The sequence below is a fragment of the Notechis scutatus genome, chromosome 4 (genome assembly GCF_049901735.1).
Source record: "Notechis scutatus isolate UNSWTSFEM ecotype Mainland chromosome 4, rNotScu1.2, whole genome shotgun sequence".
NCBI lineage: Eukaryota > Metazoa > Chordata > Lepidosauria > Squamata > Elapidae > Notechis > Notechis scutatus.
This window is the reverse complement of record NC_142012.1, coordinates 20,608,989-20,680,447: the sequence shown is the minus strand read 5'-3', so window position 1 is coordinate 20,680,447 and position 71,459 is coordinate 20,608,989. Positions and strand designations below refer to the sequence as shown.

Genomic DNA, 71,459 nt, shown 5'->3' with positions numbered 1-71,459 from the left:
AAACAAAACCCCAGCCGAACTCCTGATGGGTCGGAAACTTCGCTCACATCTTGACCGCCTACACCCTTCCTACACGCCGGAAAAGCCCCTGGGGTCCAGCAGCAGGTATTGCACGTTCAAGGTAGGCGACCCGGTTTTTGCAAAAAACTTCTCTGGTGACCCATTGTGGGTCCCCGCTACCATAACTCAACTTACGGGGCCCCGTTCCTACCGTTTACAAACTGCTGATGGGAAAATGTGGAAGCGCCACATCGACCAACTTCGCTCCAGACTGGCACCTACTCCCATCACAAGCCCTGAACCTCAAACCTGGGGGGGGAAGGGAAATCGAGGGGGCCGGAAAAGAGCTAGCATACGACCCAGTACTCGAAACCCAGAAATCAGCACAACCAACCCTGGGATATTCACCTTCCGAAGGAGAGCTGGACCAGATGATCGCCTCGCCACAAAGCAGCACTGCGACAGCAGCAAATCCAAGGAATTCGGATGACAGCCTTGACGGAAGCGGAGATGACAACCCTGAGTCGCCCAGCGAAGAGGTTGGACCAGCCTTGCCGCTGAGCTCAGCGAACAGCCCATCGGAACCAGAGTCAGGGCAAGGACTGGTGGAGCAACGCAGATCAGGTAGACAGGTGAAACGACCTGCTTACTTGCGAGAATACATCACCCCACCCCTCAGACGGAACCTAGGGGGGAGGGGTGTTACGAACTAAGCAAACGCGTTATTTCAAAACCCTAAATAGTTTTGCTTCCACGGCAGGCTTGTAATCCTGCACTTCTGATTGGCCCGCGAACAGCGGATCGTGATTGGTCGTTTCTGGCTGATCTGATTGGCTGCCAGCAGGTCGCCGCTGATTGGACGCTACCAGCGCGGCAAACTCAAATCATTGGTTGTTGTGACAGCAGCCAGCTCTATAAAAGGAGCTGCTGCTGCCCAAGTCTTTTGCTCTGTTCTGAAGTCACTAATAAAGAGTTGGAGTCACTATTCGATGCCTCGTCTCCGTTCTTTGCGCCCACGCTCCAGACTTAACACATACAGTCACAAATGGGAGGGGATGGGTGATAAGGAGCGATGAGAAGATTAACAGTAATAGTAATGCAGACATTGTTGAGGGAATGGACAGTGTTGAGGGAATTATTTGTTTAGCAGTGATGGCTTTAGGGAAAAATTGTTCTTGTGTCTAGTTGTTCTGGTGTGCAGTGCTCTATAGCGTCATTTTGAGGGAAGGAGTTGAAACAGTTTATGTCCAGGTTGTGAGGGGTCTGTAAATATTTTCACAGCCCTCTTTTTGACTTGTGCAGTAAACGTCCTTAAACCAGATATTTTTCTGCTGGTTTCTGTACTAACATTAGTTGAGTGTTGATCTACAATGAGCACTGAGTTGATTCAGTTTAATCCAATGCAACAATGGATTTAGCTTGAGCTAAATCTAACCTCTAGATTAGAGACTGAATAGCTGACAGTCAATTGCCCTTTTCTTGGTATTTCTTCAATCCCCTGTAGCTGCAACTGATCTAATAAATCATGTTGCAACTGGTCAGAACAAGAACCTTTCTTTTATCTTTGTTTTCTGCTTGCCCTTTACATTTCATTATAGAGATATAGATATGTTCATTGAGTAAGCATTATGTAAGCAACCAAGTCACTGTGTCAATATTGCAGGCTGCTGCACGTTATGAAAGCATTTACACAAGGAAAAAAACCAAATAGAAATCATTGCATGAGAAGATCAGGAGAAAAATTGCTATTACTGTAGCTTAAGAAATAGAAGTAACATTTGCCAGTAGTTCTATGAACTACAGTGCAAAGGAGAAGAGACATTTTATTTACAAGTTGTCTTACTGCATAATTTATTGCTTGTTGAGCTAACCATTTCATAAAGTGACAGACAGAGGCCAGCATTTCAGATTTTCAACAGAAGACAAGAAAAGAAAAGGGAATGTTAAGAAGATGCTCCCCAGATAGAAGTTGTTTAGATGTATTAGGATGAAGGATAAGAAATCAAACACTTTCTGTTTTCCTCATCCAACTCGAACCCAGGGTCATAAAAAGGGAGGTTGGAAGAATCATCCTATATATATTTGTGTGTCTCGGTGTGTGCATACTGTGAGAAGAAGAAAAGTGGACTTTGAAATGGCTACAATTATATAGGCCTCAGTTTTATTATAGGCCTGAACTGAAATGATATATCCCGTGTTTCTCTTAAAACACATGCCAACTCATAAAATATTGCCCTTTTGGAACTTTTGGAACTTTGACTTGAGACTCATGTCAAAATGGGGGTAACTGCTGGGATCCTGACAACATGACTGGGTCTTACATTATTTTGATCCCTGAAAAAACCACTAGGCCTTCTTTTCAAGGGGTGCATTAATTTTTCCCCTCCCCCCCCATGCCTTGCCAAGCCAACGGGCTACTTCTTTCGTTGCCAAAAAGAGCAAGCAACGTGACCTGCACATCTCGTGCATCCTTGCCTACCTGTAATGGTCACTCCAACTATCAGTAGCTGTCCTCCTGAAAAAGCCTGCCTTCGTCCACTCCGGCAAGACTGGCCACCAAGCCAGTTCTTTTGCAGACAAAGAGTGTGTGGGTGAGCGACGCGCCCTACGCTGCCTGAAGCACATAATGTTTTTTTGAGTGTTTATGTTTGTCCCGACCCACATGGCCCAGTGCAGCAAGGAAGATCTTTTGCAAAAAAAAAAAAAAAAGTCTGTATTGCAGATGGTTATATAGTAGCCCTGGGTCGAGTGGTCCCCTTTTGCAACCTACAGGAGGCTTTTTTGGGTGGACAGCTACTGGTAGCTGGAGTGACTGTTACAGGTAGGCAAGGGTGTGCAAGGCACATCACTCGCTCTTTTCAGCCGTGAAAGAAGCGGCCTGGTGGCCAGGCGAGGTGCATAGGACAAGTGGGGCAAGTTCCCCTCCTCTGCCCTTTCCCCCCTCCCCTCAGTACCTCATATTGTCCGCAATGCAAGCGACATGAGAAACTGGCTGCGCATGTGCTTAAATGAGTCGCCATGGGCGAATAGGTGGCAATATAAATCAAATAAATAAATAAATAATAGGGCCAAATTTGGGGGGGCAGGGCTTAATTTTACCGTATGTGCACAGAACAGTGCTTGGCCTTCTTTTTGTGGTGGGTCGTGTTTTATGAGAAACACAGTATTAAAGTGTTAGCTAAAATGATTTTTTGGTGAAATATTTGCAATTTGCTGTGCTAGTGCAATATTATAACATACATTTGCAAAGTAATTCATTTCAGAAGCTATTTTGGATTAGGAAAATTGAAGACGTTGGGAAATAGGGAACTGGAAGTAGGAGATTTCACATGGACACGTGAGTATGTGTTAACTGATGGTCAGTGTCAGAGAACAAAAGTAATTCCAATAAAATTCCATTTACTAAGAGGCTGCCAGAAGAAAGGTATAAAAGAAGGAGATGGATCTCAGATCATGGCCGCTGACTGTCCTTGCTGAACCTAGCTATTGTCTCCAGACCTCATTGCAATGGGTTGTTGATGTAAGTAATATTGTGAGATTGTATTGATATGTTGGCTACTCATGTTCCAAATTGCTCATGAAATAAACCTCTGATTCTTAGAGTAAGAATTGTTTTGCTGTGTTACTGTCTCTTGTTTTTTTTATTGGGATATTTTTACAACAATACAAATTCCCATTTTTATCTGTATTTCTCTAAAGTTTGCAACTCAGTATAGTAGTCATATTTTTTGCAGATTCCTTCCTTCTTTCCTTCCTCCCTCCTTTCTTTTTGGAATTTAAAATCTGAAAAGATGTTCAGCAGTTTACAGTGTATCCATAAAAGAATATAAATACCCATGGCATTTGGTATTAATCAACAAATAAAAAGATCTAAATAATCTACACATAAATTCAAGCAATAACTGATGCCATTAATTCTCATCCCAAAGTTTTGCTGAAACAGCTCAATGTTTGATAACTTAAAGCCAAAAGCATGGGAATTGGTAGACCTGGAAAGTCTACTAGGGAAGGTCTCTCAACATTTACAGAAAGGTGAAGAACTAGAAGCAGGTCTCAGAGAAACATGGACTGAGCTGGTCAAAACTGGTAGGAGAATACAGTCCTGCAATTTTTCTGAATGCATGCAGACTCTCCTTTAACATGTTCTTTTTTTAAATGAGTGCTTTCTATTTGACTGTTAACTCAAAAATGTTTTTGTATCGGTTCTAGTATTCACATTCAAAATGAATTAAATAAAATGGTCTGCAGATGTAATTAGGAGAATCTAGTAAAATGCCAGATTATTCCAAGCAGAGGACTCCAAATTCCAAGAACTGAAATCCCAACATATAAAGAGTAATATTCTGCTTTAGATTTTATTCCCCAAAAGTATTTTGCAGCATGTGGGAGGGCGAATGTAGCTCATCCTTAAAGAAGCTGTCTTTTTCAGGATTGCACAATCATGCACAACTTTAACCTTAAAAACACCATATTAAACAAACTGTTATATAGAATCGACTGGATAATTCAAGACCTTTTATATGCACAGAGATGGAAAGATTCAATGTTACTCACTATTAAAGAATGGTTGGTGAAACGGACAGAACTTGCTAAGATGGATAAATTAAAATAAATTCTTTGATTAAAGTAAACACTATTTACATTTATTAGTGACCAGAATCCTCTTATGGACTTTTTCTATTAAAGAAAAAGAAGGACTTGTGATTTATAACTTTAATAATTAATATAACAATAATATAAAAATATAAGAAGATTATGGAAAGAAGAGTGTTATGATGCAATTTTGCAGAGATTAAAATATAATTGTATTTAAAATTATGTGAAGAATATCAGAAGCCACTTCTTTCTATATTTTTTCTTTCTCCTTCTTCTTCTGATACAATTTTTTCTTGCGTTTTTTACTTTTTCTTTACTTTCTTCCTTTTTTTTAAAGGAAACTTTTAAAGGAAGAACTTTTTTAAAAAAGTTTCAGCAAGAATCATATAAAAAAAGAGAACTCAATATATTTTAAGGCACAAAGTAGGCCAGCAATCAATGCTGGTCCAAATAAGGAAAAAGTGAACAATCTTTGCAAAAGTCTACTGCAATATCTAGATACTGATATTGGATGTATGGCTGCCAAAATTCCATTATTGAGGGAGGGAGATATTTCAGGTTTAATCATTTATTTGGTTATACTTTGACATCATTTAGTAAAGAGGCATTTGCTGAACAAGTGATACACCATAAGTGCTATTCTCAATGTCATGTTAATATTTGCTTATTTAGGTGTCTAATCTCTCTGACATTTCATAACTTCATGTAAATATCCTACTAGAAATTTAAGGGCATGTTTCCAATTTATTTCAGGGGTTGACTTACATAACCATTCCTCCCCATCCAATATAGGGTTTTGCATATGTTTAGTCAGATTCATTCCAACAGTTGTATCCTATCGTCCAGAGCAGGGGTCCCCAAACTTGGCATCTTTAAGACTTGTGGACTTCAACTCCCAGAATTCTCCAGCCAGCATAGTTTGGAGACCTCTAGTCCAGAACATCTCAGAAAACCATGTAATGCCTGCCCCTCAACCTCATTTGATCAATGACTCAAGAAGTCACATAGTGTGTGGGATGGTGACTATGGAAAAGAGGTGGCATAAAATGGGTTTCTGTTTTGCACCACTGGAATTTCTCTTGAATAAAGGTTTCTTTGCTGCAAAGATTTAACATTCAATTCAACCCCATAGGGAAAATACAATCAAACAGATCACACAAAATAGAGCTGCGGAAACATTCATTATCTTGATTGACCCCAGCATAGTCTTCTAGGCAAAACCTTCAACTCAATAACATTTACGGTATATCTAAGCATAGGTACCTAATACTTACATGGAACTTTGCTCCCAATATTCAAACAAAAACTAAGATTAGAAAAACACATGTCTCTAAAATTCTTCTGCCTGCCTGCTTCATAGTGAGATTTCAGGTCTTGGAGGCTAGAAGAAATAAATATTAAGAAGCACGAAGAAGATGTCAAAGTTCTTATCTCAAAGTTTGAGATATCATTCTTTTCAGGAAGAGCTGTTACTGCCCTCTCTCTATATTAAGCTGAAGTTCTAGTTTCAAATGCTTGTCAAACAATAGATGGCATGATGTCAAAGAAAAACTATTTTAAAAATTCTCACCTTACCCTTCCTAGATCCATGTGAGTTTGGCAATGAAAGAAGAAAAAGTTCAAAGAGTCAGGTCATTAAGAACCTTTTGATGAATTCTTTCTCACAAAAGAATAGACACCTGTCTGAAAGCATCATTCGATCACCTGGTCAGAAAGTCAAAAAGCTGCTATCTTCTCAAGTCATTTGATTATAGACTTGCCCATTAGGACAAAAATGTAAAGTGCTTCTTTTTAAATGATAGCAATTGTCCAAATGCTCTGTATGTGCAGGTTAGCATATCATAGGCATGTCTCCTTAATAAAGGTAAAGGTAACGGTTCCCCTCACACATATGTGTTAATTGTTTCCTGGCTCTAGAGGGCGGTGCTCATCTCCGTTACAAAGCCAATGAGCTAGCGCTGTCCAAAGACATCTCCGTGGTCATGTGGCGGGCATGACTAAATGCTGAAGTCTCACAGAACACTGTTACCTCCCCATGAAAGTGGTCCCTATTTTTCTACTTGCATTTTTACATGCTTTCGAACTGCTAGGTTGGCAGAAGCTGGGACAAGTAATGGTAGCTCACTCCGTTACGTGGTGCTAGGGATTCAAACCGCCAAACTGCCGACCTTTTTGATCGACAGACTCAGCGTCTTAGCCATTGAGCCACCGCATCTCTCCTTCATAGGAAACATCTGTAAGAACCCACCTTAAGGCAGAATACAGTATATTTTTCATGGCTGTTCTTATAAATATTAACTGTTAACCTATTATGTCTGCATGAAAAGATGCTCCTACAAAATTCAAATAAATACCTCTAAAACACCTGGATTTAATTACAGTTTGAGATGTTGATGCCCTTTCAGGACAATATTATAACTTTTCATTTTCTTTCCTCCTCTGGTCTCTTTTGTTTACTAAACTACAGGAACCCTTGTGGAAAGCAGTTTTGCTGGCTTCTAAAGTTTATCTCTAGCTACAGGTTAAACATTCCTCTCATCTTCCAGATTATTCACCTATCTCCTCCTTTCCTTTCAGCACATTCTTATTCCATTAGTGTGTATGAAAAAAATATGTAAGAAGAAGCCAAGTGGAGTATCCTCAGGGTGGAGTGTACTCTAAATCAGATAAATCAAAATAACATGGTTTTTTTTTAAATGAGACATCTTAAATTTGATCTCTTTCCCACAATGAAGGCAAATGATCATTGTGTTTTATAAAGTTGTTCAGCTGTGTTAATAGAGATTTCTAGGATTTACAGCCTCAACTAAGACATACAGTATAAAGAATGGTTGATGGAATTGGGTATGTCTAGTTTGATGAAAAGAAGGACTGGGGTGTGTGTGTGACATGATAGCAGTGTTCCAATATCTCAGGGGCTGCCCCAAAGAAGAGGGAGTCAAGCTATTCTCCAAAACACCTGCAGGTAGGACAAGAAGCAACGGGTGGAAATTAATCAAGGAGAGAAGCAACCTAGAACTAAGGAGAAATTTCCTGACAGTGAGAACAATTAATCAGTGGAACAACTTGCCTCCTGAAGTTGTAAATGCTCCAGCACTGGAAGTTTTTAAAAATATGTTGGATAACCATTTGTCTGAAGTGGTGTGGGGCTTCCTGCCTAAGCAGGGAGTTGGACTAGAAGACCACCGAGGTTATTCTATTCTATTCTAACTCACCGAAATAGGTCAGCAATAGTTACCTTATTTCATGTTTCTTCTTTTTTGGCATCAACAGTTTGAGGTTTCAGATTCATTCATTCATTCACTCACTTACTCATGTATACATACATACATACACTCATTCATTCTGTCTCTCGTTGTGTATCTTTCTGTCTAGCTAGGTTTTCTAGCTAGCTAGTTATCAATCTACCTAGCAATCACGTAACTATCACAATCTAGAATAATAATAATAATAATAATAATAATAATAATAATAATAATAATAATAATAAATTCCTGTAACTTACAGGGCACCTATGCTATCCATAAAAGATGAGAAACTCTCATTTTACAACATGTACAGTAATATAAAACATGAAATACATATTAAAAAACCTACTCATCTCCACCAAACTTGCTGATCATGATGATGAAAATGACGATTAATCTGTGCAGTGTCACGATTAGTGATTAAAGGATTGATCTAAGAAGACCCAGATGGTAACGGTATGTGAGAAAGATCTTGAAAAATGGGGCATAAAGATGCTGCCTAGGGAACAATCAGACAGGAGAGGACAGAGTCTGCCGCTGCATAACTGGTGGAAAAAGAGACTCAGAAGGGACAAATTTCTCAGGTAAAGAGGACAGCAAGAGATTTCTACTTTAGATTTGCAAGATTCTGTTCAGGTAGCCTTATAATAAGGAGTACTAGCCCATCTGATCTTGTTTTCTGTCTGGTTTACCAGGGAAAACTGACAGATCATCTAGAGTTGCTCCTGGTTGACTTTGTACAAGAGACTCACTCTTGTTCTCTTTAGTCAGCCCTGGGAAGGTGTGTGTGTGTGTGTGTGAGAGAGAGAGAGAGAGATATAAATTGTAAGAGTTAGCCAGAGCACCTGAAGTAAAGGAAGATATGAATCTAACAAAATTGAGAGGTGACTTTGGTAGTAGCAAGTTCAATATTTGTAAATTTGGGCATTTATTAAGGCTTTCAAATATTTTCAGGCAACTCAGCTTCTGAGCTGGAATAGAGACCAAGAGAAGGAATGTTGAAGAGTATTTCCTTTTTTAGCACAGGGGTGGGTGGACCTTGGAAATTAGTGAGCTTGATTGAAAAGCTACACCCTCTATGCAGCTGAAGCTTACTATATAAGTGAAAAGCAAGCTGCCCAACATTTCCTGATTAGTTCAGAGACTGTGCCCATTCTTGATCTTTTACAGCCAGAAGGCAGAGAACAACCGCAACTACAAAACAGAGAAAACAACATGAGTACTGCAGGCAAAGTAAGTGGACATGTTTGTGTTGATTCCTTCATAGTACAAGTTTTTCATTATGGTTTCACACTATTTTATTTATTGCACTATATCTTGTTAGCTTTTGTGGTCTCTTCAATTGCAATAATATATGTGGTTTATCAACAGAAAATAAACACAGAAAGTATCTGGGTGTACCTAGTTATAACTTTGGTATTAAAACCAAAATAATAGATTGAAATGGAATTCTGGAAAAGAGCTAACTGATCATTAGAAGAAAAATACATGTTTTGCATATTGCAAGAGATAGAAAAGGCTCGCTGAATTGTGACATTTAAATCAAATGCAGTACTACAATAAAACTTTATCTGCAGAAGAATATATCTGATTTTGTTCTAATAAAACCAAACCCTTTCAAGATGAAAGTTCAAAAGTAATAGGCAGTGATCTAGCTAACATTTGCAATGATTTCATTGCAGTGGTCAACTTATCCTAATGGACTTGGGGTTAGAGGAATCCACCTCAGAATGCTAACTTTTGATTCCTGTAATGTGTGTTTTAAAAGTCCAATTAGTATAGAGGTACCAGTTATATACAGCTGCAAAATATTTGTGCGGTATTTTTTCATTGGTGGCTAGGAAGAGATGACTGCATGTTGAGACTTGCTTGCATGAGAGTATTAATATTAAAAAAAAATTCTAACGCCTTTTGAGAGCTTTTGTGAATGCAGTAAGAGACCGGAGAACTTGTTCCATATTAAAATAATATCATAGCGCCTTTTGAGAGCCATTTATGTAGCACTTTTTAAAGCAATTTTCAAAGTGGCGGCCCGGGGGTTTCGGTTTAAAGCCTTCTGCGGCGAAGAGCTACGAAGTCAAAAGTGGCGGCGCCCAGACCAGGAGTTCTTGTTCCATCTTAGGCACAAACCATCTAGGTGACCGTGGACCAGACAGCCACTCTCAGCCCTAGAAAGAAAGCAATGGCAAACCATTTCTAAAAACCTTGCCAAGAAAACTGCAGGGACTTGAACCTGTATTCACCAGGAATCAAGGCTGACTTGAAGATAGACACACACACACACACACACACACACACACAAAATACAGGCACAAATAGGTCTTTCAAAGCAGAATGTTTAAACAATTATAAATGCTCAAATGAAAATGAAATCCATAATCATTTTAATTGAACTATACAGTATGAAAGGATAAATACCAACAAAAAGGACTGCATACAATCAAGAATGGATAAATACAAGTTAAATTTAGAAGTGGGCTTCTAATCTACCAAATTGGATGAAAACAGGCAAATCGTTTTTGTTAATGTATCTCAATGGCCATTTTGGCTAGTAATTATAAGGGGGCAGGCATTGTAATTCTGATATCAGTGATTAATGCAATGAAGGAAATCCAAAAGCTTGGTCAAATGTTACAGTGCCATTCCTTTAATGCCTCTGGACATATTTTTTACAGGTAATAAAGTGCAAAGCAGCTATTGCTTGGGAGCTGAATAAACCCCTGAGCATTGAGGAGATTGAAGTAGCACCTCCAAAAGCACATGAAGTCCGCATTAAGGTAAACCAAAATAATAGCACTATGGATTCTAATCCCATTTTTTTAGCTTCATGCCCCCCTCCCCCATTTAATATATATCCAAATGATATTATTACCAATAGGAATAATAAGGATGCCACCAATGAGCAGTACCACACATCATTTTCTAACTGAGCTTGTGATGGTCAGCTTAGATCAACCATGATTTCAACCAAGATAAACAAGTTCTTGAATTCTGTTTTATTTATTTTTTTTTTAGTATTTAAAGTTATTCCATTTTTGACATTTTTCTATGTTTGGGATATTTTAATATGGCAACTTTTAAAAAGTGCAAGAACTTGTTTTCCAATCCACTAGGATCGTATTAGGACAATGGTGTTTTTGCTGAAATATAGAAGAGTCAATTAAGAAACTCACTTTATGTGATTGCAATATGAATTGAATTGACATGAATTTGAGAAACTAAAATGTAAACTAAAACTTTGTTATCTATCAGTTTTCCTATTACTTTAATGTTTCCACATAGCCCGCATATGAAAATTTGGGGATTTGGAGGAAGCCTACATTTTAGAATGTGTATCTTTGAAAGAATATAAACCTACCTTGTGCTGGTTTTGTTTAATTGGCTTCTAACTGGGTTTTTCCCCCCAGATGAGTATTTTCAAATATAAAAACAGCGCCAAGCAAAGTTTTATTGGTCATTATAAGATTTTTATTTCAAGATTTATCATCTCTTTTCATATCGTCATTTCCCAGTTCCTTTATTCTATTAAGCACAGTGTCCTTCAAGAAGAAATAAAATATTTGGATTAAACAGCTTTAACAAGCTGTGCTGAAAAACTTCTAGAAAATAACAAGCATCACAATGAGTCATAATATCTCAGCTTTTCAGTATGTGGTATGAGATGCAGACTAAAAATGCAACCAAGGGTATTTCCCCACTGTCTAGAAACTTGATTTCATGGCTTTTTGTTTTTTTTCCCCTAGATTTTGGCCACTGGTGTCTGCCGCTCAGATGAACATGTGATCAGTGGCGCTTTTGCGGTGCCTTTGCCAATGGTGCTGGGCCACGAAGCCGCTGGGGTTGTGGAGAGTGTTGGTGAAGGAGTGACTTGTGTGAAACCGGGTATGAGAAAAATTGGGGCCCAAGAAGGGATGAGTTACACAAGGACACTAAAATCTGGCCCAGACCACACTTGGCATGTTCGCACTGTCTTCTTAGTAGAACACCCTGTTCTGCTATTCTATGTATTCTAATTTTAACATAGTATCCAGAATTATTATATAAATCTGTTTTATGGGACAAAAGAGCTTCATGCTTTCCTTTTAGTCTTTATATCAAATAAGATACATTTGCATTGACTGCATTCCTTTTGTTTGATTTCTATATGATGATAGTTATTGGGGGAGGTGGGATCTGCCACTGGTCCATTAACCACCACAAGTGTGATACTTCTCCATTGAGGCCCCAGGCCAACTGGCAGAGTCAGGCCTTCAGGCCTTTATAGATGGTCAGGAAGTAGATTTCACCCTGGGGACAGGGCAAGATAGAATAGAAATAGATTAACAGAGTTGGAAGGGACCTTGGAACCCCCTGCCTAGGCAGGAAACCCTATACCATTTCAGACAAATGGTTATCCAGGGTGGAGCCATGGCAGAGAAGGCTCTTTTCCTGAACCCAGTCAGCCAGAATTCCTTGACCAACAGGGTTTGCAGCATGCTACCCAGGTGGTCCTCAACTTACAGCCCAAAATTTATGTTGCTAAGTGAGTCAGTGGTTAAGTGGATTTTGCTCCACCTTTCTTGGCAGAGTTGTTAAATGAATCACTGCAGTTGATAAGTTAGTGACCTGGTTGCTAAGTGAATCTGGCTTCCCCACTGACTTTGCTTGTCAGAAGGTCGCAAAAGGGGATCTCGTGACCCCGGCACACTGCAACCATCATAAGTATGAACCAGTTGTCAAGCATCCAAATTTTGATTTTGTGACCACGGGGATGCTGCAATGGTCGTTAAGTATGAAAAAAAGCCATAAATCCCTTTTTTTTCAGTGCCATCATAATTTCAAACGATCACTAATTGAATGGTTTTAAGTCAAGGACTACCTGTACTTACTGAGCCTGAAGTAATGCAAGGACTAACATAACATGAAAGGACTGTATCTGTAATAAATTTAGAAAGTAATCTGGTGCCATAAGGAATGCCACAGCTGTAGGCTAAACTTGGGGGAAAATATACTGGACTGAGACAATGACAAACTATTATGTGCTATTGTCAAGAAAAATTACATGAATGTTTTATGAAGTCATTAGCAATCAAGCTTGATTCAAAGGAGGTATATCTTTGGGATCAATCAATCGAAGGTCCTAACTACAAGACATTTTGTACTTTAAGCAGGATCAGGCCTCTTAGTTCCAGGAATGACAGAAACTTTATTTGAATTTAAAAAGCAGTGGATGTGAATATAAGACATGGGATCCACACTTATCCTAGCATTTATTTTAAAATAAATGAGCATTTGATTTATCTCCTAATCCTTGGCATCCATTTCTAACTAGAGGAGATATATTACTGAATGCATAAAATATAGACAATCAAAATCTTATTTTCAAACTATTTGATACATGGATCCCAAATCAACTGAAAACACCACCACCCTTCAGGAGTATTTTGTTTCATTTATATAACTCTGTACTTGCTTGCAGTGGGTTTGAATCATGCTAGCTATAACTATTTGTTTTTGTTTCTAGGAGACAAAGTAATTCCACTTTTTGCTCCACAATGTGGAAAATGCAGAGCTTGTCAGAGTCCCAAAGGCAACTTGTGTACTTCAAATGAGTGAGCTTCAATTTCTTTTTTTTCCTCTTTATCAAAAACCGTATTTTAATATATTATTTTTATTATTATTATGATGATGATTGAAATTACATTAAATGATCCAGTTCAGAATAACTTTAAATGGAACCAATATTTTGTCTCTGGGTTGGCTCCCGATTAAATTTCTTGGAAAGATTCATCATAATCAGTGGAGCTTTAGTTATTAATTTACATCAGGCTTCAGTGACTTTGGTGGGTCTAATCTAACTCTGGATTTAATCTTTGTTACATGGATACGTTTTTCATTTACCTCTAACTCAGAGGTCTCCAAACTTGGCAACTTTAAGACTTGTGGACTTCAACTCCCAGAATTCAGCTGATTGAGGAATTCTGGAAGTTGAAGTCCACAAGGTTTAAAGTTGCCAAGTTTGGGGACCATTGCTCTAACTGAACTTTGAACAAGATATACAGTATATGATAGCTCAATTGCTTTTAGTAGAGATTTAAGGGAGGCCTTGTGACTTTCAAGAGCACATCAACTGTGGCTTCTGAATCAGTCCAGGGCAATCCTCTAATTGTTTTAGAATGTTACCCAAATTGTCTTTCTTTTGTCTCTTATTCAGCACGTTCAACACCAAATATACAAAAGGAAATCAAAGCAATTAACATACTGTTTGTGTAAATTAAGTTTTTCAACAACAGCATGTACAACAGGCAAAAGGTTTTAAAAGGGTGTTGCAAGTCTCCCCAAGTCAGAACTCATTTACTAACTTTCGCAATTCTGATCTATTTCATAACATTCCTCTAATTTCACTTAGAGTCATGGAGAATTAATCTCCTGAGGAGAGGCTGAAGAGCACCAGCTGGCTAAAATTTTTGAGCTCTGAACTTGGCTTTCCCACTAAAAAGCAACATTCTTCCCACTACTGTTCTGTAGGGCCAGCCACCCTCGACACTGAATAGCACCTCTGCATTTAGTACACAACACTGGGTACCTATCATGAAACCTGGTTGGACAAAAATGGGAGTATCCCTTAATCCCCTTCTCTGATATCTGCCCTCCAGGGTTTCAGGGATGTATTAATCTTAAAGGTGGGGTTCTAATCATATTCCATGAGAACCCAGCAGCTTCAGAAATTTTACTTAGAGGTAAATTAAGAGCCGTAGTGGCACAGTGGTTAGAGTGCAGTACTGCAGGCTATTTCTGCTGACTGTTGGCTGACTGCAATTTGGCAGGTCAAATCTCACCAGGTTGACTCAGCCTTCCGTCCTTCCGAGGTGGGTAAAATGAGAACCCAGATTGTTCAGAGGGGTGTAATATGCTGACTCTGTAAACTGCTTAGAGAGGGCTGTAAACCACTGTGAAGCAGTATATGTCTATATGCTACTGCTATGCTACAGGCAAGTATTTATACCTGAGATTGGGCTTTGGAAACATGGTAGGGATTCTGATGGCAGACTCACCATTTAGCTCCCTAGCAACATTGAGTATCTGAGTTTTTTAAATTCATCTTGTTGGAGATTATTAAAGCTGAGGGACTTTATGCCCTTGAAACAGGGTCACTAGTGGCTCAGGAAATCTTGGTCACAAGGGCCATCATGGGCAGATCCTAACAGAGACCCCTCCTTGTCCTATTAACTAATGCCTTTTGAACATGATAACCCCTCTGGGGTGCCTCTAAGGACTGGGAATTGGGAATACTGTATTGTATTGTTTTCATTCTTTTCTAAATGGAAGTTCATGGAACTCCAAATATTTTTTTGAATAAAAAAGGACAGTTTACTGGCAGATCTTCCTCAGCAAAGGAGAAAGGAGTTTAATTTTTAATTCCCAAAGTTGGCTGGGGAATTCTGGGAGTTGAAGTCCTCCAGGCTTAAAATTGCCAAGGTTGGAGACCCCTGCACTAGACCATAAATTATTTAATCTAGTTTTAGGCTAGTATGTTCAGCAGAGCCACTCATGCTCTCCCTCCCTTGTCAACATGCACTCAGTTAAAACCCCAAATGCCAAGTGCAAAGAACATTTAACACCTGGCAGACTTTGACCTTCAGTCTCAGCAAACTCCCTCTTTTGTCAGCTGTAATTTTTCTCTGTGTTTATGTGATTTTTTTTTACAGCCTTAATTCAGGCAGTGGCTTAATGCCTGATGGCACCAGCCGATTCACATGCAAAGGAAAGAGCATCCACCATTTCATTAGCACCAGCACCTTCACTGAGTACACTGTGGTGCATGAGAACTCAGTGGTCAAAATCGATCCTTCAGCCCCTCTGGAAAAAGTGTGTCTGATTGGCTGTGGGTTTTCAACCGGTTATGGGGCAGCCATACAGACAGCTAAGGTAATGATTCTTGACTCTTGACGAATGTATCTTTTCTTTTATGTATACTGAGAGTATTTACACCAAGACAAATTCCTTGTGTGTCCAATCATACTTGGCCAACAAAGTATTCTATCTATCTAAATCCTAGACTAGAGCATTGATTTCAAGAAGAATTGATTTTATTTAAGTCCAGCTATAATCATGCATGTTTCAGTGGATGACGTCTTTGCGTGCCACTTTTGGGGTTGGATTCAGGGGGCCTTTGTCCTAGAATAGAATAACAGAGTTGGAAGGGACCTTGGAGGTCTTCTAGTCCAATCCCCTGCCTAGGCAAGAAACCCTATACCATTTCAGACAAATGGTTATCCAACATCTTTTTTAAAACTGCCAGTGTTGGAGCATTTACAACTTCTGGAAGCAAGTTGTTCCAGTGATTAATTGTTCTCACTGTTAAGAAATTTCTCCTTAGTTCTAAGTTGCTTCTCTCCTTGTTTAGTTTCCACTCGTTGCTTCTTGTCCTGCCCTCAGGTGCTTTGGAGAATAGCTTGACTCCCTCTTCTTTGGGGCAGCCCCTGAGATATTGGAACACTGCTATTGTATCACCCCCAGTCCTTCTTTTCATTAAACTAGACATACCCAGTTCCAGCAACCATTCTTTATATGTTTTAGCCTCCAGTCCCCTAATCATCTTTGTTGCTCCTCTTCGCATTCTTTCTAGAGTCTCAACATTTTTTTTATATTAGGGCGGTCAAAACTGAATGCAATATTCCAAGTCCTGTTCATCACCCAGCATTCTTTGTGCCGTATTAAATTCCCAGGATGAAAATGATGTTAAATTGCTAAGAATCATTGGCATTTGCTATAACGCTTCCATGTAATCCAATGTCAACAGCATCTAGGCCGGTTTGCTAAGATTTTGGCCTCCCAGTTTGTGCTCCCGTTTGAAATCCTCTGATCCAAACATGAAAATCTGGAGATGAAAAATGAGAGGGGACCTTTTTTACACCCACGTTCTGTCAATGAATGGATCCATTATAGCCATGGATTGCTGACAAACATGTCCGTTTGCTAACCAACATAAGAACACAAAACACAGCCTCCTAACAGTAACCCAATCATCCCCTTAATCTTACCTTTTCTTTGCTGTGTTTGCTTTCACTGTGAGCAAAAAAATAAAAAAAACTACTGTGGCTGGCAGACAGGCTATCCTAAAGCCCAATACAAGGGCACTATGCAGTTTGCCTGCAAGAGAAAGGAGTACAAGTTGTCCTTGACTTATGACCACAATTGGGTCATCTTGCTGTGCAAGATGGTTGTTAAGTGAGTCATGCCCAATTTTACAACCTTTTCTGCCACGTTTGTTAAGTGAATCATGCACGTGAAATGTTAATATCACCTTATAGTGCCTTGGCAAGGACACACTTGGACTATTGCGTCCAGTTTGTGACACCCTGAGATAAAAAAGAAGTTGGGACTCTAGAAAGAGTGCAGAGAGGAGCAACAAAGATTATTAGGAGACTGGAGGTTAAAAGATATGAAGAACGGTTGCTGGAATTGGGTACGTCTAGTTTGGTGAAAAGAAGGACTAGGGGTGACATCGTAGCAATGTTTACTATATCTCAGGGGTTGCCACAAAGAAGAACCAATTTTCCAAAGCACCCGAAGGCAAGGCAAGAAGCAATGGATGGGAAGCAACTCAGAACTAGGCAGAAATTTCTTGACAGTGAGAACAATTAATCAGTGGAACAACTTGCCTACAGAAGTTGTGGGTGCTTCAATACTCGAGGTATTTATGAAGAAACTGGACAACTATTTGTCTGAAACAGTGTAGGGTTTCCTCCTTGAGCAGGGTGTTGGACTAGAAGACCTGCAAGGTCCCTTCCAACTCTATTATTCTGTTATTCTGAATGCAGCTTTCCCCTTTATTTTGCTTATTGGAAGTTGGCTGGAAAGTTTCGAATGGCAATCACATGTTCCCTGGATGCTGCAACCATTTTCAATACTTGCCAGTTACCAAGGGCTTGAATTTTGATCACAAGACTGTGGGAATAAGCGTGAGAACCAGTTCTAAGTTACTTTTTTCAGTGCCATTGTAACTTCAAATGGTCTTTAAATTAATGGTTGTACGTTGAGGTCCACTTGTACCAAGAAACCATAAAGCCAGGATTTAGAGGAATTTTCTCCAAAGGAAAACCATGTTATCTATAGATAATTATCCATGGAAAAAAAACCTGTTGAAAAACCTGTTGAAAGCAAAACAAAAGAAAGGGGAGGTCATATAGAAGAATCCTTTGTTTATGTCAATTTACTCATCAGTGGAACCCAAGAACTGCACCTGTAGCAAAGAATAGCAAAACATACCTCCTGGGCAGCCAAGGCTGAACGCTGCCACTTTAGCTATCCTTAAACTATTTTAGGCAGTTTTTCATTATATGATTGCCAATGCATTTAAAACAATTATCTGTAAAACATTATTATAACTTGTAAGCCACCCTGAGTCACTTTAGAGCAGGGGTGTCGATTTCATTGAAGGCCGCATCAGGGTTGTGTTTTACTTCAGCGGGTCAGGGTGGGTGTGGCCAGCTCAACGTCACTCATGTCGGGAGCGCCTGTGGTGGCCCAAGTGCTCATGCCTGTTTTGGCCTGAGCAAAAAAGGGCTCTCGAGCTCCGTTTCCAGCTGCAACAGCCTCCTATAACTGTCTGCCAATGAAAATGGAGTTTGCAAGGACCGTGTGCAGCCCTCCCGAGCTCTGTTCTGGCTGCAACGGCCTCTTGCAACCCTCTGCCAGCAAAACAGAGCTCACAAACCCAGAGCTCCGTTTTCAGAGCCAGCAAAACCTGAGCTCCATTTTTGTTGGCAGAGGCACTGTTTCCAGGCCAGATCTAAGCACTGCACAGGATGGATCCGAACCATGGGCCTTGAGTTCTACACCCCTGCTTTAGAGGAAGGATGGCAGAGGTGGTATTCAGCAGGTTCAGACCAGTTCTGGAGAACCGGTAGTGGAAATTTTGAGTAGTTCAGAGAACCGGCAAATACCACCTCTGACTGGAGATATTATGGTATCCTTCCCCTGCCATGCCCACCAAGCCACGCCCACAGAACCAGTAGTAAAAAAAAATGAATCCCACCACTGGAAGATGGGCAATGTAAAAATGTAATAAATAAAAAGTACATTAATAAATTACACGTTGGCAAAAAAATAAAAAAAACATATTAATGGAACTTAGTGAAAGGCTTAGCCTAAAATGCTATGTTTAACAGATGCCTAAAATATTGAGGTATTTTGTGTTATGTATTTTGATATACTGAGACCAGAGACCATGCAAGCTGAACACTATCCTAGATACATTTGAGTTTCATGGATAGTGATATTGAATTTAAATCAGGGGTCTCCAACCTTGATCACTTTAAGACTTGTGGACTTCAATTCCCAAAGCTGGCTGGGGAATTCTGGGAGTTGAAGTCCACAAGTGACCAAGGTTGGAGACCCCTGATTTAAAGCACTTTGGAAACAATTGGCAGATGGGATAGATATGGAATGCCCAAGCTCATGACTAAAATTTCAAAAATATTGTATTATGTATAATAGAAGGCCCATATTAGATAAGCTACAGCTCTGTAGATGTTACATTGAAATATGACATTAACATGAAATCACAGCTTTTTGCTTTTTCATAATACTGTAATGTAAACAAGCCATTTCTATAAAGATCTATCAGTCTAATCAGTAAAACCCTAAGTTAGAATCTCATTCTTCTCCACATCAAGCACGAAGTTCAGAAAAAAAACTACTTATATTCGTTTCTTTAATCAAAGTGGTCAGTTTTGCCATTTTAGCCAACTCCATCAACTTCTTCAACCATTCATCCATGGTAGGAATCAAAGGGTCCTTCCAATTTTGCACATACGATAATCTTTGCTGCTGTCTATATAATAACAAAGTTCCAAATTTTTTTCTCTAGTTCTTTTTCCATTAAACCCAAAAGGAAAAGTTCTGCTTTCATTTTTATCTCCGTTTTTCCAAAAATTTGTATTAAAATATAAATCATACTCCAAATTTTTTTTTGCTTTTTTTGCTTACTATTTTTTTCCACATCAGGGTAATTTGTCCTGAATAGATCACCTAACTTTTGAAAACCAAATCAAACTGTAGTTTTCTATTATATTTCTATTGTATTTATTTTCCTTTTTTTTTGTTTTTCCTTTTTGTATTTTCAACTAGTATTTTTTCCTACCTAAGTCTTGTTAAGATAATTTTTAAAAACCTGTTCAATGTGTATTGACCTTGTGATTTTCTAGGTAGAGCCTGGTTCTATCTGTGCTGTCTTTGGCTTGGGTGGAGTTGGACTCTCAGTGATCATGGGCTGTAAAGCAGCGGGAGCTTCCCGAATCATTGGAGTTGACATCAACAAGGATAAATTTGCTAAGGCTAAAGAAATGGGAGCCACAGAATGTATCAACCCCTTGGATTTCAAGAAGCCCATCAATGAAGTGCTCTTTGACTTGACTGGAGGTGAAGGAGTAGACTATTCTTTTGAAGTGATTGGACGTACTGAAACCATGGTAGGTGAAAATTGTCATAACAAATCATTCTGATAACACAGAAGCAAAATAGCCTATTGTGTAGTCATATTCGGTGTGAAATGTCTTATGACAGAGATTGGGTGTTGTAATCTAAAGCCTCATCGCTGTAATGCTTTCTGTAAATTGTGGTAGAGCATTCTTTCTAATGTTGCATAGTGATTACAAGATCAAGTAAATGAACTTGGGCCAATCCCAATAAATTATGAAGGGATATTGTAAAGTTAATGTTAGATTGAAGGTTGGCGGGGACGACAATCATATGTATTACCTTGAATTTTCTGAAGGAACACACTATCAAAATTCAGTAAGGTATATCGCTGCATTCCAACTATAGTACACCACAAATAGCAACAATCAATTGTTAGTTCTGGCATCCTATAATTAACATTGTGTATGTGTTCCAGACAGAACCTGGCCAGAGCAACCAGTATGGCACTAGGTGGAATGCATTACAAGTTGAATGATGTGTTGTATAGAAAAAATATCTGTCTCTATCTTGATTCCTCCAAGATTCAATTTCCTAGGATGTTCTCTGGTTGTAATGTTTTGAGAAGGAGTAAAAAGTTTATTGTCCATTTTCTACATGTCATGGATAATTTTATACACCTCAATCATGTCCCTTGTCATTTACCTTCTCTGTGGGCTAAAAGGCCCCAAATATCACAACTCTTCCTCATAAGGAAGCTGCTCCAGCTCTTTCATCATTTTAGTTGGCCTCTTCTGAACTTTCTCTAACTCTACTGTATAGGTAATCCCTGACTTTCGATCACAATTGAGCTCAAAATTTATGTTGCTAAGTGTGACAGATGTTAAGTGAACTTTGTCCCGTGTTATGACCTTTCCTGCCATCATTGTTAAGTGAATCATTGCAATTGTTAAGTTAATAACATGATTGTTAAGTGAATCCTGGCTTCCCCATTGACTTTGCTTATCAGAAGATCACAAATGGGGATAACATGACCCTGGACATTGCAGCAGTCATAAAAGTGAGCATTGCCAATGAATTTTGATCACATAATGATGGGAATGTGGCACCGGTTGTAAGAGTGAAAAATGGTTAAAAGTCACTGTTTTCAGTGCCGTTGTAACTTCAGACATTCACTAAACAAACTGTTGTAAGTCAAAGACTACCTATATCTCTATTGAGTGGTGACAGAATTGCACACAGTATTCCCAATTGGTCACACTATTATATATCTATTTTCAATACTGTTTCTTATTATTCCTGGGAATGCTGTAACAGAATGAGAAGAAAAGGGAGTGGAAATATCTGATGGAGGAGGAATGTATCTAGTCAATAGACTAAGGATGCCTAAGTTGAGACTGTCTTTTAGATTCATGTATCACATTTAGAAACTTTAGCAGCCAGTTCATCCCTGAAAAGATTGCATCAGAAACCCCTAAAAAGAAAGTATTTGATCTTATAGTCTGGGCTCACACAGCTAGCTAAATCTAGGATCAAAACATAATTCCCCTGTTGACATAAAATGCTGGGCCTCCATAAATCAATCATAATGTGATGGAGATTTTGTAATTAATAAAGCAGAAAACATTCTATGCTTTGAATCTGTATATCTATCTACATATTTGTATTTCAAAGAATTCTCTCTTGTGATTTAAGGGTCACAAGGAAGTCAGGTGTCCAAACATTCAGACAAGCATGCAATGTCACAGCAGAAGTATCAAAAAGCAAGCCTTGCATTATGAAACCACAATGCCCATTTTCCTCATTTTGGTGTCCCTGAAATGATGGATGGAAAGTTATGGTTGTCACTTAGCTGCATGCAAAAATTAAGCAATTTCTCCTCAAGGATTTTGAAAAGCTGATATTACATGTTGATTTCATGCATCCAGAAAGTCCCACCAATATATATATTTAATAGTCATTTGGATTCTGCTTGTACTCTGTTTTTAATCATCATTGTGGACTGTGAGAGGTCCTTAGTGTTCTCTGAACTTGCTTGTTTTCCTGCAGACATTTCATTACCCAAAGTAGTGCTAGCACTGATGATATTACCTAGTTTGGGTAGTGAAATGTCTGCAAGAAAACAAGCAACCTCAGAGAGCACCAGGGACCCCTCATGTCAACCCTGAGCTACAAATATTCTTCTTTATTGAAGACTGTTTCAAGATTTTTAAAACAATCCTATAAATGATTTGAATAATTAAAAATAAAGACAAATTCCTTGTGTTCATCTCATCAAAAAGTGAAGATCTGAGATACCCCTCACCATAGAGACGATCCCAGGATTGAACCATTGTTGATGCAAACCTTCTGCCAATCACATAGTTTAGATTGACAACCTCCCCAGTACAGCAGAAGTATTAATAGGAGTTTGAGAGGAAAGGATTTCTCACACCACTAGCATGTCAAGAGTTCTCAGAAGACTGATTCAGCCTGCACCTTCTCTGTAAAAGTGCCTCTCCTGTGGGAAGCATCAACCATGGCATCTTTTAGGTGCACTGTAAAGGGTTGTCCTTATGCTAAGATTCTCCTATCTGAGAATTTGTGCCTGTGGATTTAAACAGATTGAAATGTATCTACTTATCGCTGGACTATGATCAGAGGTGGGATTCAAAAATCGCAGCAACCGGTTCACTACCAGAACTTGTTTCCGGCTTCTGATGGGCCTCCAGAGCCTGGGGGAGGCCGTTTCCGGACTTCCGAAAGGCCTATTTCCCCCCCTCCCAGAGCCTCCACGTGGACCCTGCACTTACCTCCATCAAAAATGGGCCATGTGGAAACTCTTGGGAGGGGAAGGGTGGGCGGGGCCAGCCAGTCAGCTCAAGTACTGGTTCAGTAAACCAGACGTAACTTTAACATCCAGTTCGCCCGAACCAGTCTGAACCGTTCGAATCCCACCCCTGACTATGTTTTATATTTTGAATCATTGTTTTAAGCACTGCACGCACAATTCTTTTTCTTCCAATTCAATTGTGTCTGATTCCTGGAGATTGGCTAGATAAGTCCCTGTAGTTTTCTCGACAGGTTTTTCAGAAGTGTTTTGCCATTGCCTGCTTCCAAGGAATGAAAGAGGGTGATTGGCCCAAGATCACCCAGCTGGCTTTGCGCCTAAGACAGGACTAGAACTCACACTCTCCTGGTTTCTAGTATGAAACCTTGACTACTACACCTAATTGGCTCTCACATGCAAAGTGCCACAAACAAAAAGGAAGTAAACTTGAGTGTAATTGCCCACAAGTTATTTCTCTATCCTTTATTTGATATAAAATAAATATACCAAATAAAAAGTGGATGTATAAAAAGTGTATAAAAAGTGGAGGGTGTTGAAGAACAATATATAAAAGTAAAAATAAGAATTAATAGATAAAGTGTGTATCTTTGGTTTGTTTGTTTGCTCTCAGATATCTGCCTTCGCTTCCTGCCATCAGAATTTGGGGACCAGCGTTGTTGTGGGGGTGCCCCCAAGTGCATCTATGATCACTTATAATCCACTGATGCTTTTCACTGGCCGCACCTGGAAAGGATGTGTCTTTGGAGGTAAAAAATGTGAACAACAAATGTAAAAAAAATTATCTTCCATTACGCAATTTATTATATGAGAATATTCCTCCATGATAGAATAGAATAGAATAACAGAGTTGGAAGGGACGTTGGAGGTCTTCCAGTCCAAACCCCTGCCTCGGCAGGAAACCCTACACCATTTCAGACAAATGGTCATCCAACGTCTTTTTTAAAACTTCCAGTGTTGGAGCATTTACAACTTCTGGAGGCAGGTTGTTCCATTGATTAGTTGTTCTAACTGTCAGGAAATTCCTCCTTAGTTCTAGGTTGCTTCTCTCCTTGATTCGTTTCTACCCGTTGCTTCTTGTCCTGCCCTCAGGTGCTTTGGAGAATAGCTTGACTCCCTAAGACATAATTATTTTCATTGTGTATTTGGAGATATTAATGATTTCTGTGGATATATTTCCAGACAATAACACGTAACTCAAATTCAGGGAACTATAGATATTTATTCACTTTGACTTTCGTGTTACTGAATTCCAAACCAATCCTGACCAGATTAGCACATAAAAACTAACACAAAGCAGAAGCAAGATGGAACTGGTCACTCAATACAAAAACATACAAAAGATTGTCAGATATCAAAGCTATTAAAATAATCCATTTCATTACTGATTCAAGTTTTTTAATGGTTTAGTACATGGGCTGAACAAGCAAGGGTTAAACAGACTAGCATTTGCAGACTACATGCAGACCCCAAGGATGATGATTTAGGCTCCCCAAGTCCACAAAGATAATAAATAGTAAAAGTTTTCTAGGGATGTGGTGGCTCAGTGGCTAAGACACTGAGCCTATCAATCAGAAAGGTCGGCAGTTTGGCGGTTCGAATCCCTAGCACCCCATAATGGAGTGAGCTCCCATTACTTGTCCCAGCTTCTGCCAACCTAGAAGTTCGAAAGCATGTAAAAATGCAAGTAGAAAAATAGGGACCATTTTGGTGGGAAGGCAACAGCGTTCCATGCACCTTCAGTGTTTAGTCATACCAGCCACATGACCACGGAGACGTCTTTGGACAGCATTAGCTCTTCAGCTTTGTAAGGGAGATTAGCACTGCCCCCCAGAGCTGGAGACGACTTGCACGTATGTGCAAGGGGAACCTTTACCTTTACCTAAATGTTTTCTACTATTTAGAAACTAGAAATACAAAAAAGAAGCAGCAATTATACAATAACACATTAGGAAGTTAAAACAGCTATTGAATAAATTCCGAGAGGGCTTAATACAATTACAACAAGGTAGGAAGCAGCAGGGGGAGAAACTAGGTTTATGGAGTATTCCACCTACTTCGCATCATCACTCAAGCCACAGTGCACTCCTGGCTGTAAAAAGTGTGATGTCTAACGCCAACCACATTATTGAAATATAAAGCAAAGTTTTATTCTAATTTTCTCCCTTTGGTTGCTATCTTCCTTTCCAAGGTAGAAGCCTCTTTCCATGACAACAAAAACTACAACCTAGGAAGAAGTAACCTAGCATGGATTCCATTTTGCATTAGTTTATAAATCTGCAGAAAGACTAAACTTTCACCCAACTTTTCAGATTTTTTACTGGGCTTCTTTCAATAATGCATTCTGATCAATCTTTTTTTTTTCTAGGGTGGAAGAGCAAAGATTCTGTCCCCAAGTTGGTTTCAGATTTCATGAAAAAGAAATTCGTTTTGGATCCATTGATCACTCATACATTACCTTTTGAGAAAATCAATGAAGGATTTGATCTGCTTCGGTCAGGAAAAAGGTAATGATACTCTTCTGTTTCTTTTTTGCCTTACTTTTGCTATTTATTACTATCAGCCTTTCAAGCTGGACCAGAATAGAAAATCAAAGTCATGAAGGAAAAAAACTGACAGAATCTTGCAAGTCTGAACGTGCTTCCTTCCTTTTATTTTCACGGGACTCAGGAATTCACCTGCCCAAACACATTTATGTGTGTTACATTCGTGGCCTGGACACTGGTTTCCCTTATCTGACAGTTTCCTTGGCAACAGCTCTTCCTCCAGGTCATTCTTTCTGTCATTTACAATTACTCATACTTGCTGTAGGATGGATACTAAAGAACAAGGAGAGAATAACAGAGTTGGAAGGGACCTTGAATCTATACCTATACCATTTCAGACAAATGATTATCCAAACTCTTCTTAAAAACCTCCAGTGTTACAGCATTCCCAACTTCTGGAGACAAGTCATTCTACTGATTAATTGTTCTAACTATCAGGAAATTCCTCCTTAGTTCTAGGTTGCTCCTCTCCTTAATTAGTTTCCATCCATTGCTTCTTTTCCTGCTTTCAGGTGCTTTGGAGAATAGGTTGACTCCCTCTTCTTTTGTGGCAGTCCCTTGGGTATTGAAACACTATCATGTCACCTCTAGCCAGGACTGAATGATCCAATTTGAGTTGGTGACTGGAAGCAGAAGTTTATTCTTCCAAGCTTTCAGGCTTGTGCTGGAGCCCATCTTCCGGGAAATTCTCTCCCTAAAATGTATGCACTGGGCTGTTCTAAATATTGTATTTATATGGTGCCTGGCTGTGCGTGGCATTTCGTTGTTAATTGGGGTGTTGATGGCCTGTTATTCAGTCATTAATTGTTAATTAATTGTTGTTTCCTTGTGGTCCTGCACCCTTGGCTCCGAAATATATGATAAGCTGGTGGTAAATCAGCACTCCTGTTGACTGACAAGGGTCCCTGTTTCCTAGGTTTCGGTCAGATGCCAGGACTGTAATAAATCTTGAGAAAGGTTGATTAAGAATTGTCCCTGAACAGGCAGCATCAGAAGGATACAACCCCAAACAGACAATGGCAGGGGAAGATTCCAGAAGCTGAGAAAAAGAGATAAATGTCTCCTTTCCCCAATTCCCCAACCTCTGAATTCCTCACCTTGGTTTGACGATAACTAGCAAGGCATTTGAGGATCTAGCAAAAGGTTTGAGGGGAAATTAGGAAATTAGAAACCACTAACAGGCCATTACAAACACATAGAATCAGCTTAGCACACAAGCTAAGCACTAAAGCCCTTCAAAACATCCTAAGCAAACCAGCTGGTGGTTTGAGCCATGGTGGTGCAGAGGTGGTATTCAGCAGGTTCTAACCAGTTCTGGAGAACCAGTAGCTGAAATTTTGAGCAGTTCAGAGAACCGGCAAATACCACCTCTCACTGGAGATTTTAAGCATCCTTCCCCTGCCACGCCCACCAAACCACGCCCACAGAACCGGTAGTAAAAGAATTTGAATCCCACCACTGGTTAGAGGGCAGTATTGCAGGTTACTTCTGCTGCCTGCCAGCTGACTGCAATTTGGCAAATCTCACCAGGCTCAAGGTTGACTCAGCCCTCCATCCTTCCGAGGTGGGTAAAATGAGGTCCCAGATTGTTGGGGACAATAGGCTGACTCTGGAAACCTCTTAGAGAGGGCTGTAAAGCACTGTGAAGCTGTATATAAGTCTAAATTCTAGTGCGGACAACTAACTCTCACTTTTGACAGTGAGAGCAAGTTGCTTTGGTAAGTCTCCTGCACTTGCCAGCAGCCACTGCTGTACCAGCCACTCATGCACTTTGTGTATTGTCCTTCACCCTGCAAAAGACACTGACCAGCCTGCCCAATTGCTTGGAAGCCACCTGAGATTTGTAATTTCTTGCCAGCTTCCCCACTGACTTTTGTTATTGGAAGCTGGCAAGAAATCGCAAGGAGGTTCTCATTTAATGACCTGAAAATCTTGCTTAATGACACAGTGGCAACTGCAGATATCACTAAATGTTGCAGTCACGTGATGTTTTACTTTATGTTCACATTGCTTAGTAATGGAAATACCTATCCCAATTGCCTGCTAATCTATTGAAAGGAATGTCTTGGCAAAAGAAAGACTTCAGGGTGGCATTAATTAGGGTCTTGCCAGTTTCTGACACCAGGGCAAGTTGCTGGAAGGTGTTTTAAATGTGCTTTTTCAAAAGACAAAGGGACTATGTTTTTTCTCTGAGGAAGAAGAATATGTGTCACTTCTGATCTAAGAAGCTTCTGACTAGATGTTGGGGAAAGGGGTTGAAATGATTAGTTCTGAGGGACAGAACTAATCCTTCCATCCTCTCCACTATCTAGTCAGAAATGATGGCGCTTCTTAGATGAGAAGCGAAACATCTTCATCTTCCTCAGAAAAAGAACATAGTCCAGTTGTCTTTTGGGGATGGGGAAACATCTTTGAGACAACCATGACCTGCATGACTGAGAATTTCCACAGACATTTGCTGGAAGATGCTAATTAACTAATTAAAGTCATAACGCTGAGCTTGTTCATTTGGTTTAGCTCCTTTTAGGGGAAGGAAAAACAATTTGGAAAGAGATAGTTTGTTTCAGCAATCTCTCCCTTTGCAAGAGAGGAAGTTCTGTTGAGGATGGTAAAAGGAAACAATTAGTTAATTAGTCACTGGACACCCCTAAATTCAGGGAAGAGATTTGCACATAGAATCTCAGATTTAATCTTGACATTTCGGGAAGGAAATGATAAGAAACACCAATCCCATGGATAATATCTGTCAAGCAAGGATGAACAAAGCCTAGGTGAATAAATTGTGTAATCTGATAAACGCCAATCTTCTGGGATTACTAAAATCAGAAAATACTTGGCAATATCTGGAGAAATCTCCATGGAACCTAAGGACCTGCCCTTCTCATTCCCAGAATGATTGTATACAGGGGTGAGCTTCAAAAATATTAGCAACGGGTTCTTTGCCTGGTTGCTGGGTGGGCGTGGTGGTCATGGCCTAGTCAGCCTCCTGCACCATGGCAGGGGGGGATGTTTCTGTCCACCCTGGGCTCCGGAGGCTTTCCTTGAGCTTCTGGAAGGGTGAAAATGGCCTCCCCGGGCTCCAGAGGTTCTCTGGAAGCTGGAAACAGGCCCATTTCTGGCCTTCCCAAACTTCCGGGAAACAGGCCCATTTTTCTCCTTCACTGAGCCTCCACATGTGCCCTGAACTTACCTGCATCCAAAATGGGCAGTGTGGGGACTCCTGAGAGGGGCAGGGCAGGGTGGGCCGGGCCAGCCAGGAGTGGGATTTGGGGGTTCTCCGAACTACACAAAATCTTAGCAAGGGGCTCTCCCGAACCCCTGTGAACTCCCAGCAGCCCACCCCTGATTGTATATAGTTACTATTAAATACACCAATGAAACTTCTCTAGAACAGGTTGAATCATCACTGGAGTTTGTGAAATGCTAGCAGTACTCTTTAATGTTAAGAACAAAACTCATATTTATCTTATTTCTCTGTTTCAGCATCCGGTCTGTCTTAATATTTTAAGTCGCTGAGGTGAAGAAAACCAATTACAGAATATTTTCTGAAATTGCTGATGTACCCTGTCTGCAGATTGTATAATAACAACAACATGTGATAGTATTTTGTCCTTCTGCTTTATCTTCATGGCCCAAATGGATGTGGAAGGATCTCATTTTAGGGTGGGGGGAAGTGTTATAAGCACAAAGTTTTAAACATATATTCATGTTTGGCTAACTAGGTTACTGTCTCCCGGTGTAGGAATACTGCCTTCTTATTTTCTAATCATGGATTTCTCTGTCCTCTAAATAAATAAATGCTACAAACATGGTTTGAGATCTTTAACATTTTCTTGTTAAGTAGATGCTTTTTTCAAATAAAGAAATTTTGAATAATATATTGACTTATTCATCTGCTGTTCATCTTGTACTTCAATTAATTAATTATTTTGATCCCCAAAATTGCAAATAAAGAGCCCTGAGATGCTCAAGAGTATATTTTATCTAACAAATTGAAATGCAATGTAGAGAAAAGTAAAGTCTTACACTTAGATTGGGTGAAACCAGGCTTAATAGCAGTAACTATGAGACGGATCTTGGAGTCTTAGTGGACAATCAATTAAATATGAACTAATAGTGTGTGGCAGCAGCCAAAAAAGCCAATGCAATCCTAAGTTGCATTAACACAGGGATCTAATCAAGATCAGGTGTGGTATTAATACCACTCTATAAAGCCTTAGTAAGATCACACCTAGAATACTGCATCCAGTTTTGGTCACCACACTATAAAAAAAGATGTTGAGACTCTAGAAAGAATGCAGAGAAGAGCAACCAAGATGATTAGGGGACTGGAGGCCAAAACATACGATGAACAGTTGCAAAGACTCGGCATGGCTAGTCTAGTGAAGAGAAGGACCAGGGTAGACATGATAGCAGTCTTCCAATATTTAAGGGGCTACCACAGAAAGGAGGGGGTCAAGCTGACAGTGAGAACAATCAACCAATGGAACAGCTTGCCTTTGGAAGTTGTGGGAGTTTCATCACTGGAAGGTTCCAAAAAGAAACTGGACTGCCATTTGTCAGAAATGGTGTATGGTCTCCTGCTGGGGCAGGGGGTTGGACTAGAAGACCTACAAGGTCCCTTCCACCTCTGTTAACCTGTTAATCTGTTCGCTGTAATTGTCTCTAGATAAACTCTGCATGTATACACAAGGATAGATGTGCAAATGTCTTGTATAAATAAGACCAGTACCAGCTAGCTATAGTAGATAACTTTGTGTGAGTTTGATTGGAACAACTGTTGTATGCAAGTTTTTTTTAGTAACTTTAATCTGTTCAGAGCTTGCATAAACTAATTAAGCTACATCTAGAACTCTATGAAGGCTTTATTTGTAAGATTTAAGTATGTTTTCCAAAAATTCATTATAATTGAATTAAGATAAAACTATTTTATAATAGATTTATAAGATGCTGTGGGGCCACTTACAATGTTCACAGAGGAATGGAAGACACACCAGAATTATTAGTTAGGAAAGTTCTCTGATATATATATATATTTCTATCAAAATCTAATAAATTACCCCCCAAAAAAGACCCAAAGCCAACTACACTTGTAGGCTGTCAATTTTGAAATTTCCAAATTGGTATTGGTTATAAGTCTTCTGGATATACAGTATATCAACATAAACTAGGTTGGGGACAAATGAAATTAACTGCTATATAGGTATTCCTCAACTTACAACCATTTGTTTAGTGACTGTTCAAAGTTGCACTAGTCTAGCACTAAAAAAAAGGGACATGATCAGTTTTCACACTTACAACCATTGCAGATTCCTGGAGTCATGTGATCTAAATTCAGGCCCTTGGCAACTGGCATGTATTTATAACAGTTGCATTGTCCTGGAGCCATGCTGATCACCATGTGTAACCTTTCCACTCGGCTTCCGAGAAGCAAAGTCAATGGAGGAAGCCAGATTTGCTTAATGATCACATGAGTCACTTAACAATTGTAGTATTCACTTAACAACTATGGCAACAAAGTTCATAAAATGGAGCAAAGTTCACTTAACAATTGCCCTGCTTAGCAATGGAAATTCTGGGCTCAATTGTGGTCATTAAGTCAAGGACTACTTGTGTTAACTAGTGTGTGTCCTCAGTTCATAGGAGATGATAATGGATGGATGGATGGATTGATCTTCCTAGTAAAACTGAAAAAAAAAATTAAAAGCCCATAAAGGCACAAAGCGAATTAGATATATAACGGTAAGGTAAAGGTTCCCCTCGCACATACATGCTAGTCATTTCCAGTTTTAGGGGGCAGTACTCATGTCCATTACCAAGCCGAAGAGCCAACGCTGTCCAAAGACGTCTCCGTGGACGTTTCCTTTCTGTTTTTTTATTTTTTTCCCTTTTCCTGTACTTTTTTGCTTTTTCTTTTATTTCTTTTTTCTTCCTTCCTATATATTAGTTTATGGCCAGCATGACTAAACAGAACGCTGTTACCTTCCCACCAAAGTGGTCCCTATTTTTCTACTTGCATTTCTACATTCTTTTGAACTGCTAGGTTGGCAGAAGCTGGGACAAGTAACGGGAGCTCACTCTGTTACATAGTGCTAGGGATTTGAACCGCTGAACTGCCAACCTTTCTGATTGACCAGCTCAGCGTCTTAGCCACTGAGCCACCACGTCCCTATAATCAGATATATATTGATGGCCTATTCTAAGCTGTAAACTCTCTACTTAAGGAGCTCAGTTTTTAAAATTTCCCTAAATGAAATTTAATTTCCTTTGGAATACTGTTTGGAAAGCAAATGCTGCTCCTGAAACGTAGTATCTCCTAGCTTGACCCCTTTTACTTCCTGGAAGTGATGGACTATTAACTGTTTCTCCTCACATGGCCTTACTGTTTGATCTGATTCCTGTTAAAATGTGCAGTCCAGGTGCTGGCAAAGTGTCAAGCCATAAAAGGCATTATAAGTAAAAACTAGTACTTTAGAATCCAGCCAGAAGACTTTAGAAAGCCAATGCAGAGCTTAAAGCACAGCTGTTGCTTTCAAAAGCAGGCACCATTTAGCCCACAGATCATGTCTTCTGGACCAGAATTTCCCTGTGATCTTCAAAGCCATCTCCATTGTAGAGTATATTGCAATAGCCCAACCAAGTAATAACAACAGCATGAGTCATTGTTAGGTTTTCCTGCATTAGGAAAGTATATTGCAATAGCTCAATCAAGTAATAACAACATTCATGAGTAATTGTTGTTAGGTTTTCCTGCACTAAAAAGTCATTTTCTTTCCTTTCTGTTTTTTTATTTTTTTCCCTTTTCCTGTACTTTTTTGCTTTTTCTTTTATTTCTTTTTTCTTCCTTCCTATATATTAGTTTATGTTAGTTTTTACCTTCTTAATTTAATAAAAAAATATGTAAAAAAAAACAGTGCTCAGAACTCCCCATGAATCAACCAGGACTTCTTTCAGCTGACTACTGTAAATGGCAGACAGCAAAATCGTTTCTAGGCCACAGTTGCCTATTCTTGACATTATCTTGCTACAATTGTTTTTGCAACAAAAATACAAGCCCGATCATTGCAAGTTACCTGCAGATAGAGAACAAACCCTGGAAGTCAGGGTGAACCAGTAATTCCCATCCATGTGAAATGAGCTTTTGCCCAATTCAGCTGCAAGAGCGAAGTTGAACTGACTTGGAGCTATAGAGCAGTCACAGTTCCAATTCTGGATTAGCACAAATGAGTTCTGTAGAAGGGATATCCATTATGATTTTCTTAAAAGAAATTTTATAGCCAGGCTTTCAACTAGTGTAGCTTTTTCAACACAGCCAGGCTGTGTGGGAATCTCGGGAAGTACATTCCCAGTAGCTGTTGAAATCATCATGAATTCCTAATATCGAGAATTCCTAATAGCTCTTGACCATCAGGTTGGAATCAGAGGGGATATTCAGCACGTTCTGACCAATTCTGGAGAACCGGTAGCGGAAATTTTGAGTAGTTCGGAGAACGGGCAAATACCACCTCTGACTGGCCCCACCCCCATCTATTCTCTGCCTCCCGAGTCCCAGCTGATTGGCTGGGTCTTCTTTTGTTGCCCTGCACAGGAGAACAGAGCTGTAAAGCAGGTTAGTGGGTTGGGGAGGGAATAGGATTTTGCAGTAACCTTCCCCAGGAGTGGGGAGGGAATGGAGATTTTACAGTATCCTTCCCCTGCCATGCCCACCAAGCCACACCCACCAAGCCATGCCACGCCCAGCAAGCCACGCCCACAGAACCGGTAGTAAAAATGTTTGAATCCACCGCTGAATAGAATAGAATAGAATAGAATTCTTTATTGGCCAAGTGTGATTGGACACACAAGGAATCTGTCTTGGTGCAAATGCTGGTTGGAATTATTACTTCCATTCAGTTCTAGCTATGTTCACATGAGTATGTTCTTAGGAATTCCTTCATGCTTCTTCTCCCAAAACATCCTATTTCCCTTCTGAATGCTTTCCCTTTTAGTAACGCTAAGTATGAGGTTCACCAGCAAGAAATCATTGAAGATTCTCATAAGTCACAAATGCTTCTTGGTTGCCTATTAAAAAAGAACTTAGATCAGTATTTACTTTCAAACTGTTGCAGATATTCCTACCCACTCCATGTTACTTGTGAGGCAAGACTACATCTTTGCTTTAAAGAAGTGACATCCCTGATAACTTACACGAAGTGAAAAATATGGTACATTGACAGTGGATCATTTCCAAATAGCATATTATTATCAAAGTCTTCCGAATAGATTCTCCTTTACTTGATGAACAGTGAAGAAAAATGTATAATTATATACCAACTGCACTTGGAATTTAGATAGACCATTCATAAGTAACCTACCAGCAATGTCAGCTGGCCTGGCTTAATCATCAGTTTTACTCCAGAGTCAATATGTTACACAATGTGGTCAAAAGTCTTCAGTTAATGTTCGTCTAATTTCCAGAAACGTTGAAATATTATCAGGATGACACAACATTTATTCCGCTTCTTGCTCTTTAATCATTATTTCTCAATGGGCTCTCTGTGAAGGCTCAAAAATAGCTGAGCTTCTTTCTATCTATGTCTTCTATTTAAGCCAGAGTGAAAACAAAGGAGATGCTGCAGAAATATGAACAAAGTATTAAAGGTTCTTCCTTTGTTGTCTCAGTCATCCAGCAAATCTTTTTTGCTGCGGAATATCAGAGAACAAAAAAACTAATTAAAATTGAAAGTTTTCTGCCACTTTCACAAAATGAGTCAACATGCAGGAAAAAAAAAACCATTCCCCATTTAAAGTAAAAATAAAGTCATAGAAGTTAGAGATGATTTTCTAATAGCAAATAGGTGAGGCTTAAAAGCAGGGGACCAGGGTTTTAAACTGAGGTTGGAAACATTTGGGATATAGGTGCATCTGTAAAAATAAAACAAACAAGAAAACTAGAATGTAATTGCAGTTGTGATGTCACTCTCCTTTCCTTTATTAAAGAGGAACATTGCATTTTAGGGCCTCTTTACAGATTCCACTTACCCTGCAACCATGTAAGCCATTTCAATATATTGGATACAAACTTTGCTTTTAAGCACCTCTTTACAATTCCTACCTTTTATCATATTATTTAAGAGCAAAGGTTCAAAGGTATAACCTTTGATTGCCACAGCAGCCAACCAAATTGGATTCCAGAGGTGGCATTCAGCAGGTTCTGACCAGTTCTGGAGAACCAGTAGCGGAAATTTTGAGTAGTTTGGAGAACCGGCAAATACCACCTCTGACTGGCCCTGCCCCCATCTATTCTCTGCCTCTTGAGTCCCAGCTGATCAGCTGGTCTTCTTTTGTTGCCCTACACAGGAGAACGGAGCTGGAAAGCAGGTTAGTGGGATGGGGAGGGTATGGGATTTTGCAATAACCTTCTCCCAGGAGTGGGGAAAGAATAGAGTTTTTACAGTACTCTTCCCCTGCCACGCCCACCAAGCCACACCATACCCACCAAGCCACGCCCACAGAACTGGTAGTAAAAAAATAATAATCTATTGAATACCCTCTGAAACTTTTTTTTGTACCCTGCGGTCTCTGTCTATCATCAACTGGAATTCAAATAGAAGTATTGAGAATAGTGTTCTGCTCTATAAAACAACAATGCAAAGTCTAAACTCTCTTTGTAGGTCCATAAACCATAAATATTGCTTTCAGGTTTTCCATTTTATGGCCATCACTATTTTTGGAGTCATTCCAGAGCTTAATTATGCATGAAGTAGCATTTACTTTACTATGTCTTGATACTCCTAGGATTTAATTTCATCAAATGACTCTGAGGTCTAATATTATGAAAGAGGTAGATTTTTTTCCCCCTTTGCTTTGTATCCCCTCAGTCACTGTCACTCCACACCAGGGGTGTCAAACTCAAGGCCCGTGGGTCAGATCCAGCCTGTAGGGTGCTTAGATCTGGCCCACAAGGGCCACCCTGGAAACAGCAAAGAACCATCCCACAGTGCCTGTGCCAGTGAAAACTGAGCTCCTGCAGTGCTCTGCCAGCAAAAACTGAGCTCCGTTTTCACTGGCAGAGCACTGCGGGAGGCCATTGCAGCTGAAAATGGAGCTCTTCTGTACTTTTTCTTGAGCTTGCCAATGTATTTGCATTTTTCACAAGTGCCTGTGCAAACTGCTGTTTCTTGGACTTACGTAACACAACTCTTGATACATTACTTGTCCTGTTAATAATATCTACTTTAAAACTAAAAATCCCTGGTAACCTATGAACTTAATTGCCTAATTGTTAGACATTACAAAACACCCTGATTAAATTCGTCAAAGTAAAGGAGTGCTTAAGTTTTTGGGGGTGGAGCTGGGAAAGTACTATTGTTAGCTAAAAAAGAAGTAAGCTTTTTGCAATCCATATTTTGAAGGCAAACTGTTTTGCACCAAGTAGAATAGCCTAGAAGAGGTGAAGTGTATTACAAAATCAAGGACCATGAGCACTGCAGGGAAAGTAAGTAAACTATTATTTCTTTTAATGGTGATTATTCATTTCTGAGCTATACCATAGTATAGAATTATTTCCGCTGTGGTTGGCAAATTGCCCGAGACTGATCCCAAAGTTTTCCTGTATTTCCCCATTCACCCTTGGCACTTTTCTTATCAGTAACACTCTGAAAAACTCTTACTGCATTTAAAACCATTCTTAATTCCAAAAGTTCATTCCGTCCATAGCACAGAGGTAGCGTTGGAGGTGACAGTCTGCTCAACAAATACAAATCTCACATGCCCATTTACATTTGGTGGACTTAAGCCCAATGCTTTGATTCCTGGCTTTTCTTTTAAAGTAAATCAAACCCATTCTAATTAATTAAACAAGAAACATTTCAATGGCTTGCCAACCCATGGAACAGCAAAAAAGCTGAGGAATTACAAAATGTTAACAGGGATTATTCTGTAGCATGTCTGATTCTAGGGAAAGGGGTTGTCAGAGAATAGAATAGAATTCTTTATTGGCCAAGTGTGATTGGACACACAAGGAATTTGTCTTTGGTGCATATGCTCTCAGCGTACATAAAGAAAAAATAAAATACATTCATCAAGAATCATAAGATACAACACTTAGGTTACTAGTCATAGGTTACTATAAGCAATTAAATCATACATAGGTTACTAATATGCAATCAAAACATACTAGGAAAACTAGGAAAACAATATAAATTGTAAAGATACAAGCAACACGGTTATAGTCATAAGTGGGAAGAGATAGGTAATAGGAAGGATGAGAAGAATAATAGTAATACAGTCTTACTAAGTAATTTGATAGTGTTGTGGGAGTTAGTTGTTTAGCAGAGTGATGGCATTCGAGGGGGGGGAACTGTCCTTGTGTCTAGTTGTTCTGGTTGGTCAAAACTGAGCTCAACAGTCAAGTAGGAAGGAAGGAATTTTGGATGCCAGAAGAGTAGGCTTTCCTATAAATGAGTAATTAATCAATGAATTAATGAGTGTCTTCTCTTAGAATAAACCATCTCTTGCTTCCATTTTCTTAGGTAATCAAATGCAAGGCAGCAGTAATCTGGAAACCTAAAGAACCATTTAGTATTGTGGAAATAGAAGTAGCTCCACCAAAAGCACACGAAGTTCGCATCAAGGTAAAGGAAATAAACCGAAATCCATGTTAATGCAAGTTATTCTTATCTATGTGCAACGATCTCAAATGGGATATACTGAGGCATACCACCTAGAATGATTTCTTCTTTCTTGGGAATGAGGGACAAGACCTGGAATCAAAATGAGACAGACAGAATCCCTTGGAACCACAGTCCTTCAGGAAGTCTACATGGGTATCAGAGCCCACAGGAAGAAAGCCCACTGCCTGGAAGAAAGACTAAACATTGTTCAAACAAAGCTTTTCTCATTAAGCGTGATCAAAAGCTATGATATGTTTTGATTAATTAAAGAACAAAACTTGTACTCTTCATAGTAACTTTTACTTCCATGCATCGTATGGCTCTTCCAATAGAATTCTGCTCACTTTTAGATTGCATTCACTGCAACCAAATCTAGGATATGATATGTCTGTACACATGACAAATGTCCAGATTCATAATCCACAGTCTTTGGTCTTTGATCAAAGCTTATGCAAGATTTTTAAACATACTGTATCTGCACCATTGACTTAAAATGATTCGATGATGCAGCAATTCCCTCTCTTTGCCGACTTGAAATATCTGGTAGTGATCCCGCAATATCTAGGAATGTTTTTTCAGAATCTTGCTAAACAATCATTCTTGGGAATGAGGAAGTCCTGGCAATCAATAGAACCAGTTTCAAGTTTGGAGAAGACCTAGATAACAACCAGTTGTCAATTTGGTCTCACCCACCAGATACCATAACACATGGCATCACAATGCTAGCAAGATATGACCTAACAACCTGAATTTACAAGATAAGAAGCCCAGTTGCCTATTGTAACACAAATCTGCCTCTCATTGGGAAGATGAGAGTACCATAACGATTTCACCATCCTGTCTCTGAATGTCTTTGCTTTGCTGTGGGGTTAATATAAATATGGGTGAGTTGGTCTCTTCAAAGTCTAAAGAATTATCTGGTAAAACAAGTATGATTAGCTGCTGTAGCAACATATGTCACAAGTTGGGCAACTGAACAGTTGAAATGGGCTTGCAAGAGGTGTGTCCCTTTATAGTTGCAGACCCAAATTTTCATGTTAGGAAGGATCTACTCTGGAACCCCTTTTGTATATAGAATGCTATGTGAACAGTGTTACTTCCAGAGGAAATAGGTGCTATATTTTCTTAAAAGAAGAGGCCGAAAATCAGCTGGGAGGCACAGTGCAGGTAAGGGGGCAGCGGGAGGATTGTGCACACATGCGCAGGGGGTGTGGGGAGTGCGCATTGTCTTCTGGGGGCTGGCATGCAAGTGCATGCATGCAAGCGGGCACGCGATTTTTGGCACAAGAACCCAAAAAGGTTAGCCACCACTGCAATATACAGTAAGCTCCATTTTCACTGGCAGAGGGTTGTAGGAGGCCATTGCAGCTGAAAATGGAGCTTGGGAGCCCGTTTTAGCTGGCAGAGCACTCAGGCCACCCCTGACACGAGTGATGTCATGCTGGCCATGCCCACCCTGGCCGTGCCCACCTCGGCCCCCCAAGGTCAAACATAACCCTGATACGGCCCTCAATTAAATCGAATTTGACAACCTGCTTTAAATAATTCCAATACTTGTTTCTTTTTTTAAAAAAAAAAAAAAACTTTAACTGCATTTTTCTATGGGAAGTTACCAATTTTAATCATTGTACTTATAGCTCTTCCTGAAAATTGAGGGGTTTAACAGAGAAATCAAATTATTATAAGTCAAGTCTAAAATTGTGTACTCCAATGAGTTATCTTCTACCTTTGTTCTAGATTTTGGCTTCTGGAATCTGTGGCTCAGATGTGCACATTGTAACGGGTGCAGTAAAGGCAAACTTACCTATTATTCTTGGACATGAAGCAGTTGGCGTGGTTGAGAGTGTGGGGGAAGGTATTACCAGTATGAAACCAGGTATGGAAATTCAGTGCAAAACCTTTCTCAGTAAAATTAAAATCAGTTAGGTAATTTATGATGGTTGCCATGTTCCAGGATCATATGAGTCATGGAAGCACAGTGGTTAGAGAGTAGTACTACAGGCTGCTTCTGCTGACTGCTGGCTGACTGCAATTTGCCCGTTCAAATCTCACCAGGCCCCAGGGTGACTCAACCTTCCATCCTTCCGAGGTGGGTAAAGTGAGGACTTAGATTGTTGGGGCCAATATGCTGACTCTATAAACTGCTTAGAGAGGGCTGTAAAGCACTGTGAAGCAGTATATAAGTCTAAGTGTTATTGCTATTGCTATGTAATCACCTTTTGTGATCTTCTGACAAGCAAAGTCAATGGGGAAGCCAGATTCACTTAACCGTGTTACTAACTTAACAACTGCAGTGATTGACTTAACAACTGTGGCAAGAAAAGTCATAATGTGAGGCAAAACTCACTTAACACCTGTCTTGCTTAGCAAAATAACTTTTGGGCTTCATTGTGGTCATAAGTCAAGGACTACCTGTTGGTATCTTGAGTTCAGAAAGTTAGGAGTGCTACTGAAATTCTGAATGAAAATACTAGCAGTAGGTTAGTAGTATCTCCTCAACTATATCCTACAATAAATTACAAGCATTATTGTTCTCTCCCGAACTAACAAGATTAGTTTAATAATAATAGTAAATATCTTTTTGCTATTGATTTAGTTTCGATGAGAAGCAGCTAAATTTTAATACCATGTCTACCACATGTTCATAATCTGCATTGTTTAACTCAGTGGCTCCCAAACATTTGGGCGACAAGGATCAGTTCCATGGAGAATAGTGGACCAGGGGGCGTGGTTTCACACACTGCCTGCTACATAACCCTACATAGCCTACAGCTATGACGCCTACATAACTCCTACATGGCACCATGGGAGTCTGACAAAAGCCAATAGAATACATGTTCTTGCACAGGACCAGGAAGCTCAAGTGCAAAGCCCAAGAGAAGGTATAAATACCCCCCCCGCGCACTCTCGATTCCATGTGGTCAGCTGAACCAGAACTATGTGCTTGATGGTTCTGCTTCATCTTGCCAATCAGCCTCCATGTTTCTAGTGTCTTTCTCCCTGCTTTGAACTGAACCAGATGGATATTTCTTCCAACATAGCAATATTGAATTAGAGGTGAATTGACTATTTTGCTGGTAAAATCCTGCCACTAAGCTGTCTGGTAGTTTTAGATCCATTGATAATGATCTTTTCCTCATTCTCAGGAGACCAAGTCATTCCGATTTTTCTCCCACAATGTGGCAAATGCAGTACTTGTCTGAATCCTAGAGGCAACCTCTGCAAGAAGGATCAGTAAGTTTCTGTTCAGACTTGTGGCACACACTTTCTTGTCCTGCTGATAACCCCATGACCAATAATTCTGATTTCCCCTGCCATGTTTTTGAATCTTCACAGAGTGTCTGGATTAATGGAGGATGGCACCAGTAGGTTCACTCACAAAGGAAAACCATTGCACAATTTTGTGGGTACCAGCACTTTCACAGAATATACTGTGGTACATGAGGATTCAGTTGTCAAAATCGATGCTGCAGCACCTCCTGAAAAAGTGTGTCTTATTAGCTGTGGGTTTTCTACTGGCTATGGTGCAGCCATAAATGCTGCAAAGGTAAGCTTCTAATATCTCCATGTTCTAGGTCAGGATAATGGTTCTGAACCTTTCCTTCACCCTAGACCCACTTTAAATACCTTTTGTGGTCACGGACCATGGCCATGGACCTCCAAGACTTAACACAAGATTTAAAACATAACATTTCTTCAAGCCTTCGCAGACCTCCTGTGATGGTATCACATGCCCCCAGAGGGCTGCGGACCACAGATGGAGAACCACTGTTCTAGGCCATGTCACTTATGAAGCTATAGTGCAGGGGTGTCAAACTCACGTCATCACGGCAGCATCACGTGATGTATCGGTACTTTTTCCCCCTTTGCTAAACTGGATGTGGGCGGGGCCAGCACATGATGCATCCGGCCTGCGAGCCGCGAGTTTGACACCCCTGCAGGGGTGAGCTGCTGGGAGTTCACAGGGGTTCGAGAGAGCCCATAGCTAAGATTCAGTGCAGTTTGGAGAACCCCCAAATCGCACTCCTGGCTGGCCCTGCCCACCCCGCTTCACCCCTCCCAGGAGTTCCCACATGGCCCGTTTTGGATGCAGGGCATGCATAGAGACTCAGAGAGGGTGAAAAACATGCCTCCTGGAAGTTTGGGAAGGCTGGAAATGGGCCTGTTTCCGGCTTCCAGGGAGCCTCTGGAGCCTGGGGAAGCCATTTTCGCCCACCTAGAGGCTTGAGGAAAGCTTCCGGAGCCCAGAGAGGGCAAAAACACACACACACCCCACCGCCATGGTGCAGGAGGATGACTAGGCCATGCCCACCATGGCCACGCCCACCCAGAAACTGGACAGAGAACACTTTACTAAAATTTTTGAAGGCCACCCCTGCTATAGTGCCATATATCTGTTCATAATGATTTGACTTCATTTTAATTCCATGATGGAATTCAACATTATAGAAGATAAAATAAAAATGTTGGTGGCTACAGGCCAGTGTACTAGTTTAAAAGTGTATTAACCTGCCAGGGCAAAGACAAGTTGAAAGGTAGAAGAGATCATTTTGGGGAGATTAGAGATATTGACGGAAAACAATTTGTCTAGTTAGCCTTGTAGAAAGTAGATATTTGTGACTGGTCACATTTTAAAGCAGCCATTCAATGAATGTGCAATTCTTTCCATGGTATCGATTTTGTGATAAAACACATGAGATGCTCTCAAAATTCCATATCGGTCCATATATTTGTACCAAAAAGATTAATTAACTATGTTAGTACATAACCATAATGCTCCATATATTTTTTATGCTAACAAAGGTGCGGCCTGGTTCTACCTGTGCCGTTTTTGGACTCGGAGGAGTTGGTCTCTCAGCAGTCATGGGCTGCAAGGAAGCTGGAGCTTCCCGAATCATTGGAGTTGACATAAACAAGGATAAATTCCCCAAGGCTAAAGAAATTGGTGTCACAGACTGTGTCAATCCCCATGATTACAAGAAACCCATCAATGAAGTGATCTTTGACTTGACTGGGGGTGATGGAGTTGAATATTCCTTTGAAGCCATTGGAAAACCTGAAACCATGGTATGTGCCTTAAGGTAGTACCACAATAGAACTAAAAGGGACATGGGAAAGTAATTATCTCTTACTAAAAGCCAATGTTTCTGTGGGCTTTATTGAAATAATCATTGCAGGAATTGTAGAGTGCTAAGTAACAAAATACAGCAGGGATTTAATCTGGGGAAACCAGAAATAGGGCCTGGGTACTCTATTTTTACCTCACCAGGGATGGTTGCAGGCAAAGAAACCGCTTATGTGTATTTCTTCTGCATCCCATTACATATAATCACAGCATGTACTGCACCTTTCAATTTGGTAAGGGGGGGTCGTGTGATTAGGGGAGCCAGTTTGGTTTAGTGGTTAAGGCCCCATAGTAGATACAGAAGACCATGAATTCTAGTTCTGCCTTAGGCATGAAGCATTAGGGTGACCTCAGCCAGTCTCTTCCTTTCAGCCCTAAGAAGAAGACAATGGTAAACCGTTTCTGAAAATCTTACAATGAAAATTGCAGGGATTGTCCCGCCAATCAAGACCAGGAATCAAGACTAACTCAAAGACATGCATACTCATACACCCACAGCTAGACAAGCCAGTGGGATTTTTGCCTTATGTTATACAAAGCTTGTTTTTGTTCTTTAGAGATTTTGCCTGATTTAACATTTAACAAAAGGTTTGACACAATGTCGTGTTCACAAATGTCAAGTCATCTGCAACCTCATACAATGGCATCCTCTGAACCAAGCAATTAAAACATTTAAAAATCTTGTGAGATCCTATATGTAAGGGTTACAGTTTCTTTCATGGAGATTGCAGGGTGGGAACACAAAATTTTGCATGAGTGTCATAATTTCATGAGATTTTAATCTTGGGATGGATTATTGCTGGCACTTTTTATGCTCTAGGCGCAGGGGTGTCAAACTGGCAGCCCGCGGGCTGGATGAGTCACGTGCAGGCCACGCCCCCCCAGCTCTGCGAAGGGGGGAAACGTCACAAAACATCACTTGACAGCAATGTGACGTGGCAAGTTTGACACCCGTGTTCTAAGGGGAAAGTAAAGTTAGTAAGAGTTTCTGTAGGAACATGAATCCCTTTCATGAAATGATTGGGAAATTTCTTATTCCATCCATTAATCAAGAAATAAGGAGTGGATGTAAGTCAGTTTAACTCAAATATGTTCACAGCATTGGGCTAGAAAAAGAGAATGGAAAACTTTCTTTCTGCAAATTACTTTATGGTAGCTTATCATGGGAGGGCATTGCCACAATAGACCATTTGAGGAGACGTTATTATTGATACATTTGGAACAATAAAATCCTATGTGAAAGGTCAATGGAAGAAGAATTGTGGTTGGAGTGGTAAACATTGAATTTGGCTTGATTCATGTATATGTCTTTGGATTGACTTTAGCTGACCGCCTTGAATTCCTGCCAAATAAATTATGGAAAGTGCATGATTGTGGGAGTACCCCCTACGGATTCTAAGATTACCTTTGCTCCAAGGCTTCTCTTCACAGGCCGCACTTGGAAAGGAACTCTATTTGGAGGTAGGGCCCCTATTTGGCTATTAATACGTTCTCTCTCTCTCTCTTTTGTACCCTATACTATGGGAAGCTCAATATTACCAATTATACTATAGCAATAGCAATAGTGCTTTACAGCCCTCTCTAAGTGATTTACAGAGTCAGCATATTGCCCCCAACAATCTGGGTCCTCATTTCACCAACCTCGGAAGGCTGGAAGGCTGGAAGGCTGGAAGGCTGAGTCAACCTTGAGCCTGATGAGATTCGAACTGCCAAATTGCAGTCAGCCAGCAGTCAGCAGAAGTAGCCTGCAGTACTGCATTCTAACCATTGTGTCACAATGGCTCATTATATAATTGATAGGAGATGGGGATCAAGACCAACTTAGCTTACAGACTCAGTCATCTCAATGCATAAACAGCTGAAATCCTGTGTGTCATCTTTTCCCAATCACTTGGTTTTCAGTTTCTATCATCCCCAGGTGGTATTATCAATGGTTCCATTTGCAAAAACAGTAGTTGTATTTCAACATAGTTGGAAAGCACCAGATGAGGAAAATGCTCATTGCATCTAATGTTCTGTCATCACTATTTTGGACCTAGATACTGTGATTTGTTCTTAACATTTTGTTTTCAGTCAGTGGAATCTTGACAGACCACTCTTGTTTAAAAATATTGATATGGTTTCCTATTACTTTGAGGCAAGAGACACACAAAAACTGTTAATGTTCATAGATTTAACATATTTTAAGAACTAAATACACTTATTGAACTCCACCAGGAAATAAACGTGGAAGGGAAAAAATGAAAATCCTATCTTCGTCAACCTATATTAAACATCCCATCCATCCATTATGCATCATTGACCTATCACAGCAATCCTCACCCCATACCCCAATAGATGTAGCCTCCTGCCACCAGAAGATTGTCCCACACTTTACTTGATCTTCTGTCACCAAATTATAGAATCAGATGTAGTTCTGTTATTACTCACAAGCCCAATTGCCCTCCAAGAAAAGTTAGAGTAGAGCTCTCATAATTTCACTTACATGGTTGGCTGAACAGCTGGAGGATACCCAACAACCAGCAGACTGCTGCTTCTCCCTAAACTAGTTACTAAAAGGACCACCAAAATTCAAACACAATAGAAAATTTCACAAATGATTATGTTTAAGTAAAACAGGATTCAGAAACACTACCAGAATTTCAGTATGTCTTGATATAAATTGGAATATCTGACTGCTTCAAGGGATGTTTTTAAAAACTTAAAAGCAGGAATAGCAGGGAGAACTTAACATATTAAGTCAAATAGCAGAGTTGCTGGAAAAAGAGTTTAAACATTTTGCAGTAGAATTTTTCTGATTTCCTAAATTGCTATCTTTCAGGATATTATTGTTGCAGGGAAAAAAACATTAATCTCTTCTTGTTTTTCAAAAACTGCCCGAGAAAGTAATATTTGTTGCAGAAGAAGTACTGAGTCTGGGGAATATCACAATTGCCCCTTTCATAGCTCTAATTATTTATTTTTTAAATTCAGAGCTCCAATGTTTCATCTCCTGCAGTATATAAATACAAATTGTATTGAGAGGCAGAGAAAAATCCATAAGAAATAGAATTAGAGTTCTCAAACTCCTTATGCAGCCATATTGTTCTTCTACTGGTGCTACTATTTACTTATTTATATCAACCTTTCCCAATTTAATATTCTCCAGAAATACTAGACTTGAATACCAGCATTTCTCAGACAATGTGATCTTTAAAGTCCAACACTTATGGAAAATAGGTTAAGGAAGGTTGATTTTCAATGATGGTCCAGTAATCTTTACAAAGGACAGATATGATATATTTTAGATTCCCTAATACTTTCCTCAATGCATAGAAACAAATATTGAAGCGAGAACTTTAGAATGGGTTGCTTCTTACTCCTTGCCCTCTGAGAACCAGGATTTCAAGAATGAGGAATTGATAAGATCATAGAAATTTGAAGAGAGTCCATAGGCTATCCAATATAGAAAAAAGTCTGTAATTTATACTGTAAATTCCTTAATTGACAGTAAACTCCTCAACTCTGGGATCAGCAGATTACCTGTTATCACATGACACCTAATCCAATTTTATTAAGAGTTACTGCCTCAAGAAAAGCTGTAGAAGTGTATTTTAAATGACCTTGTAAAATTAATGCAGTATCTTTATATCGGTTTTTTTACTTTCAGACTGGAAAAGTAAAGATGCAATTCCTATGTTGGTTTCGGATTTCATGAACAAAAAGTTTAGCCTAGATCCATTAATTACTCACACTTTACCGTTCGAGAAAATCAACGAAGGTTTTGATTTGCTTCAGTCAGGAAAATGGTAAGACTTCCTTTTTTAAAAAAAAAAAAGGTTTTTCCCCCAGCTTAAAATGAATAAATATGGTCCAAAAGATAATGAACTGCATTAAGTATCCATATAATTAAAAGTCGAAATTCATATTGAGGAATTGTTTGTTTTGCCAACAGAAGCTTTTCAAAACAGCTTCATGCCTTAAGTTTCAGGCAAGATCCTAAATTCTAGAAAGAAGAAAATTGTACTAAGAGAATTTGGAGGAAATATTACTTACTTTGCTTAGTGGTACAGTTGGGATGATATAACAGAGGTGTTCACGTTGTTGTGGCTGCATCTTGAATTAAAAATTCCACTCCAGAGACTCCCATTTCTTATAGAAACTAGATTAAGGCTAAAGTTTTCAAATACTTGCCATTTTATACTGATAAATTAATTATGTTGCCATTTTAATTATATTAGCTATTCTGAAAATTTTGGCTAAAGATGACAAATCAACGAATACTATGTATTTCAGTTCATTATTAATGAAAAAAGGCACCAAAAAGGTGGTAATCAACTGAAATCAATGCTGATAATTATCTAAAAGATTAAAAAATGTTACAGGAAAGACTGATGTCTCCTCATATTTGTGTGAATATTTGCACCACAAATTATTTCTTTCTCATACTTTCTATTAGAAGGCTGCGGTTATTATTAGGGCTGTCTTTTATGCTGTATAAAAGGATGAGTAGTGGAGTGCCTCCTTTGCAAAAGAGAATACAGATTTATCTATGTTATTCATTCTTCCACAGAAATAATGGCATGCTAGAAAAATTTAATTTTGGCAGAATTAGTCCATTTTCTTTTTTTTTTTTCCCCACCTCCCTTTAATCTGCCTTGGAAGTTCTTACAATATTAATCTATTGATAAAAATAATCATGAATGGTTACTATCACTGGGCTTACTTAAAGTCTGAATAAAATTTCTTAAATTTGCTAAGAAAAGAAATAACCACATTTAAATATAAACTGTTTTCTGGTGTTTCAGCATCCGTTGCGTCCTGACATTTTGAAGTTTTTGGTTTGGAAGAAAAATAGAAAACTATCATTTCTGTCTCTGAAATCTCCCAGAAATGCACTTTGAAGCATATTTACTTCAATAAACCAGTCAACAGAAACAAAATTACCGTATTTCTTTTCTTACTATCTCTTTTCTCATTGTTCTGGTTCATGTGTTATTATTACTGCTGAATTTATCTGCAAGGAAGACAACCCTGAAGTTAAGGTACAAAAACACACAAAAACAAAGATTAGGCAAAATATAGTTATAAACATGCTTAACATTCCTGTGTTTTGTACACCAGCCCTATTTCATTAGCTCCCTCCCCTTCTCATCATTAGTTAATTATATGCCCCTAAAAGACAGGGGATTTATAAAATTGTGTGCATGTGTGCTCATAACCTTTTTTCTCACAAATTATTTTCACCACAGAGACAAATAGATAAATGCAAGGCCAATGCATAAGATTCAGTGGCTTTAATTAGTAGGGAAATAGGTGTAGTCTAGTGCTTTGTTGAAGTTGTAACTCATCTAATTCTCCCTAAACCGGGGTAAAAACTAGGGAGAAGTATTAAGCAATATTTTTCAGTCTGTTTGCAAGTATGAAATAAGTTCAGAGATGTTTCTGTTGGGCTTCAAGTTCAAGGAAACCCATGCACATCTAGATTTTATTAAGTCTCATTAATAGGTCCCATTTAAATATATTCAGGGCCTCTAGTTATATTGTCTATCAGGTAACTCATTCTCCTCACGTTTCCCTCCTACCCCTGCCTTTTTTAGATAAATGTGTTTGGGGAAATATTCATCATCTTGGTAAAATGCAATAACTAAGCAAACAATTAAATATATTAAATATACCAAAAGCTAGATAATCCAACAGCAGTAATGATCTGCAGCAGGTTTAACTACTTCCAGTTCTAGAAACAGATTTATTTTATCACCATTTCTGTGCTTTTTTAAAATCTTCACTTTTTTGAGTGGCAGGATGGAATTTATATTTTTACAAATGCAAGATGGAAAACGATACACAGCTTTTTATTTGGTACAAATATTGACAGCTTGTCCAAGTTCTTTTCTCATTTTTAATGTTGTGGGATTAGAATATTTTTTTCAACTGTAAATAAAATAAAGAGAGACAGTTTGGTCTAAAAGTTAAGGCACCAAATAGAAACAGGATACTGTGAATTCTAATCCCACCTTAGGTACCCAAAAAGTCAGTTGGGTGACTTTGGGCCAGTCACTCTCAGCCCCACTCACATAACAGGGTTGTTGCTGTGGTTAATATAGCAAAAGAAAGGTGTATTAAATACATTCACTGGCTTGAGCTATTTATAAAATAATGAAGGTAGGATAAAAAATAAATTGGCATTATTGAATTGCCTCCCATGTAGTGCCGATTCATGTAACCCAATTCATGCCAAGATGAAAAGACAAGATTAGAAGAACAACCATTTACAATTAGATTGGCTATTCACTTACATTTAAAAGATCACAAGCATCAATAGCAGGTTCACAGTTTTGTCCTTCTCCTTTAACATAGAAGAATGGATGAAAAGTCAAGAGAGAAACTTTATCACTCATAATTCTTTTATAATTGTTTGACATTTTTATCACTTAAGAGTGCCAAAGAGTTAGGAGCCAAAATATTTTGGAAGAGACTTTACTTATAGATGGGACAACTTAATAGAACTATGGCTAGAGATTTACTATCACCAAGGGATTTGAGATATTATTGGGTTAATAATTTTGAACATTCCCATGTGATGTTATTGTAAAATAATAAACTACTTGGATCAGATCACTTGTTTATTTTCTTCGTCGATGGTTATATGGGTGCCTTCAGAAAACCCACAAACAAGGAATGAAGATATTATCTATTGATGTAATATCACACTTCAAAACATTTATTTTCACTACTGTAGCTGTTCAAAGAAAAATCCTTCTTAGGAAGTTCAGGCACTGGAAGAATCAAAGAGAAATTTAGATCTATCTATCAAGCTATATTGGCAAAGACATCAGAAAACTCTCAAAATCAAATTCCGAGGAACCAAACAAGTACAAGAGCAAAAGTCAAAAGGTCTGGCTCCATTTTCATTTGTTCACATCACATTTCTTTCTCTGGAACTGGCTGAAACCCATAATGATCAAGGCTAGGGATCCAGGAATTATGAGCAATACAGAAAGTAGTGAAATTCAGATGCAGATTAGAATTTTACTTTGTGGATCATGATCTCAATTGTGTGGCTTATGTGTTTTGGAAGAAAGAGATTCAAATAATAGCAACTAAAATCATCTGGGTTTTTTCCTTTAGCATATTCTGTCTTTTCTCATTTTTTTGAACCTTGATATCATAATAAAGATTTGAATTCTTAGTCAATCACTCACTAACCTTCATTCTAGGGAAAACCTCTGTAACATATTTTTCCAAATTCAGTGGCAAGAGATTGCCATCCGTTTCCATTTTAGTAAACCATGGCAGAATGGGATTTTTCTAGGAAAAAGTGCCGGGTAGCAACTGAGGTGGCTTCTAACTATTGTGTGGAAAGTTCAGTAAGATTGGATAGATAGTTTGGGCCTCTCCCACCAACCCCACCACCACTACTCCCCAGAGGCAGCAAGCAGGGCCTACTAGAATCTACCACACTCTGTGTATACACATGTACTATGTCCCTTTCCAGTAATGGGTAAACCCACCATTGGGAACTCATTCTATCTTTTTAAAAATCATAACCCAGCTTCTGGCAGCAAACATAAAAATAATCCCAGTTTGATTTACCAGGAATATTTATGCTGTTACGTTTTTAATCAACTAAACTGAATGTGGAATGATTTGGAATATGTTTGCTTTTTATAAAAAATGTTTCTTATAAAGTATCATAATTGTTTATTTCTTTTGAATATTTAGCTGCAATCACCCATGTTAACTAGAAAAATTATAATACTGACTCATAGTACAGATGTTATAATTCAAACATTTGTTTTCAGAATATTAAGTTTTCTTTTGAGTAATCAACAGACTATATAAAAATTTGGAAAATGTAGATGACTTTCAGGCAAAAAATGTGGGATGGATCACTATATTCTGGCAAGTTCTTTTCCAAAGTAAAATATCCTATAATTCCAAGCCAGAATGGTAGAGAGCATTAGATCAGGAGAGACTTGTGTAAAACCAGGTCAGGGAAGATTCCTCCCCACCTCTCTGGCTTTTATGACATGTATTTTAATATCTTCAAAATGCAATGTGAATTCAGTGTAACTGGATGATGTGCTATTATACTGAGCCTCATTGTACAAGCTCACATAGCACACAATGTCACTGTTTTATTTTGGTTTTGTAACCGTTATATAAAGAGAGACAGTTTAGTATAGCAGTTAGGACACATGAGTCTCATTGTAGTCTTAAAATCAGCATTTACACTGATTTTACATTGCATTTACATTCAGCGAAGGACAGTCCTTTTCTCTCATCCTTAGGAAGGAAACAATGGCAAATCTTTTCTTTGCCAAGAAAACTGCAGGGATTAGTCCAGTTGTTTATACTTTTAACCCAACTCAAGTGTTTGTTTAAAAAGTTTATTAGGTATAATATCAGAAAAATTAGATAAGAAAAGTTTGTATTTAATATTACATGTTGTAACAGCAGTGAGGATTATATTTGCACAATATTGGAAAAATGAAGAAATACCATGAGAAGAGATAATTAAGAAGATACTAGACTGTGCAGAAATGGATAGATTGACACTGAAAATTAAGCAGAAAGAAGACACAGAATATTATCAAACATGAAATCTATTTTACCAGTGGTTGGAAAAAAGGGGTGGAGATTAAGAATATATTCAGAATTGTTAAGCAAATTAAATACCCAGACAACATGATGTTTACTAAGCAGTAAGAAATATAATTAATAAAAAAATCAATAAAAATTTTTTTTGGGAGGGAAGTGTTTGTTTAAACAGGAATGCAGGATATAAATTCAATAATATAACCAGCAATAACCAGCTGCCAGCTGGATTAGGCATTACTGAAGAATTGAAGATAGTCTCCATTACTCAGGGAAAAGCATCACAGTGTCATTACCTCCTAGTTTAATAATACATTGCTTTTTCTCCGGCAGCACAAAGTACAGTAGCACACACACAAAAGTCCCTCCTCCCATTCCCTCCCTCCTCAGCAAGTACAGATTCGGTTGAGCAAGAGTCTGCAATCTCCCAGAGAACTTTAGTTGATGGTCTCTGGTCCCAGTGCAACATGAAAAACTACTTCCAAAGTCTTTTAAGGACGAAAGTGTTTCTGCTTCTCTCCAAAATCACCTATAACCAAAAAAAAAAAGGGGGGGCGAGGATTATTTTCCTATTGTATACACAGTATTTCAGAGTTGTAATCTTCTTTCCTCAAATTCTGGTAAAAGAATGTCCTTGCACATCACCTTTGCATGCGAAAAAGTCAGTGTATATATGGAAACGAATTTACACAGTCCCTTTATTCAAACGCCAGGTCAGGGGTATTCTTGTAACGGTTACAGCATATGCGGATCTGATGAGATAATAGCGCTTCTATAAAGAGTGCGTTGGCAATATTGTAGGCAGATATGGACTGCATTCCCCAGAGTCCTCCGCGGCGCGCCTACGGCAAGTGAAGAGTTCTAATGAAAAAAAAGTGGGGGGGTTGCCTTTGGACCGCTCCTTGACCCTAAAGGAATTTCAATGCTGGAAGCGAAGTGCCTATCGCTGTGTTGGCGATATTGGTTTACTACGGTAGCTTCTACTTTCTCTCCCCCGTTTTTCCAAAGCGGTAGACCAGGGTTCTCCCAAAGAGGAGTGGAAAGATCCTCGTGGCAGTGGGTGGTTTGCAGACATGGACACTTCTGGGAAAGTAAGAAATGGTTTGTTCTTCTTAGGGAAGAAGTAAACTAATCTAAGCTGTAATTAACTAATTTAAAAGGGAAATGCGTCTGCTGATTTGTGGTTAATGTTTGGTGCGAGCCCCGCTGTTAAGATATGTAAATGATGGCTGGTGTTTCCCTTTTTTTGTGTAGAAAGTACAGCTTATACCAGGAGTCTCCAACCTTGGGAACTTTAAGTCTGGAGGACTTCAACTCCCAGAATTCCCCAGCCAGCTGGCTGGGGAATTCTGGGAGTTGAAGTCCTCCAGGCTTAAAGTTCCCAAGGTTGGAGACTCCTGGTTTGTACAGTAAACCACAGTTAAGCCAAACCAGGGCTTAATGCACAGTTTAAGATGGCATACCTTCTTTGCATGCTTTCTATGAAATAATGGCAACGGTAAGATTTAATGGAACAATGTGCAAGAATTATTTAGCTAGAAACCTATTTTTTGTTTAATTATATTCAAATATACACTAGACTACAATTGCCCCAAGACAGCGTTGCCACTTGTTGCACTATGGATAATGTTCAGTGTCAGTGGGTAATTTTGTCTTGTTTTGTGCATCAGGATTTACCCTTAAATGGAGAGATCCTAGGTAAGACTTTAGCCGTAGTTATTGCACTATGCGTCATTTAGTAAGCCTAATGCAACACAGATGGGTGGCATTCTCAAAATACACTAGAGTAAAATGCGGTTGACTTCTTTGTGGTTCACTATAAATCCAAACAATATGTTCAGTTGGATCAATTTCTATTTAAATATGTTTACGGTTGAGAGGCGATTGATGTAGGGGTTAAGGCAGAAACAGGGAAATAGTTAGTTCTAATCCCACCTTAGACACCAAGCCAACTGGGTGACCTTGAGTCAGTCACACTCACCTAGCCCTTGGAAGCAGACAATGGCAAACCATTTCTGAAATCTTGCCAAGAAAATCTCAGGGATCTGTCCAGGCAGTCACCAGGAATCAAGATTGCTGTGAAGGCTTTCTACCACCTAAAAGGATTACAATTGCAATCTAATTTCCATACTATTGCAGCCAGATTGGCATCTGAAGTACATATAACTAGGGATTTAGTTTGCAGGATGTTCTAGTGCACACATGGCTGCATCATCCCTTACTTAGAACATACAATATACAACAATGTATAATACATTATCTAATGTGTATATGATTTCTGGAAAATGTATTAGGCCATATTATAAGTCACTGATTGCACTGACTGGGATTAAAAACCTCAGGAAGAAAGTGATTTGTTAAGATAATATTGTTAATGTATAATTGCCCAATGAGGAAAGGGTGCCCTGTTGCACCACTAAACTTGGGGTCATAGCTCAGTTGTAGATCACATTTCATTCACTACTTTGTCCAAGTTTCAAAGTAAATTAAAAATGGACATTTTTTTAGGTAGCTAGAAGCCAGAATTAACATTTTGGGAAAATGAATTCATGTTATGCCACAGAGAATACGAAATTTCTGATGGGAGAAGGAATTTGTCAGGAGGGCTGGGCACACACAATACAATTTTTTAAAAAATATGTATGCCTAGGTTGCTTGCAACTTGCACTAATAGTTGTCTTAAAAAGTAGGAAAGTGCGAACAGTTTTCAACCCCTCTAGTCAGAGGGTGCTCTAGAGATGAGAAAGATTACGACTCTCAGATGTACAGTAGATAACATGATGGACTAATTTCCACTTTCCTAAATGGCAAAGAAATCCCTCCCTCCACATGTGCCTTGTTGTGCTCCTTTATTGCAGAAAATGTGTATTATACAGAAGGGTCCATGGGTTAAAGGTTTTATTAAAATGACTAGAGCATCATTATATCCTTTTGATGCAAGTTCAGCTCCTTTGGTACACATGTACATCTTCATGATGCATGTCCAAAGGCAATAGAGCTTGTGGTGCAACTATGGGATATTAAGTTTCTCATTTGAGCCCTCCTGTGGAGGCCTCTGGTGCTATATCTCAAGGGAGCTGATTACTCTCACTGGAATGGCATAAGAGGCTTTCTCTATGACCCCCACTGTGAGCTGCTACATTGAGAAGGATTTTGGGTGTAGACCAACATGTCATGTTATAATAGTGGGAAAGTTCTGCTACTTGGCTTCATCTACTTTGTGCTTTGCGTAGGATGAGACTAAACATATTTGTTTTTGGCTTGTCTTTCTTAGGTTATCAAATGTAGAGCAGCTGTGGCTTGGGAAGTCGGCAAACCACTTTCTATTGAAGAGGTAGAAGTGGCTCCACCAAGATCTCATGAAGTTCGTGTTAAGGTAGTTCAATTTTTATGAATAATTTTCCATGGTCCTCTATTTTGGAAAGCACTGTTTTGTTCTTAAAGGAAAACTACAACTTGTCACTTCTGTTAATGTGTTTTTCAAGCATTTGCCAAGCAGTTTGCTAAATAAATACTCATACATTGGCAATCCTTAAAAGGCTAAGAGAAAAGTAAATGGGAATTGAAAAGTAAATGTGAATTACATTCACAGACCATGGTGTGCTCTATTTGGGTTTACTACATGTGTCCTGTGAATGCAGCCTTGCTTTTATTAAATTGTCATTTGTAATCTCTAGTTTATGTGCAATTTTTCTGGCACCCCCATTTGTGACCCTTACACTAGTTTTTAAGTATGTTTTGTTTTAGATATTTATGTATTAGATAACTTTTGTTTGGGAGTCACAACAGTGTACCCAGTGCTTCTTCCTACTTGTTCCCAAAACAACAACCCTATGAAGTAATTTGAGCAAAGAGAGAGAGAGAAACTGTGATTGGCTCAGTTACCCAGTGAGCATCTGGGTCTGAGGATAAAATAAAACTATGATCTCCCAATTCCCAGTCCATCAACTCAGTTGCTATACTATACTGGATAAGAAGTTGCAAAATGGATCCCTGAGATTTTGCAAATTGAGGTTCTTTTCTGATCCCGAGAAGTGACACAGTTAATTTAAAGAGTTGTAAATAGATTCTATATGTGGGCTCCCATGTTTGAAAGCACCTTTCAGCTTCCAATCCAGTTCAATGCTCAGCTTTGCTGCATAGGTCTGAATGAAAATAGTGGGGTGGACAGGAATGCAAAGAATTTGAGTTTGCTGCTATTAGTTTTGGCATAACCTCCCATCTCATTTTCCCGAATGATGAGAAGATTGGGGCATGAATGCTTCCTAGTCCAAGAAACTTATGTGATATCATTTTGAAATTATCTTACTTCAGTGCTTCATTTGACATAAAATATGGGATATTTATCTTTCATACTTCATATGAAATTCCATGCTAAATATTATAGTTTACAAAATGGCTGTATAAAGAAGACTGCTGATAAATTAGAGCAGCATTTCCCAGTGCAGTTAGAAGAAAGGATAAATTAAGGCATGCACACAAGATAAGATTGTGCAGGATAATTTGAAGAAATGTGAATCGGAACACTTTGATCCGATTAAGGAGGAAGCCTTCACAAACATGTATACCTCTTGCAATGTGACAGTTTGAATCAGGAATCCAAAATGGCACGGGAAGAGCCATCAAGTTGCCAATGCCATTGATGAGCACTGCTTTGATATCAGGGAGACACGAATTGGGATTGACAATTTCTTACCTTGCACAGAAATTGCAGTAGGCAAGCAAGTGTTTCGTGGCTTACATGCAACATGACTTACTTAAGTCACTGGTGAAAAGTATTTTGCCCTGTTTCCAAAATAATTGCACCCTTACGAAAAAATTATACCTAGAAGCCAAAACGTTGGCTAAATATTGTTCATTTTGAAATAATAGAAAATATTTGTAGTTCGGGTTTTAGATTAGGTTTAGATTAGGTTTGGTTTGCTCTCCAAATTTGTTTCAGTTTAGTTTCTGAACATTTCATTAGGTAACATCATCAGCAAGATTGTCTTAGCTTATGTCTTGTGTGCCAGTGTGATCAGTTGGTCATTTGGTTGGTTGTTTATTTGGAGCTCAGAATTTAACTATGGCTCCAAACGAACAACCAACCAACCAAATGACCACACTGGCACACAAGACATCTATAAGCTAAGGAGAATAGGACAAGACAATCCTGCTGATGATGTTACCTATTTTGATAACAAAACGTTAATAGCATGCATTCCAGAGGTGGTATTCAGCAGGTTTTGACCAGTTCTGGAGAACTGGTAGTGGAAATTTTGAGTAGTTCAGAGAACCAGCAAATACTACCTCTGACTGGCCCTGCCATCTACTCTCTGCCTCCCGAGTCCCAGCTGATCGGCTGGGTCTTCTTTTGTTGCCCTTCACAGGAGAACAGAGCTGGAAAGCAGTGGGTGGGGAGAGGATGGAGATTTTACAGTTTTCTTTCCCCTGCAAACAGCATTTTGGTCTTTGGCATCAGAGTAATAGCATTTTTACATTTGTGTTTTTATCCATTGTTTAAAATCCATTGGCTTGTCCATATTCATATGAGACTATTATGCATAGATCTTTGGAAGCCCCTAGTAAATACCCACATAACATCCGCTATGGTTGGACATAAGTTATTCTCTATTATAGACATAACTTTGTTCTCTATTATAGATAATAGCCACCGGAATATGCGGGACAGATGACCATGTTCTGGAAGGTTCTTTCCCCAAAGTAGAGTATCCTGTAATTCCTGGCCATGAAGGAGCTGGAATAGTGGAGAGTGTTGGGCCAGGAGTGACATGTGTGAAACCAGGTACAGAGAAGAAGCCCTCTGGCTTTTTCATGTGCATCTCAATATCTTCAAAATACAATGGGTATCCAGCATAATTGCTATATGCTACTACATATGCTATTACATGGAGTCTGCTGTCAGGTTAAAAATGTGATTTTGCTGTCGTAGCCATTGCCGCTTTTTCACTTGCTACAAACTCAGGGGTGGGAGGGGAATCCATTCTGGAATGCCAGGCCCAGGTGGAAACAAGAAACCATCCCATGGGAACCAAGGTCATCTTGACAGATGCTTGACAAACACCTAGACAGTTTCCATAACAATAGCTAGACACCTAATTGGACAATGTGACCTGCGCTAGTTGGGGGGGGGAGATTCAATTATTTAACTACATGAAAATGGCAGGAATTAGGCAGAGTTGGTTTTGCTTTCAATCTATACTGATATGATGTACTCAGTAAAGAATAGCATAAAAAGATTGGATCATCTCGACCGTGCTTCCTTGGTTGGGTTCATCAGTTGGAACCTTGACATCTGCATTGTACAGAACTGAGCTCCGATATTACAGAGCGTGATTCGTTTAACTACAGGTAGTCCTCGACTTAAAACCACCTGTTTAGAGACCATCCTTTTCTGGGCCCTGAAAAAAAGACATGATCAGCCCTCACACTTATGACCTTCTCAGCGTCCCCATAATCACCTGATCAGAATCCAGGTGCTTGACAACTGATATGTATTTACGATGGTTACAACATCTCGGGGTCATTTGACCACGATTGGCAATTTTCCCAGTCGCCTTCTGACAAGTGAAGTCTACGGGGAAAGCTGGAATCCCTTATTGATCCCATGATTCACACAACAACTGAAGTGATTTGCTTCACTGGGAAAAAAAGCTCCTAAGATTGGGTGTGACTCACTTAACAGTCTTGTTTAGCAAGAGAAATTCTGGCCCTAATTGTGCTCATAAGTTGAGAACTACCTATATGGACTGTATTTATAGCACCATTTTTCCTAGATTACACCAGAGGTCAGGTTAGTTTGCAATTCATTGCAAGAATTTATCTGTCATGCTCTAGATATTTAGACATATCTAGAGCAATTGTGACTTAGTGTCCCTTCATCATTCCATTCTTCCTCTTCCCAACGAAGCTGTATGTATAATAAAAGAAATTTTCTCTTGCTCAGATCTGTACTCTGCTCCCCTGATGAAGTAACCTTTGATCTATGAAAACTTATGCAATGATGGTGCAAGGATTTGCCATGAACCATGGATAGCAAAACTGAATTGTAGACTGAAGTTTATACTTTAAAACCACTAATGCTAAGTTCATCCAATATGCTAAGACATGGTGTAGTATGAATGAAGAATGATTAAATATGGTTAAGTGAAATTAACTGCTTCTAAGACATCTGATTTAGTACTGCTTCTCCCCCCAAATTCACAATGAATTACAATCTGAATTTTAATGAGTGCATTCAGAAGGCTGTTTCAACTATGGCAAATACTGTATATCAGGAAAAGTCTGTTTTAAAATTTTTGATTTATAAAAATGTGGGTAATAAACATCTTTTGATCCAGAGATTTCATGTTTTTTTTCCTTTGTATTCGAAGGAGACAAAGTTATTCCTCTTTGTCTGCCCCAGTGTGGAGAATGCAACTCGTGTTTAAAATCAAACACCAACTGTTGCCTGAAAACCCAGTGAGTTCCTTTAAAAAAAAATTTTTGTATTTTTTTGGATTCAGGACATTGCACATCAAGTTTCTTTTCTTACTGACAAGTCCATTTATCTCTGAAACAGCATTTCGGAACCACAAAATCTGATGCCTGACAAAACCAGTAGATTCAGCTGCAAAGGGAAGCAAATTCATCACTTCCTTTGGATTAGCACTTTCTCTGAATATACAGTCATGCCTGACTCTACCGTTGTTAAAATTGATGATGATGCACCTCTTGATAAAGTCTGTCTTTTTGGCTGTGGATTCTCTACTGGTTATGGGGCTGCCCTCAATACAGCCCAGGTGAGAAAACCTATTTAGAAGTTGTTGATGAGCTCTCAAATTCTGTGCCACTTAAGAACTTCTCCATCAATTTGTTCTGCTGCTGGGAATAGCTTGAATGTATCGCAGCTCTCTTTCTCCATGACTCCATAGGTTACACCTGGATCCACCTGTGCTGTTTTTGGTTTGGGAGGCGTTGGACTCTCTGTGGTCATGGGATGCAAAACCGCTGGAGCATCTCGTATAATTGCGATCGACATTAACAGCGAAAAATTTGGGAAGGCAAAAGAACTGGGAGCTACAGAATGTATCAACCCTCAAGATTACAAGAAACCCATTCAAGAAGTAGTGCTGGAAATGACTGGACATGGTGTAGATTATGCCTTTGAGGTTGCTGGATGTTTGGAGACACTGGTATGTATTTAATCAACATGTATTGGCTCTTTTGCCATTCAACGCTAGATTTCAATGAAAGAATGGTCTTGATTTAAAAGACCATTCCGGATGAGACAACATCTGCTACTACCAGCTATGTGAATATACCTCATTTGTGTAAACAGTCACCATTTTACTTTATTTGCATAAATCCATTCTTATGCAAGTGATATAAATAGCATCAATATGCAAGTGATAATACAATTTAAATCATTAATCTAAATTTAAATGAATTGTCTGAATTACTTTGGATATAATGGACTTAGTTTAATATTTTGGAGATCTATTGGGGCACAGATTTTGTCCACTGTATTCAAAGATGGAAAACGGCAATCCATTAAGTCTGGATACTACTGTATGCATATTTTCTCCAGGTTTGCTGTATTGATATTTTTTTTTGAACTATTTGTCACTACAGTAAAACAGTTATTTCATAAAAATCAGCCCAAAGGATCATCTGATTCGGTGTTCTCTGTCTCCCAGTAGCCTAATAGGTTCATTTGGGAAACTGTCAAATGGGATGAGCCTGATAACATCTGGTAAGGTTAACCAGTGTTTATTTTAAACTTTTATGAGCTGTAACTCACTTGATCAGTGGCTTGACTGAGTTTGAAATACACAGGTATAAGGCAGAATGGGATGGGGAAGAAAAGGAGATGGCACAGTAGTAATATAGATGAAAATTATCCAGGAAAGAGTCTTAAGCGCCTAATCATTTATCAAGCTGTACTTTAATCTCACATCAATCCTTATATTTATAATCTCACATCACTCAAGCCCTTCTGCATTTTATAAAGTAATCTGTAACTCATGAAAGTTCAAAATAAATATTGGTTAATCTTAAAATCTTTCTGATTTTTGGCTTCCTTAGACTAACATGGCTGTCTTTCTACAATATCTCAAATAGTATAGGCATCAACTCGTAAAGCATTCCTGGCCTGCTATCGAGTTGCCAAGGGCAGGAGAGGGGAGAACGGGTGCAGCAGCACAGCAGCGATGGCCAGAGGCACATTCCACGAATACTTTTCTCAAGGCTGTATCCCAGAGGCATGATCTCTGCAGCCCACGAAGGTGCTTCATTGGAGAATGTGTTTTATGACACTCCCTGAGGGGAGTGGGGAAACAGAGTCATAGTTGAGCCGTAAATTACGTGAGGCAGAGCTGACTTCACTTGGGTACATGCCGACATGTTGCTCCTAATAAATAACTGTATTTCTTTTGAAAATTGGCTCAAGGCTCATGGTTTAATTAGGGCATCTGTCAGAACCCTGAAAATAGGGATATGAGTCCTGTTCCCTTCCTGCTTCTTGGCAGCTAGGGTTTAAAGCATTCAGAGAAAGTAAATGGCCATCAAGACAACAAATGATAGTTCATCCCTCTATGGATCAGTTTTTGGGGTGTACTGGTTAAGATCTTCAATCAGGGTTGAGGAGAGACAAGTTCAAGTCCATGGTCAACCACAAAAACTCACTAGTTTCCTCCTTTGAACAACCTCATTTGGTAGCCATGACCATTTCTCAAGACAATGAGTTCATAGTACATTCTGTAAAAATGGGTCCTGCCTTCAGGCAGACTGCCAAGGAAGCCCTCTGTGTTTGAGATTAAACTCTTGTGTGTTAGTAGCTAGAGCCTATGCATGATTCAGTTAAGGCAGGGTGGTTGATCAAATCTGTTTTTTATTTTATCTAAAAAAAATTCATACAGCTGCTCATCTCAAAACAGCAACCCTGGACAGTGTTTAATAATCAGATAAAAAACAGCAAATATAAAAAGAAAAATTATAATTAAATTGATCTTCTTAAGAAGCAGATGGATGGATGCTATTTCGGGATACTCAACTGTCAGTACTGAAAAAAATAAACTGATCAGCTTTCCAGAAAGATCCGAAATCCTTTGGAATGCTATCAACAGATTCAGGTGTAACTTCAGAGAATTGTTGCTAAAAAATCATTTTGGGAAATAGGTAGCTTACTGTGAGGCATGTGCATCAATAGTGGCTGTATGCAGATTGCAGAACATTCCGTATACATTTGCTTTATACTAAGTCAGCTGTTATTTATCTTTACCATTTCCAGGGTCAAATACAGTATTTTTTAATGTTCATCCATCGTCCCTTTTTTCTTTGCAGGGCAAAAACTTTCTTAATGTCTTCCCTTTTTTTCAACCAGACAGCTGCTTTGGCCTCTTGTCACATGGGCTGTGGGATCTGTGTAGTGATAGGGATGCCCCCCTTAGGTGCAAAATTCTCCTTGGATCCTATGCTGCTTCTTACAGGGCGCACCATAAAAGGGAGTTTCATTGGAGGTACGTTGACAGATGAAAGTTAAGTGAATACACTCAGAAACAGGTATTTTATTTGACTTTTTTTAGTATGAAATGACAGTGGAAATGATGGTATGTGAACATACCTATAAACCAGAGTTTGTCCTAGGATAATTGTTTCATTTGATTTGTGTCTGTATTACAGATAATCCTTGTTTTATGACCACAATTGACTCCAAAATTTCCAATGCAAAACAAGGCAGTTGTTACATGAGGTTTATCTCATTATATGACCTTTAATGCCACAGTTGTTTAGAGAATCTCTGCAATATCCCCATGGTCACATGATCAAAATCCAGACGCTTGGCAGCTGACTCATATTTATGATGGTGGCAGTGTCCCAGGGTCAAATGATCACCACTTGCAACCTTCTGAAAAGCAAAGTCGAAGGGGAAACCAGGTTCACTTAACAACCATGTTACTAACTTAACAACTACAGTGATTCACTTAGCAACAGTGGCAAGAAAGATCATAAAATGACACCAGGTGAACCGGTTGTTAATTTTATGGCCAGTTCAGTGAATCGGCAAATCCCACCCCTGGCTGGCCCCACTCACCCTGCCCCTCCCAGGACTCCCCATGTGGCCCATTTTGGATCCCAGGTAAGTGTAGGAATCACACGGAGCCTTGGGGAGAGGTGAAAAATGGGCCTCCCGGAAGTTCTGGAAGGCTGGAAATGGCCCCGTTTCCAGCCTCCAGAGGGTCTCTGGAGCCTGGGGAGACCATTTTCGCCCTCTGGAGAGTTGAGAAAAGCCTCTGGAGCCCAGGGAGGGCAACTTCCCCCCCATGGCCCATTTTTGTCCCAGGCCAGGGTGGTGCAGTAGGCCAACTAGGCCATGCCCACCATGGCCATGCCCAGCCAGCAACTGGGCAAAGAACTGGTTGCTAAATTTTTTGAAGCCCACCCCTGCAAGCCAGGTTTTGTGAGGTGGGTGGCCATATAATTATGAGAGAGAGATTGAGAGACAGGGAGAGAGAGAGAGACAGAGAGAGAGAGAGAGAGAGAGAGAGAGAGACAGAGAGAGACAGAGAGAGAGACAGAGAGAGAGAGAGAGAGAGACAGAGAGAGAGAGAGAGAGAGAGAGACAGAGAGAGACAGAGAGAGAGAGAGAGACAGACAGAGAGAGAGACAGAGAGACTTACTTCATCTGGATACCAGGTTAGGAAAAAGCTGCCATCTTTCCTCCAGAAAATGAAGCAGCAGTTAAGAGTAAACATTTAGCAATCCATGTGCTTCCAGTTTTACTTTATTCTATATTTGATTTTACAATAAAAAAAATAATGTTACTAGTTTTGTTATGAGCATTTTTGTGATTTGCCAAAAAAAAAAAAAAGTTTGACAAATTGCAAAAATGTTCATGGGAAGCAGAGCCAACATCTAGTAGGTTACATTTGGTTTTGTTTCTTCTAGGCTGGAAGATGAAAGATTCAATTCCTCAACTGGTCTCCAGTTACATGGAAGGAAAATTTAAACCAGATGTTCTGATCACCCACATTTTACCATTCAGTGATATTAGGAAAGGATTTGATTTGCTTCGTGCTGGAAAGAGGTGAGATTTCTGTCCCATCGTGACCTACTTTTAACAGAAGTAGTTTCAGCTCAGACTTCAGTTTGAATTCCAAAAGCCAGCTTGGTCTAGTGGTTAAGATACAAGGCTAGAAACCAGGAGACTGTAAGTTATAATCCCACCTTACACATGAAAGCCATTTGGGTGACTTTGAGCCAATCGCTCTCTCACACTCCAATCCACCACAAAAGGAGGTTGATGTCGGGTAAATGGGAGGAAGGAGTATTCAGTATGTTTTTTGCCTTAAGTTATTTATCAACATCATAAATACAGGTTATAAATAAAACAAATTCAATTTCATCTACACATAGAGCAAATATTAATTTTGTAGAGTTGCCAGGAAACTGAAGTATTTGCTGTACTTTTCTTAGCTACGCTGAGTCTAAGACTTCTCTAGTGAAAGTTAAAGGGTAATTGAAAGAGTGCATTTTAAAGCCTTGTAAAGGCTTAATTCTAGTCATTCTTTGTTCTAATGAATTCTATATACACAAACCCCTCCCCAGAAAAAAATAGCCCCAACTGGCAGCCATATCAACCAGATCTACTCACTTGATCAAACTCAGAATCTCGGAGGAGATGACATGATTTTAGGAATCCCAGGTCTAAGTCACTTTAAACAATAAGCTATAATTTCTTCTGCACCTAGATGCAAATTGGCAACCTGAACTTAAAATTAGCATGATGTGGGCTCTGGGGGATAAACCAAACATTGACCTGGCTATAGCAGTTTGTCCCAATTAAAGCTTTTAAGTTGCACACATAAATAACCTTATATAATGCATAAGACAAGCCTGGAAGTTATAATCTAATCCAGAGTCACTCCTAAGTTGTGTACCCACTCATTTTGGGAGAGTGTGATTTCATCAAGAATAGCTCCGCGCAAAACTTAAGAGTCATGGCCTTTCACAGTGAATATTTTTGTCTTATGTGGATTCAGTTTCAATTTGTTTTCCTTTATTCAGCCCATCACTATCCTTAGGCATACCTTCAAGGGAGTTACACCATTTCCTGATAGGGTTACCTAGAGAATTGGATTTCAAGGTCCTTTCCCAACAGTTGATGTGTTTATTTTAAAAGCGCTGTAGATCAAAAGGAGCCTTGAAGAATTTCACATGCCAGTTTGTTCTTTGTGGAGCACTAGGTCCCAAGTAACACCATCTGGGACTATCCTGCCAGATAGGTAGGAAACCACTCAAAACAAAGCCCCTCTCCTGCCCTTTGGAATATCTTGCCATCTGGTGTGATTGGCTCCCAACCTCCTGACTTTTCATAAGAGTTTTAAAACCTGGTTCCGCTAGATGGCTTGGGGACCCAATTTGGGGGGTGGAGGTGGCTTCACATTTGAGATGGTGACTAATATCTACTGACATATATTATTGTTAATCTTGGAATATGGGAGACAGGTTGTACAGTTGAGAAATGTGACTGCTGCACTTGTTTGGGGAAATCCCATCTCATCCATTCCCACATGTATCTGGCTCCCTCCTTCTCCATCTTGTGTTAAGTGGTTTTATTTTAACTGCTTTGTCATTTTATATCTGATGATTTTAATGTTTTCATGCTGTAAGCTGCCCAGAGTCATTGGGTGGCAAATAAATTTAATAATAAAATAAAAATAGTTTCCCAAGGCTGCAAAGTTGTCCAGAAAGATGCCATGGCCATTGAGATGAGGAGCTTTTAGGAGAGCTAAGAAAGTCAGAATTCACATCCCCTTTGTTCATCTAGGCAGCTTCACTTCCATGCATGTCGTCAGCATTTTTAACAAGGGGCTACCAAATGAGGTAAGACTGTGAAATTACTTTGCAAATTTTTTGCCTTGTGCTGGGCTCTCTGTTTCTGGCTTTCTTCTAATGTCGAAGCAAGATTGTTGAAGTAACTGATAAGTGGCTGAAGCAAAGGTCTGTGAGGAAATAAATGTCAGGAGATTCCTCAGATCTGCATGCAACCTTCATTGTTGAACTCCCAGATTCTTCTATTGTAATGTGAGGTGCCATTCTTTGTGGCCCACATCTGCTTGACTAGATGAGTTTCCCACAGCACTGATTTCTTACGAATGTCAAATGCTGTTGTCGTCACATTTCCACAAACAAGTGCAACTGTCAGATTTCCCAACAGCCTAGCCTGCCTTTCCCATATTCCAAGATTAATAATAATATCTGTCAGCAAGCTTTGAAAATAGGAAATCAGTCACAGGCCCTGAATTTAAACATACTTGTGTTTTGATCATTTTTCTTTGCAAGAGGATGTGGAAAGTAAAGCCTGTGTTTTATTTTTCAGCATTCGTACTGTCTTGATGTTCTAACTGGCTCAACTTGCTGAATCTGTCTGGAAGTCTTTAGCACGGAACCACGAAGATTACCCTTTTCCTTGGCCCTCTGTTCTGAAAATACTGGAAAAAGACACTCCTATTTTGTTTCTCTGCATGTTTATGTTTAGGCCATAGCATAAACGACATGATTTACAAGATGGAAAGTTGATTTTACTTGGCCCCAGATGCAAGAAAAAAAAAATCCAAGTGATGTTCTTAGTTTTAATTATCACACAAAGAACAGAATCCAATTTTAAGACTCCAAAGGGGCGGGGATCAATTGTATCTACATAAAATGTAGAAACTCATGTTTTTCACTGTTTAGCCTCATGGTGTTAGGATGTAACATGATTCACTAATTGAATTATACCAGAAGGGCTCCTGATTAGTGAAGAGAAGTTATGACCACTCACTCTTGACTGCTTTAGCCATACAATATTATTTCCATAGCAGTGGTGGGATGCAAAGTGGTTTACCACCGGTTTGGTGGGCATAGCTGGGCCCAACAGCAGATCATTGGAGTGAACTGGTTTACTCTCAGATGATTTTTGGAGCTACCAGTTTGATCAAACCAGGCCGAACCGGTAGAATCCCACCCCTGTTCCATAGCATTTATTCTGTTAAAATCGACCCAAACCTCAAGGCAGTCCCTTGATGCCAAAAGCAGCTGCTCTCCTTTGGCAGTTCAGGGCAATCTCCCTTCAGTTTCTCTGCACTGAAGTTCTCTTGTTTTACCAATAAAGGAAAATATTTATAGGTCAGGGTTGAAATGAGGGGTCCTGGATGCTCCCTGAGCGTGGTGCCTGATGGTCTTACCTAGTTTGAGCAATGAAATGTCTGCAAGAAAGCAACCAAGCTCAGAGAGCACCCAGGGCCCCTCAATTCTCTTGTTTAGCCAGAGATCAAGGGGAGACTTGAATTTAGGCTTCCTTGGTTTCAGTCCAACACCTCAACCCATTGCACTGGCCGTCATAAAGCCTGGATGCCTCTGCCACATAGTCTTATATCAAAAGATGTGAGACTTACTCTTGTTTTCTCTCCTGTTCATGTTTCCTTACCACCCATAGCTTATTGTACTGAATAGAACTGTCTTGGGCTTGCCTTCCAATCATGCAAACTCTTGAGTAAATGGAATTAGTCAGTGGAACCAAAGTTTCTATCAACAGCTCCAGTAATTGTTTTATATGTCCTTAATTGTATCATGCAAGCCAGTGGTGGGATTCAATTTTTTTTTTTACCACCAGTTCTGTGGGCGTTGGCTTTGTGGGTGCGCTTTGTAGAAACTTTGTGCGATTCATGCGTGCAGAGGGTTTGCTACTGACCTTCTGCAATCCTGGGCTCTCACTGTGTCTTCAACAGCTGACGCTCAGCAGTCTGCTGTGCCGTACAAAGCAGCTGAGCTTCAAAACCAGGAAATAAAGGTCAGAATAGAGGCAGGGCAGGTGGGTGGGCCCAGCAGCTGATCATCGGAGCAAAGGGGTTCACTCACAGATGATTCTCAGAGCTAGCATTTCAGCCAAACCAGGCCAAACCAGTAGAATCCCACCACTGATGCAAGCCCGATCAATAGAAAAATATACATACAGTCTCATTCAAGGATCAGCCCTGATTCAAAGTGGATAAGCATAGCAATTTTGTTTTTAAAAGCCTGGAAAATCATTATAAATGCAACAAATATCGGTTGGGTGACTTTGGGCCAGTCACATACACACAATCCAACCCACCTCACAGAGTTGTTATTGGGAATAGGGGAGGAGAAAGGAGTATTATGTTCTCCGCTTTGAGTTGCTTACAAAAATAGTAAAGGAGGAATATAAATTAAATAAATACAACTTTTTGACTTTGCTTTAAAGTTTTCTTCCTTGACTTTTGGCTGAATAGGGTTAATTTAAATTTCGCAACACATAGCAGTAAGGAAAATCTTTAGTCATGAATCATGTCCACATTTTTCCATTGCAGTATTTTATAGTTCTTTTAGCCAACATCCATTTCCCTGGTGACACCATGATTAGAATGCAGTATTGTAGGCTTAGTCTACTCACAGTCAGCAATTCAATCCTGATGTGGCTCGAGGGTGACTCAGCCTTCCATTCTTCCGAGGACAGTAAAATGGGGGTCCAGATTATTGGGGGAAATATGATGCCATTGTACATTGCTCTGAGAGTGCTATAAAACGGGTCTCCAACCTTGGCCGCTTTAAGACTTGTGGACTTCAACTCCCAGAATTCCTCAGCCAGCTTTGCTGAAGCCAAAAGTTCAAAAGTCTTAGTGGCGAAGGTTAGAGACCTCTTCTGTAAAGCTATATATAAGTCTATTGCTACCACCCACACCCTGGAGCTATATATAAATCTATTGCTATTCCTCCCCTCTCCCAAATCTACCAGATAGATTTAAAATAATTTAAATATTGAAGATGGTGTCTATAGTGTAAAGCAATTGATCTCAAAAGTCATACTGATACCAATCCTAAAATCAGAAATCATGAGGGCAAGACTAAACCATGTTGTTACAGGGTCAGTAGCATAAATCAGTCTTCCCTGTATTGAGTACTTATCAGATGTCAAATTCCAGATTACCTAGTTGGGGATTATACAAATTGAAGTCCAACAATTGCAGAGCACTCATCTTGGAAAAGCTTGATGAAATTGGACGTTAAGAACTGTTTGCCAATGGTATCCCTTTATAATTAACCTGTAATTAACTTTTAATGTTATATTTTAACTATTCTTGTCGTATTCTACATTTTTACATTTGGTTGTCCTGTTTTAACATTTTTATATGTTAATATTTTATTTGTACACTATACGGGGTCCCTCTAGGGAGAGATGGGTGATTTCTATAATAAATGAATGATACCTTTCTGGGCTTCAGAATTAAGATGTTGTTTTTTTGTAAAATACTGTCATTATCATTGTAATATCCTTGATTCATGACCCAGTGATTTTCTCGGATCAGATTTATGCATGATATTAGATGTTTATTGAGCTGCTGAACAAGTCACAGCTAGTTAATTTACAGCATATGCCATGCTTAGCAATAAACCATTTGTTTTATTTATCATAAATGATTTTTTGCAACTTAAATAATTTTGACTCTAAACAAATCACAAGCAAAAGTACAGTAACATATAATAATCACAAAAAAATCCATAACCATCTACTGTTAAATCATATAACAAATTCAAAATAATAATTCCTAGTATTAGCCCCTTATTCACCTTGGGCACGTTCAACTGTTTACAACCTAACTACTCTTTGAAAAAAATACTTCCTAAATATCAGGAATGATAATACAGTTCTTGTTCTTGGTGGTAAAACATTTCATAGGAGGGACCTACTAGAGAAAATGCTTCTCCAGTTCCTTCACAATGCACCTCAATAACAAATAATCGGCTCTCAAGCCACACAGGACTTTAAAGAATGTAACCAGCATCCTGAATAGAGCCTAGGAACAGACAAGCTACTGATTCAACTCCTGTATCACTGGTGTTACAAAGCAGTACTACCCGGTTGTAGACAATTTGGCAAGCTGCCGTTTCTCAATGGTGTTGAAAGGCAGACCTGTGGACAGTGAATTAATGGTCCAAATGTAAAGTGGAGGCATGATGATGAAAACCATCATCATCATGAGGGCATGATGATGATGGTTTCCAGCATCCCCTGTTCCAGAAATGGGCACACAACTAGTGGACCAACTGAAGCTGAGCAAACTTCCAACTGTTTTTCCAACAGGAGCTGAGTGTCCTGGAGATTGTGCTATCTCTGTATATGCCTGCCTGCCTGTTTGTGTGTCTATCTATCTATCTATCTATCTATCTATCTATCTATCTATCTATCTATCTATCTATCTATCTATCTATCATCTCTATCTCTATCTAGCTATCTCCCTCCCTCCCTCCCTTCCACCTGGTCAAAAATATATTTTATATTTTATTATAATATGATCCATGATTTAATTTAAGTATTTCTTTATTTAAACCATTTTAGTTTTTAGTGAAGCTTTTTTTTCTCCTTTCTCTGTTTTGTTTTTAAAAAATTGTCTCCGGTATTGTGCCAGCCAAGCATTTTTCTACCAGGAAACTGCTGAAATAATTTCATATTCAAGTGTGACTGCTACAGTTGTTGTTTATGCATCAATTCTCTTCACTGACTGCAGTGGCATCTACTTTTAGGCTGTTTTATTTGGCTACATTTTGCTTAGAACAGCCTACACTAGCTGTGCTTGTGTGATATACTGACATACAAAGTAGTCAAAAATATTTTAGTCTAGAATATTGTGCAAACATAACCAGAAGACTTAGTTTATAGTTCAATGTATTGGGCCAATACAGAATACATTGTAGCCTTGCATTCCAGCAACACATGAGTAGAATTTGACAATTATTTTAAGTTAATAATAATAAAAATGGGATAATTGAATCAATCTTAAGAAGTCACGGATTAATGAATAAAATAAGTCAACTATGGTTAAGCACATCATTCAATTTCAGCTTTCGTGTGGCCATCTTCTGTGAGTAGCCATTTAATGTTTAATGTTTCACATTCCCAAGACAATGTGAGAAATTTAGAGCTGTACATTAGGGGCTAATTAGTGTTGCACATGCTGGGAATTTTGCTAAAGATCCATAAAAAAAGAAGTGCTGCTTGTCCGTTTATATTATTTGTCATATGAACTGTCATTTGTTTTAATAAATCTTTGCCTTGGCCAATGTGTTATATGTACAGTGCAAACTTAATAGCTATTTCACAAGGACTAACATTGCTCAATTATGATTCTAAGGGCACACCAAACCTGTGGAATTAATATGATTGCCCAAATGCATCATATATACTCTGTATTTATCCTTTATGTAAGTAATTTAAACAAGAGAACATCAATCAAAGATGTTTGTGTTTTGTTCTGTTGTTTTTTGCTGGTACAGACTAGTTCTTAATCAGAAACTTAGTTCTTTGGAAGTAAGCCCTGACATTTGTATACTTTTAGAATCTATCTTCTGGGTCTAAATGTCAGTTATCTTTGGATGGTTTCTCCAGAGGGAGGTTGTTTTAAACAAAACTCTTGGGAAACATTGAACTTCTTAGTACAGTTGCAAACGAACCCTCCCCTTCCTGAGCTGGCCTATCATAGATTAAACATTTTATGTGTTGTACAGGGTGGAGAAAAGTTGCTCATGTATTCCTCAGAGCCAAAGCAATCAAGGAGAGAAGTCATTTGTAGAAGAGCTTGGGCAGATTCTAAGCAGGGATCCTGGAATACATGGCGACTGCTCGGAAGGTAAGGGAGACTCTTAATCAAAATCTGCCTGGACAGCAACATGGTTATTAGACCACTTCTAAAATGGAAGCATTAAGTGTTGCCTAAAAATGTATGGAGCATTTCTGTGAATTTCACTTGTGCTGATTTACTCTATGCTCTGCAAAGGTCAGGCTTGAAGAACCATTCAACACTTGTGAATTCAAAAACCAAATCTGCCTGACAAGTAAAACATTAAGCGTTCTGGAGCATTGTTGAAATGATTTAAAATTCTGTTGTGGGTTAGAAAAAGTATAGTCTTTTGGTTGCTTTATTAGAGTATAGTATTCTTATTCTTCACCTAAGCTCTAGGCAGAAAAATGCTGACACAATCAGCCTTGTGCTTACGGTACTAAGACTTAGTGCTGTCTATGGAGTATTTAAAACACTCACAATATCTTTTTATATTGGACTACTCGAGTCATTTCAAGATTGCACTGGAGATGTTGGTTAGAAGTAATGGAATCATGATCTAATCCATGGTATCAGAACGAGGTAGAAAACTGTGTTGCTGTGTTTCCTGTTATTTTGCTCTGTTGAGGTATTTCCAGGATGAGAGCAGGAGCATCATCATCTAATAAGCCTTGAGGGCAAGAATTTGTTCCCAAATGTGTTATTAGGTGGTTTCACCTTGGGGGCTTTAAATGTTGTACCATGTTTGATTTAAATTGATGGTATTTTCATTCAAAGGGTTTGGTCATGTAAATGTGGACAAACCATTCTTCACCATGCAGCAGTCCAACATTACTGAGAGCCAGTTTGGTCTAATGGGGAAGGCTCCAGGCTAGAAATCAGA

General features: G+C 39.2%; 4 protein-coding genes across 8 annotated transcripts in view; all 4 read left to right on the top strand.

The window, feature by feature from the left end:
• The first annotated feature begins 8,971 nt into the window (after positions 1–8,971).
• LOC113415327 (alcohol dehydrogenase 1) lies at positions 8,972–29,497 on the top strand. The gene is made up of 9 exons (XM_026672680.2): positions 8,972–9,077; positions 10,520–10,621; positions 11,588–11,726; positions 13,348–13,435; positions 15,533–15,752; positions 20,036–20,299; positions 23,687–23,822; positions 25,442–25,580; positions 29,103–29,497. The coding sequence occupies exons 1-9, from the start codon at positions 9,060–9,062 to the stop codon at positions 29,125–29,127; spliced, it is 1,131 nt and encodes a 376-aa protein (XP_026528465.1). The 5' UTR covers positions 8,972–9,059; the 3' UTR covers positions 29,128–29,497.
• A 5,455-nt stretch (positions 29,498–34,952) lies between these two features.
• LOC113415330 (alcohol dehydrogenase 1B-like) lies at positions 34,953–47,323 on the top strand. Of its 3 annotated transcripts, XM_087962888.1 has the most exons (10): positions 34,953–34,979; positions 36,014–36,096; positions 37,133–37,234; positions 39,011–39,149; positions 40,420–40,507; positions 40,610–40,820; positions 42,077–42,340; positions 43,724–43,859; positions 46,048–46,186; positions 47,186–47,323. In XM_087962888.1, exons 2-10 carry the CDS (start codon positions 36,079–36,081, stop codon positions 47,208–47,210), a joined length of 1,122 nt encoding a protein of 373 aa, XP_087819014.1. In that variant the 5' UTR covers positions 34,953–34,979; positions 36,014–36,078; the 3' UTR covers positions 47,211–47,323. The 3 variants fall into 3 exon arrangements, with proteins under 3 accessions (XP_087819014.1, XP_026528467.1, XP_087819015.1); XM_026672682.2 differs by lacking the exon at positions 34,953–34,979 and having other exon boundaries at positions 35,676–36,096; XM_087962889.1 differs by lacking the exons at positions 34,953–34,979; positions 47,186–47,323 and having other exon boundaries at positions 35,950–36,096; positions 46,048–46,190.
• A 4,510-nt stretch (positions 47,324–51,833) lies between these two features.
• Positions 51,834–67,212, top strand: LOC113415328 (alcohol dehydrogenase 1-like). 2 transcript variants are annotated; one of them, XM_026672681.2, is made up of 9 exons: positions 51,834–52,069; positions 54,253–54,354; positions 56,622–56,763; positions 58,352–58,439; positions 58,540–58,759; positions 58,892–59,152; positions 61,342–61,477; positions 62,907–63,045; positions 65,341–67,212. In XM_026672681.2, the coding sequence occupies exons 1-9, from the start codon at positions 52,052–52,054 to the stop codon at positions 65,363–65,365; spliced, it is 1,131 nt and encodes a 376-aa protein (XP_026528466.2). In that variant the 5' UTR covers positions 51,834–52,051; the 3' UTR covers positions 65,366–67,212. The 2 variants fall into 2 exon arrangements, with proteins under 2 accessions (XP_026528466.2, XP_087819013.1); XM_087962887.1 differs by having other exon boundaries at positions 51,837–51,951.
• A 3,281-nt stretch (positions 67,213–70,493) lies between these two features.
• The window catches only part of LOC113415326 (alcohol dehydrogenase 1-like), a 14,180-nt gene continuing 13,214 nt past the window's right edge, over positions 70,494–71,459 (top strand). Inside the window, exon 1 of one of the 2 annotated variants that reach the window (XM_026672679.2) lies at positions 70,494–70,645. In XM_026672679.2, coding sequence (XP_026528464.2) covers positions 70,628–70,645 — 18 coding nt within the window. In that variant the 5' untranslated portion in view covers positions 70,494–70,627. Of the gene's footprint in view, positions 70,646–71,458 lie in introns of those variants that run through there. The other variant, XM_087962886.1, reaches the window with a different exon arrangement.

Bases quoted from the DNA above. Each gene is read 5' to 3' on its own strand.
- LOC113415327 (XM_026672680.2), top strand. The intron at 11,727-13,347 runs GTATGAGAAAAA...TTTTGTTTCTAG, and splicing joins AGTGACTTGTGTGAAACCGG to GAGACAAAGTAATTCCACTT. The intron at 23,823-25,441 runs GTAAAAAATGTG...TTTTTTTTCTAG, and splicing joins GAAAGGATGTGTCTTTGGAG to GGTGGAAGAGCAAAGATTCT.
- LOC113415330 (XM_087962888.1), top strand. The intron at 40,821-42,076 runs GTAAGCTTCTAA...ATGCTAACAAAG, and splicing joins CAGCCATAAATGCTGCAAAG to GTGCGGCCTGGTTCTACCTG. The intron at 46,187-47,185 runs GTAAGACTTCCT...CTGGTGTTTCAG, and splicing joins TTGCTTCAGTCAGGAAAATG to CATCCGTTGCGTCCTGACAT.
- LOC113415328 (XM_087962887.1), top strand. From the start codon at position 51,901: ATGCTGGAAGCGAAGTGCCTATCGCTGTGTTGGCGATATTGGTTTACT. The intron at 58,760-58,891 runs GTGAGAAAACCT...ATGACTCCATAG, and splicing joins CTGCCCTCAATACAGCCCAG to GTTACACCTGGATCCACCTG. The intron at 59,153-61,341 runs GTATGTATTTAA...TTTTTCAACCAG, and splicing joins CTGGATGTTTGGAGACACTG to ACAGCTGCTTTGGCCTCTTG.